Here is a 72089-nt window from a genome sequence, read left to right as displayed (position 1 = left end):
TAATGTTTCTTTGGCGTTTCTGACGCATCTACAGCCATTTCGGAGCATCCTGACAACTGGAGAGGTCACCGCTCGGCCATCCCGTCCACCGTAGGCGTCCGGGACCACCGGGGCGCCTACAATTGTTAAATCAACTTATTGTTATGTGTATGGAAGAAAAACTATGTTATGATGCATTGAAAACAGTTAAAGATAGCCCTACTAATTATCGAATTTTTGCAAAGCTGTATGAGGAAGTGGCAGGTATTTAAAAGTTGGTATCGACACAAATGGAAGTTAGATTACTATAACAAAGCAGAACTACTTTCACATTGTATGTAGTTTACCTTCTTCTCACCACTTACACCTTTCGTAAGACAGATGCTGGCTTATTTTGCAGACATTTTGTGAAAAAACAATTTTTCAGATTTATTTCTTCAGGGACCAAATAGAAACTTGTGTAATGTGAAAACCGCATTGGACCACTTTTAAAAACCTTACAGTTGACGAACTTTCGAAGACTATTTCCCTACTGTCTTAGAATTTCGATATTTTCAAAAATATCGGCAATCATATATATATCGATATTTAAAAAAGTATTATCGGTCCTCGATATATCGAAAAATTATTAGATATCCTGTACATCAACAAGCTAGCAGCCTCCTTATCCCCCTTACAGCAAGAATTGAAAGATAAATGATGTGTGATCATACTTGGTGATAAACATTTTGTTAACAATGGTAACTGAATGTGAGTGGCACAGTAAAAGGTGTCCTATGGGTCCAGCGTTCCGTTTCGTCAGATACCGGATTTGTCTGCAATACTTCATGTCGACTTCTCTGTTTTTTTTTTCATTTCTGCTAACGTCAGCGAACAAGCAGTCATAGTGTCACAATTGTGTGGCGAAGTTAAACGTTCAAGTTTCTGCTAGTAGCACCGAGTGCCGATTACGTCGGCACTTAAACTCACTCGTATCCGTCCACGGCAAACACCAACTTTGTCATTTTGATGTTTGCCCATCAGTTTCAGCAACTGTTGTCGAAGAATGCCGATGTAAAGAAATAGCAAACTGGTGTGTGATTTCTTCACATCGGATATCTTGTTATTCCATTCACACTGCTATCCTCCAGTGCAACTTTACTACGACTTTGTGCCATCTATACTTGTTTCACACAGTTAAAGAGAAAGACTGGACGTGATAAAATCTCAAAAATAGTAAGATTCCTTCACACAGTGAAAGTAAAATTATGTTCCACTACAGTTTCAAATATTTACCAAAAACTGCAAAAAAATTAAGTAAATAAAAGAAAAATATCGACACTAGATATTTTCTATTCTATACACATATATAGGTGAATCAATATCGTTGATACATACAGACATATTTTAGATAAAATATCGATAGCCCTACTCTAGTCGCTTGGAAGAGACAATAATTCTGGAATTAAATTAAAATGTGCAACTACTAGAAACTCCCAGTAGACGTAGACAAATTTTCTTTAACTTAATCACTTGAAACTTCCAGTGACTAAGTTACAAAAAAATAAATATTTGCCATGTATAAGTTTTTGGCTAAGCTTATAGGCAGTGTTTCCATTAATACCAAATAAAGTGGTAATAGCTTTATTACTTTTATCGTCCACATATTTGAGCGACTCCTCAGCAAAATTGACTCGACTGTGTTTAACGTCTGTGGTTATTGATTAAAGTGAGTGGCATGTAAAGCAGGCAGATGCCTTCTCGTCGAATTCAAGAGAAGGGTTTACTCAGCTAATTCTATAATGAAAACTTCTAGATGAACAGAAAAGTGAAAAATACTTTAATATTGCATATTAGACCTACCCATCGTGCGAAAGCCTTCTTCAGCTCTTTTGACGTGGTACAACTTAACTGTAAGGCATTGTAAAATCATTACTGCTACTAGCCCTTTGTGTCACAGTGGTTTCACTGCGAAACCACTTTCTGCTGCGTTATGTCCCCTTGTGGCATAGGTGAATTACTGTGAAGTGGGAAACCAGTTTCTCACCCTTGTTTTTGGTGCACTCTAGCGGATTTTCGATGAACTAACTCAACAAATCTTGAGAGAGCAACGCTGCGACCGGGTGAGTGCAAGTGCGACATATTGTGATTCAGACAAATTGTTTCCAGGGCTCTCGGGTGTTCAGGCAGATGTGATCGTTGAAGTCCCACGATATTACGGCGAATAACCTTTCTGCCTTCAGCAGGTGGTTCTGATGGAATAGTTTGTCTGCTCTCTCTCACCTTTTACTTTCCCCTCTTAGGAGAAGTATATGGAGGAGTTTGTAGCCTTTTGGCTTTTACTTCACAATGTATGTTGCGTGTGTGTGGTTGTCTTGGATAGTTTTGGCTGTCTGTGTCCTGTGGTAGTGTTCTGATGGTGTCTTGTACTTGCCAGGGATTGGCGAGATGTCAGGTATTTTAAGGATTACGGATTGATATTAGGACTTCGAGATTCTGGAATTTTTCTCTTCGATTTAGTCGTCGAAGATCGTCATAGGACGTTTGTGCTTATCATGGGACATGTCATACCGTGATAGGAAGTGGATGAGGTTATTTCCAGATCTGGAAGAGCTCTTGTAGAAAGCCCATGCCAGACCATGGAATCTTTCTTTGAGGATGGGGATTTCAGGAGCGGCGTGCAGATCGGCGGAGGGGAATCCCATGGGTAGATGCAGTGCCCTCCTGAGGGCGCAGTTCTGCAGCCTCTGGAGTTTGTCCAGGTGCTGCTTCGCCGTGTATCCCCAGAAAGGGCAAGCATACTCCATTACTGGCTGTATAAGGGCCTGACAGACATTTAGTCCCATAGATCAGGGAAGGGAGCTGGCTGTGTTGAGGACTGGGTGGGTATAGGGTGAACTTTCTGGCACAGACCTTCCTGTGGTCCTCATCTATGTGGTGTTTCCACATTAGTCTCGAGTCTTACACTGAAATACTTGGCGGATCTGCACCAGCGGAATTGGGATCCATGCAGGTGAAGGGAGGGGGGGGAGGGGAGGTCGTTGAGGGGCTCCACGTCTCCCAAGCCTCTTGGTGATCAGCATAGCCTGTGTCTTTTCAGGGTTGATGGTGATGTGCCAGCAATAGCCCCAGGTTTCTATGTCATCTAGAACCCTTTGTAGCCTATGACCAGGCCCTTATTCGCATTATGAGTGTAAAAGGCTGTGTAAGCAGAATACTGTGCAGTGTGCACCAGAAGGGCTGTGGGAGTGTCCACAGTATGCAGATTGTACAATACGGGTCCCAGAACTGATCCCCGTGGCACAAATATGCCTTTTGGTGGAGGTGGCTGTTTCTACCTTGACAGAGAAAGCTCTGTTCGTGAGATAGCTGTGGATTAACCTGACTATGCTCCCAGGGAACCCCTGTGTGTATAACTTGTATAGTAGCTCTTTATGCCATACTGAGTCGAAGGCTTTGGCTACATCAAGTAGCACTATCCCACAGTAGCCTCTGTGGTAGAAGCCCTCTATGGCTGCTTTCACCAGTCACCAGTCTCATGATCTGTTGTGGGGCAGAGTGGTTCTGTCGAAATCCGAATTGAAAATCCAGCAGAAGTTGCTTGTTGGTGATGTGATCTCATCTGGGTATTAGCATGAGGCGCTCATAGATCTTGCTGAGAGTTCGTAAGAGGCTAATAGGCCTGTAGTGCTGTGGGAATAAAGAGTCTTTCCCTGGTTTGTGTATTGCGACCGCTTTTGTATGTTTCCAGGATGCTGAAAACCTCGCAGGTATGAGTAATCTCGAAGACGTTTGCGAGGTGTTTGATAGACGAGGGTGGGAAGTTTTTGACTAACTGGTTGGTGACACTGTTCTGTCCTGGCGCCTTTTTCGTAGGGGGGGGGGGGGCTAATTACTTTTGCCGCACCCTCGGGGGCAAAAAGTTGGGGTTCATCCTCTGAGTCCTCCTTAGCACTGAAGAAGACAGCCAGTTGATGATGGACTACCTCTTCATGTTCATCATCCTGGCTTCTGCCACTTGGAACCGCTACTCAAAGGAGTCGGTGAGTGCACTCGTCTTTTCAGCATGGCTGTAGGCCAGACCTTGCTTGCCATGCAGTGGCGGCAACCTAGCACGTCTTTTGGTGAATTGCTTGTTTGCTTGACATAGTGTGTGATTGTCTATTTTGGGAGCTGAGGCGATTGTGCCATTGCTGGTTTCTGTGCATACTGAGGGCTACTTTCAGCTCTCTGTGTAGACAATTGAGCTGCCTCCTGGTAACCTGATTTCTGGTGATCTTCCACTCTCTTGCCACTCTGTTCTTGTGTCGGATTTGGGCTAGCAAATGTGCCGGGAGTTGTACTTGCGAGTTGTACTTTGTAAGAGAGTGGCATCTTTCGTTGCCAGCAAGAGGGTACCTGTTAGGTCTTGTAGCACGTGTTCTACTGTTTTGGCAGTAGATGGTGGAGCGTGAGTGATATCAGAGACGACAGTTTCTCGGTGTTGCTCCCAGGCTGCAGGTTTGTAAGACGTCTGGTACTGTGGGAGTGCTAGCCATTTTCCCACATTAACCTCTAGAATCACTGGGTTGTGGTCGCAGGACATTCTGTTGATTGTCCTTGCAGTCACAAACCCTGTGATCCTCCTAGTTAGGGCTATGTCTAACATGCAGGCCCTACCTCCATTTTTTGGAAAATGTGTGGGCTCAACTGGACCCCATGTTTCGAAATGGTGGTCACACACTAGTTTTTGCAGTCTGGCGCCTGCTCTGGAGGTTACTATAGAGATCCAATTGGGGTGTTTGGCGTTGAGTCACCTCCTGTTATGAGTTTGCCTTCAATTTGCCCCAGAGCAGCTATGTGTCCCTTGTCTATCGCATCTTGCAGGGGTTGGTAGATTGCAACAATTGTTAGGGGTCCAATGGCAGTGATTACTTCCACTGCCACTGCTTCGATTTTATTGGTAGCTGGTAGGTATACCTGGTAGTGGGGGATCCCTCTTTCCGCCTTGGGTTGGCCTGTCTTTACGGTAGCTAACATAATTGGGAACTGTTGCTTTTATTCCTGGTTTTAGGTGGGTTTCCCCCATCAAGCATATGTCGATGGAGAAATCCTTGAGTTCCTGAACTCGACCTCTTGATTAACAATGCCGTCTATGTTAAAGACGCACATTGTCGGGCTTTGGATATTTGGTCATCTACACATGATGAGGTTTTGAAACTACTGAGGAAGTTGCAGGGGGGGGGGGGGGGGGGCGAGGAGTGACTGCTGCCTGAAGGGCAACAAGGATCTAAGTGGCCTAACAACTGCTCCAAGGGGATGGATTAAGTGTGGGGTTCCCTAGAACTTCCTCTGTCTTACTGGACCTGGTCGTTGTTATGTTTTCCTGGTGTTGTTCTTGTGTATGTGTCTGGTGTTGTGGTGATAGAGCTTGCGTCGCTTTCTCGACGTTTCTGTGGATTTTTGGTGGAGAAACCACTTCTGCGGATGTTGGCCTTGGTGTGGTCTGTCTGCTCATTGTCGGTGATATTTATGTTCGTCAGTCGGGCTTCGATTCCCTGTACCGACGGTCCGATTGCGGCCGCCGATATTCCGATTGCGAGCGCCGACGCTTCGATTGCGGCCGCCGACAATCCGTTTGCGGGCGCCGACCCAGGTCCGCTCCGTCCCTGTCGTCGTGACCGCTGGTGGAAGGTTCAGAAACCCGCGAAGTGCCCCGGCGGCCGTCGTGGAAGGATGTTGCGTCTGCTTGAGGCGTGACTCCTTGACAGAGCTAAGTAGTGGTTTACATGCCTTGCTGAGTTGAAAACCTGTGTCTCGGTTTATGAGAGATTCAATGGCCTCCTTGAAGATGCTGTACCAGGAGAAGCTGGTAGGGGTCAGAATCTTGGTCTCTTTGCATTTCGTCTTGTTTCCAGTTTCCAAGCAGTGTTCTGCCGGTGCCGACTTGTTGGGCTGGCCTATGCACTTGTGGCGTTGGTGTTCTTTGCAGCAGTCTTTAACTGTTCGGAATGTTTGACTGATCTAGGATTTGTCGCAACCACATGGAATATTGTACACACCCGCTTTCTTGAGGCCAAATCCGTCTTTCACTGACTCCAGTAAGGCACATATCTTGGACACTGGTCGGAGGACAGGGTCAATTTCGTGTTGTTTTAGTAGTCTTCCATTTTTGACATCATGTTGCCCGCATATGGTAGAAAGGCAAGGCCTGGTTCCTCATCTGCGTAACACTGACAATGAGCAGACAGGCTATTCCATCAGAACCACCTGATGGTGGCGGAAAGGTTATTCACTGAAATATCCAGATATTTCAACAATTTCATCTGGATGGATACCAGAGAGCCCTGGGAACAACACATATGCCAGGAAAGCCTCCGATCACATAATGTTTTGTGTTATTCAGATGCTCTACTTTATTCAATGTAAGTAAAATTTTTATACATGCTACGACTTATGTTCTAGATAGAAAATATGTCTAAAGTTTGGATATAGCACATTATTTGAAACAAGGAGAAGCACAAATATTGATGGTTTCACTGTGAAACCACTATGCTAATATGATACCTTCACCATACAAAGCTTCAATTTTTATATACAATAAGTTATTTAACTTTTACATCTATTTAGATGGATAAAAGATACATCTTGGCAGAATTATATGGGGCTACTGTCTACAGCCGACTTTTTGAGGCTATTCCAAGCAATTTGTCAGAAACTGTAGATGGTAATCTGGAGTGTATTGTATACAACTTCTTCCTTCCATTCTAGACTTTGCAGAACTGAAGTGGGCATATGAGTTTGGTGATTATGATCATATAAGTTTTGTGGAGGAAACTGGGCCTTCATCCAATTTCGATAATCTTTCTTCCCCAGTTGGCTTTTTCCTTGAACTTGTTATGAATCAGACACTGGAGGAAATAGTGTACAAATTTATATGATATGCAGAATCCCCACCCTACAAATGTAGATGTGATGACAGTGTTTCTAGGTATTAATTTTCTTATGGGTGTAAGACCATAACCTAGTTTTAGGGATTACTGCTCATCTATCCAAGCATTGTGGGATGAATATATTGCCCAAAGAATGTCATTGTATGGATTTGTGTGGCTCCTTTCTAATTTACATGTAAATGACAGGAAAAAAAAGAAAAGGAACAGAGGGGACCAGCAGATTATCACAAACTATATAAACTATGGCCTCTCTCTCCACAACCTACAAAAACTGTTACAAGACATCTAAGAAACAAAGCACTGACAAGTCAATGATTAAGTTCAAAGGGTGATCATTTATGAAAATGTATATGCCACAGAAACCCAAAAATAGATTACAAAGTGTGGGTAAGGGCGGATGAAATGAGGTATATTTGTGTTTCAAATCTACACAGGGAAAAAAAGAACCCAGGTAGAAAAGGGCCTAGGTGGGAGTATTGTTACTGACTTGACAAGGTCACTGGTAGGTCTGGGTTATGAAATCTATGTAGACAACTATTTTACATCAGTACCATAGTTCAAAAACCTATTAGATCCAATGTATGCCTGTGGCATAGTTAAAAAATGTCAGGACATACTTGTCAAAAGATTTTAAATCTGATAAATGTTATACTTGTGGGGACTGGGAGGGAGTAACCTGCACTAAATGGACGGACAAAAAATCTGTTCTTTTTCTCTCAAACTTCCATAATCCAAACCAAGAAACAACAGTGGACCAAAGGAAAGAAGATGGCTCTCATAAAGCAATAACATATGTGACTACAATACTTCAAGGGGTTATGTTGACAAAGCAGACATGCTCAAATAAACTTATGAATTAGACACGAAAAGCAAGAAGTTTTTTCCATTTCTTGCACGTCACTGTCATGAATGCCTATATCATATATAAATTAAAAACTGGAGGAACACCACTGAAATTAAAAGATTTTAAGATACTACTGGTTGAGGGTCTGTTTGTGCAAGGCGGTATGTCTCCTGGCAGGAAAAGGAAAGCAATTTCTTCACCATCATCATCTAAGAAGACATTTAGAATGGAAGTCCCTGTAGATAAAAGGCAATGCAATGAATCACATATTCCTGTTTATAGCAAATCGGAACACTGTGCGAACTGTAGTTCAAAGAAGGAGCCTCATAGGACCAGATGGTCATGCAAAGTATTTGATGTCAGTTTGTTCCTAACAGATAAAAATAACTGTTCTTTGGAATATCATGAAAAGTGCGAAACAAGTTGTATGTAATGTACTTTGAAATTCTGCATTGAATATTTTTTTTTTGCAACATCAGTTTATTAAAAAAAATGTGTATGAAAGAAAATGTAACATTATTGTAATAAGTGGATTTTTGAAAGACACTGAACAACCCCTTGTGTCACAGTGGTTTCATAGTGAAACCACCTATGTATATATTTTTTTATAAAAATTGAAATTAAAAAAATAATAATTGAAAAATGCTCCAGCAATGCAATAAAGAAGGAGAAGATCAAATTTCAGTGCAAATCATACCCAGAAGTATTTGTGTGACTCAAAGGGTTAAACAATCTGCTTGGAATTCAATTACTTCCATGTTACAGTACGGAAGTAGTTAACACATATAAGACGTTTGTGGAAGGAGGTTTCAGGCCGAAGTTTATGAACCAGTACTCTTTGATACATGCAAAAATAGCTATGACATATTTGTATGATACAGCCACTAAATTACCTTAAGGGACAAATATATTTGTTAAAATTTAAAAAAAAAGGAATGAAGGAACACAAAAGGCAGGCAAGGATATATGAAGTTAACTGAAAATTTTCTTTCTCCAAGTAAGAAATAAATATCCATTATCTCGTAATGCTGTTATGACCTATTGGATGAATTTATTTCTGAAACAAGCAGTTAAGAAGTTAGAGATTTATGACAATGATAATGGAATGTAATGCAAGTGTATCTGAAACTTACAGTGGTACTGCAGTGTACCGTAAGCATGTTATTCAAAGTTTCCATACATATTCCATTATGTTTATTTGTAACGACTAGCCCAGGTTTACTAAATACCCCCTCACTAGAGGCGGCCGTGCCACTTGCGACAGACTGGGGTAAGTTGTTGCTCTTGATTTTCACTCCAGAAGTGACTTTCCCTCATCTAGTTTTCTCCTCCTATGCTCACAATGCAGACACTCTTTGCACATTTTGAAGACATTCATGCTGAGGGTTCCTCATCTGAATGACACTGCAAATTATACAACTTACCTGTATCGTGGACAGATATGTTATATTGCCTAGCTGCTAATAATTTTGGTACATTGTTCACAGGAATTTAAGCCTTCTCACTATTAAAAGGTCAGTCTTCGAGAATGTCCCTACTGATACGATATTCACTTAGCATACCTACACATCATCTTGTTCTGCGTAAACAAACATGCTACACATCACTTTCACCATGAAGTGAAGTATATCTGGAACACGCTGTGATATAATTACTTCAGATGATTCGCCTGTCTTATCAGAAATAATGCAAGCAAATGCACTTGCTTTATTTCCATTTTCACTGAAGGTATTTAGAGAGCTCACAATCAGCACTAGTATTCACTGCAGATGTTTGATGATACTGGGGCACACAATCTTTAATATGATCTCTCATCCAGCTCTGGATGTTTCAAATCTCTCATCCAAACCTAAATTTTAGTTACTTATAAGTGCGCCATTTTATGTACGTGGGAGTGTTTACCACACTGGCCGCTGCTTTCTCACAAGGGAACTTCCCAATCACACCACATGTGTGTTCTCTATGTGTAGTCTTAGCAGTTCTCATACTATACATTAGTTATAGAATGCAAGTCATGTGGTAAGAATACATTACCATCGCAAGTAAATGTCATGAATGAGTGCAGGTGAGATACCACGGATGTCTCATAGAAATGAAGACAACAGATGTGAACTACGTTACAACAAAGGAATTCAAGAGTCAAACCTACCAAAACAGAACACACGACTTCAGAAACATTAAAAACAATATGGTTTGTCAGAGCACAGAGGAACTGTGCAACTGTGCAATGTTGTGCTCATTTGTTAAGGCTTATGTGACAAACTAATATGTTTTCATCATTTCCTTGGGAGTGATAACATTCTCATTCAAACAAAAGAAATACCTAAATCAGGCAAGGAGGTGTATCTCTCTCTCACACACTCACCAGGCATACAAATTTGGTCCTGCCATATGACACACGTACTGTCAATGCCGTGTATGACACACCAGATGTGTTTCCAGTGGAGGATTTGGATGACTTGCCTCTGAATTTCCCTTGTTAGTACACTGTTCCTGTAGTCGGACCACTGTCAGCTACCATAGCACTGAAATGCTTCGAGAAAATGAATTAATTTGTCAGCCACCTGCTAATCCTAGTTCCCAAACAAGTGTATTTTCACCAGTTCACAGAAAACATCAGCAATTTGTTCATGCCGCTTAAACACAGATTTTAGTGTGTGACGAAGTATTCTAGTGAGTCTTAGTATGCTGCTTTACTGCAACTGTATCATTCACATGGTCACTCCATTTTAAGCAAGTTATGGCATTTTTGTCGATTCCAAATACGTATAAGCATTAAGACAATATTCCTGCGACCATTGATGCTCAAGGGCGTGGCTTAGATCAGGAATGGTTGTACGGAAGGCTACAATCTGTCTCAAATGCCTTTTTCATACACTATGTGATCAAAAGTATCTGGACACCTGGTTGAAAATGACTTACAATTTTGTGATGCGCTCAGTCAGTAATGCTGGAATTCAATATCATGTTGGCCCACCCTCAGACTTGACGACAGCCTCCAGTCTTGCGAGAATATGTTCAGTCAGGTGCTGGAAGGTTTCTTGGGGAATGGCAGCCCATTCTTCACGGAGTGCTGCACTGAGAAGAGGTATCGATGTCAGTTGGTGAGGCCTGACACGAATCCGGCAATCCTAAACATCCCAAAGGTGTTCTATAGGAATCAGGTTAGGACTGTGCAGGCCAATCCATTACAGGGATGTCATTGTTGTGTAACCACCCCACCACAGGCCAGGCATTATGGACAAGTGCTTGATTGTGTTGAAAGCTACAATTACCATCCCCGAATTGCTATTAACAGTGGGAAGAAGGTGCTTAAAACATCAATGTACGCCTGTGCTGTGATGGTGCCACGCAACACACCAATGGGTGCAAGCCCCCTCATGAAAAACATAACCACACCATAACATCACCACCTCCGTCATTTGTCACTCCACACAACGTTTTTCCACAGTTCAATTGTCCAATGTTGACATTCCTTACACCAAGCAAGGTGTCATTTAGCATAATGTGTGGCTCATGAGCAGCCGCTCGACCAAGAAATCCAAGTTTTCTCACCTCCCGCCTATCATAGTACATGCAGTGAATCCTGATGCAGTTTGGAATTCCTGTGTGATGGTCTGGATAGATGTCTGTCTATTACACATTACAACCCTCTTGAACTACTGGCAGTCTCTGTCAGTCAATGGACGAGGTCAGCCTGTACATGCCCCTTCACGTTTCCACTTCACATCGTAAACAGTCAGCCTGGGGATGTTTAGGAGCGTGGAAATCTCGCGTACAGACGTACAAGTGACACTCGATCAACTGACCACGCTTGAAGTTTGTGAGTTCTGCAGTGTCCCATTCTGCTCTTTCACGATGGCTAATGGCTCCTGAGGGCACTGATATCGAGTACCTGGCAGTAGGTAGCAGCACAATGCACCTAATACGAAAACAATTTTGGGGTGTCCGGATACCTTTGATTACATAGTGTTTGTGGCCCCCGATCACTAACGAAGGTAACCTGTGACAGATGGCTTTCAATTCTCTCTGACATGCTCGTACTAGTTTCAATTTCCTCCTGTATACTTGTATTTGTAATGCTTCTCCCTGTATCAGATGGGAACTTTGCAATATAAAGGGCCCGATTTTCCCACTGCAACTCTTGCAAGGCTGAATACATATTAAGAGTTAAATAATGCATTTTGGGTACCCATCTGTTCACATGTCGGATGTACATGCATATGCACCATCCTCCATATCCTGCAACGCTTGGGGGACCATAGCCACACAGCATTTGTCTGCTATTTCTTTTTCCATACGAGAAACTGACAACGAGTAAGGAAGCACACCTCTTGCATCTGCAGTGGGGTACTTTGCTCTTATTTTTGACAGTATCTGTGTGCACAATTGATAAAGTCATCTCCTGCAACTGTACTGAATGGTCACAGATCTCTTCCACACATTGTTACACAGTTCTCCAGCACAATGGATTCTGCCGGCACTGGAAGGTTGCTACTTCTATAGATACTACTATTAGGAGTAACTTCACAGATATTAAGAGTATTGGTAATATCACATAACAACAGCCACTACACTCTGCAAAACCTACAGACGTCTTCTGATTATTTACAACCTGTGTACAATTTTGCCATACTATGCTATCTTCCGATTTCTTCAGAGAAGTACAGTTTCCCTCTTCCAGTTCCTGTTAAATTTCTTTTTTTTTCCTTGTACACATTTTCTAATCCTTGGATGTTGGAAGAACCTTTGCTGTTCGCAGTGGCATCTCTTGAACAAATCTGATGGGCGCACAGTTCTCTGTATCATCAAACTGAAGAGCGAAAGTGGTGGGGCAGCAAGAGGGGGAGGAGGACACCACTGCGGGAAATGCAACACTGAGGAACCAAGCACTTCCAGCAGGACAACCATATGGTATAGTAAAAGATATCACAAGTAAGTATAATCAAGCTTTGTTCAACAATCACTTCCCATAATGAGTGCAACAAACTGTAAAAATCTGACTCTCTCAACGGCTGATATTTCGGACAGTGTCTGTACTTCTTTTCAGTTTTGAAGAACCATTTCAACATGACAAGGATACCTGTATGATAGTTTGTAGGCAGTGGACAGGCAGTTTATGAAGTATTTTTGATGTTCTAAAATACAAATGGCAACGTAATAAGTCAGAAGAAAGTTAGTTCTGACCATGGTAAAAACCTGCTTTCACTGACATTCAAATAATTTTCTTGAATGAAAAACAGCTGATTACACGATTTATTTTCTTTTGGCACAGCAGGGGGGGGGGGGGGGGATCGGACACAGTCCACCCTTGGTCACAGGTATGGATGCCATTGAAACATTTGTTCCTTAATCCCTTTTCTCACCTAGATCGGTTTCTCTGTCGACTAGCAACTACAGCAACAAACACTACTGTGACACATTGCTAAGGTAGATCAGACAATGCCGTGTTCAGATGTACTTGTCATGATGCGCTTCCCACCTCAGTTGTTCTTTTAGCCACAGCTGTAGCCTCCATGACAAGTTCTTCGCAACTTTCTACTTCTCACTTAAATTGTACCTGTTAATCCATTGCCTTGCCATAACTCTATATGAACAATTCTGGTTTGTAATCGTCAATACGTTTTCTATTACGTACATTAGCAAATAATGTTGGCATAATGGTTTTTAAAAAAAAAATCTAGAGTGAACCTTCAACATTTTTCTGTTATTTATTGCTGAAATTGTGTAATTAAAGCTTTATAGCAAAGTTCCTTTTAAATAATGTTTTTGAATTGCAATACCACTTTCAGTTCATTCAGTCATTAAGAGTTCCAAAATGGTAAATTCTTTTAGCAAATACCACAACTTGAAAAAATATAAAACATGCACATTGAGAATTGGCACCTACTTTTAAAGTGTCATTTATACACAGACAGTAGCAGGTTCTTGCAATAACATTTCCAAAATCAGTTTTTAAGTGGTTGACAACACTTCCACTGTTCTTAAAAACGAAGTACAAGCACACTTATGATTTATGTTAGAAGAGATTGTTTCTTAGAAGTAATTATGAGCTTTTAACACTGTTATATTAGCTTCCGGAGTTTGAGGTGTTAAATTTTTGTATGTTTGAGAGCTACAGAATGTTTCTTTAAGGTACACACAAAATAGTGAAAAAGCTAGGCCTTTCTAATAATGGCACCATTTGGGGAGCCATACTTTGAGCCTTTCAAAATTGTTGGCCTTAGTGGGAATAGAACATGGTTTCCAGAGTAGTGGTCCGCTACGGTAATCTTAACACTGTAGGGATCATCACAAGCAACAGCTGAAATTAATAATTCCACTACTCAGGAAGTCAGGCATATGCAAATCTTACAAAAGTTGTGAATCTTAACATCTGCTTTCAAAATACTGCATACAGAGATGACTCATTCTCACAAGGGGAAAGCCTGACACGGCCAACCGATTCGGGTCAAATTTGGCAGGTTGCTTGTGTACGACCTAAAACTAAGGAATCTAAGATATTTTGGGTCAACACCCTCATGTTTTTGAAAAATCATCCTTAAAAGTTATGACAAGCAATCGACTCAAAATTTGCGGGATTAATATATAATCGTAAATAGCGCATTTTTCATCATTAGGTATGGGGTCCGAAAACATACTTTTCCAGAAATCAAGGTAAGAAACTTTTACAACTGCCACTTCTGTACCCGCACGGTAAGCGCGTTATGCCTCTGCACCGATACCGCAACAGCTAAGGTAACTGGCTGGGAATCGGAGAACCCGGGTTCGAATCTCGAAGAAACCTAGCGGATTATAATCTTTTCTTTTGAATTTTTCCATATCTCAATTGATAGGGATAGGAGGGTTAATAAGGTAAGTAAATCAATAAAGAACGATAGTAATAAGGTGGGCAAATATATTTCTCAAACATCTTGGGATAGTAAACAACTAAAATGTTATTCCAGGTCACTTTACAATGGCTCTTCCAGTCACTGTTGTGTGTCCTCACTTTTCTTTGAACAAATAAAGGGATGGTACTTGTGATATAAACATTCGAAACAAATGTACTTACGGCACCGAGAACATCTAATGAATGTGATCTACTACACTGCTCCTTCCGAAGAGCAGGCAGAAAACAAACTTGGTTTATATTTAAAAATATGTCTTTTTCAGGAATTTTGATGCGTACCACGCATACGATATCACTGCCTGAAAAAATCGGTGCTGAAAGTTGGTTATGGCTCAAATGGCTCTGGGTACTGCTGTGGTCATCAGTCCCCTAGAACTTAGAACTACTTAAACCTAACTAACCTAAGGACATCACACACATCCTTGCCCAAAGCATGGTTGGAACCTGTGAACGTAGCGGTCGCGCAGTTCCAGACTAGTGCCTGCAACCACTGGGCCACTCAGACCAGCCCAAGTTGGTTATGAATTATGCTGTGAATGGTTATTGCACCCGTGCAATTCTCACTAGGTTTCCAGAAGCACACTGCAATTCTGAAGCCTGGTGACAGAAATAAACATCACACGGCTGGCACACAAGTATGCAGTTTGGTGGTATTATTTTTACCGTGCACGTAGTTTGACCCTTGCCATCTATAAACATTGTTATATACTCTAGTATTGATTTGTCCACTCCAAGAATCCAATATTAGACAAAACTTGTTATGCAAAACGTATGGTTTTGAAACATTCTCAAGAAATGTTCTGCAAATCGCATTCGTCAGTTTCCCAGATTTGGAGCAGGTACTGTAAACGTTTCTTAACGAGTCTGTTTAACGATTGACCTCTTCTATAACCAGAGGACCAAATGTAACATTCGTTTCTCGTAAATGCAGGAAAATCTTAGGCAACACTTTCCCAGAGGTTGTGATATCATATTGCACTGTGTACTAATGTGTTAGTTCGTTTTTACTACCAGCTACGATAACAGTTCGTTTTTCTCCCTTACGCGATAAGGTGCGTCAAATGTTCACTCGATACTCGCATCTTGTTTGATCAGTGTTGATAACGTAATCACGATTAAAACCGGTCATAAGTGATGTCATTTACGAGCTGAAAAGAGCCGCCACTTTCTATATATCTTCTATATTTTGTACATCCTTATGAGACAAGTATTTAGTGACGTGCCATTGACAAATATTATGCTCAGATTTGAAATTTCTTGCCCAAGATAATGATGCATCAAAAGTAAAATCATTGTTGGTTGTATACTGAAGTGCTACACCTGCAGCCCACTCCTGAAGTATTCTCATTACATCAAGGAGATTAGACAAATCGCCTAGTATTTGTCGTATCTTGTCCCTCCTTTAACGACATGACTTTCCCACAATTTCAAGCCCTTCCTTTTCAGGGCTGTTGCTCCATTCTTTTGCAGTGTTTGTGAGTTCCAATTTGGATGATTCTTGGCTAGCACTACCACCTTTACTTTTACTTCAAGGGGTATAAGCGCCATAGTTTAGTCATTCAGTAACCGAGAAGAGACGTGGATATTTCCATAGTGTTATGACCCTTTTGCAATTCACTAGTCGGGATATCTTCCACTGAATTACCTTCTCCTTCGTATTCATGGTACAGTACTTCAGTAACAACAAAAGTAATTTCATTCATCAGCTCCAAAAATCGCTCTATGATAGCCGCTCCTATCAATCTAGAACACCAAGAAACAGAACTGCTTGCTTCCGGTAGTGCAGTGATAATGCATCTGTCTTGCAACATTTTTACAAACCAATACAGTGTCATAACTTCCTGCTTGCCATCACCTGTGACAGGCTCCCAACTACATATTACAGCGAGATTTGTACCCGGTTTTTCAGATTCCCACTCAGTTACCTTGAAAAGTTTGCGTGCCCCATACCCGATGATAAAAAATGCTCTATTTACAATTATCTATCAAACCTTCCAATTTTGAGTTGATTCCTCGCCACAACATTTAGGGGTTATTTTCTCAAAAATGTGGGGATGTTGACCCAAAATATCTTAGATTCCTTTGTTTTAGGTTTTTACACAAATGACCTGCCAAATCTGAGCCGAATCAGTTGGCCATGAGCAAGGCCTTCCCCTTGTCAGTCTCATTTTGCTAACACTAAGACTACGGAACTAATTTTTGAGGGAAAATTATAAATCAGCAGATTTCCTTACAAAAAAAAAGGTCACTTCTACATCAGTTCAATTCTTTCCTGGGACAAGCACAAGAACATCACTGTCAAAACAGCTTGCTCCACGGAGTGACAAGGGTCTGCTTCTCTATTGAAAGTAGACTAAGTCACTCAGTCTCATTGTAACTGTGTGCTTCCTAGGTATGTGTGGACCCTTCAGAGCTGAGAGAGAGTTTCACTGAAGATTTTATACATGGTTTTCTCAATATCAAAATTGATTATTTACACTTGTTCATCAGTGAAACTACCTCACACGGTCTTTGAAGAGAATTCAGATACAATGTGTTCATTTTTCAAAGCAACTTAATCTAGAGTGGCCCATAAATTGATAAAAGTTTATGTAAGAGATGTCAGAAAATTTCAGTTCATTCATTTTCGTAGTTCTGAGAGTAAATCGGTGAAAAAATTCCAGCTTAAAAAAAGAACCTCAACTCTCACAGTATATGATCTATTTCAAAATACAGTTGACAATAGGTGTCAATTTCTGTTACAACTGGATGCAGTCTCTTTTCTATCTGTTTAGAATCTGTACGCAAATTTTGATCCCTAGATTTCCCTGTCAAATTGCAAAGGTTCTGAAATCTCCCTTACCTTTTTGCTGCAATACACACCACAGTTTGTTATAAGCAGTATGTTATACAAGACACTTGTCTAAGTGACCAGCTTAGAAAAAACTTCCAAGAAAATTTACTGAAAGCTGTTCAGAAACACCAAAAGAGCTTTTGAGATTTCACCACTGCAACGTTGACCAAATTATGACTGTTGTCCAGAACTCTGACAAATAATTGTAAAAGTTTTTCTGCATGTTCTTTAACTGTGTGGACTAATCTGGATGAGAAATTCCACACAGTTGGGGGGGGGGGGGGGGGGGGGGCGCAAGATGTGGCAACTCCCTTTGAACAAATTCCTGTAACACCATGTCTTGCCAATCAACTTCTCTTCAATGGAAAATTCAACTATGCACTCAACATGAGCAAACAGACCATAGCAGTTGTCTACAGACATCAGTAAAATCAATGAATCTGTTTCACCTAACTCATGAACAGTTGACAGCTGCGATTTACACCATGGCACGTTTCGTCAAGCATGATGGTTAAAAAATCTGCTGAATATTTCCAGGTTTACTGATATCTTGACTACCTCAGAAATAGCTTTAATAAGGTCATTTTGTATACTTGCAGATGTTGCTCGAAATACTGCAGAAGTACTGAAGTGTGCTTCTAGCAAGTGGTCGTAGTTTTTTCGAAACATTCAGTAATTCCACGTGCAGCATATATGGTTGCTTTATAAATTATTTAAAGATATTACAGCTTAGTCCATGCACAGAAACAACTGTCTGAAAGCTAGTAATAGCTTACCACAGGAATCTTTCCTCACTCTTTAATTTTTATATTATTATACAAGTGTTACTCTTTCAACAAAGTCCAGAGTTTGGCCCTGAGCAATAGCTATGCAACAAAAACCTTTTAAACAATTGAAGAAATCCCAACTTCTGATCTAGATATCCTAATCCAATGTTTCTGTAAGTGAAGTTTACAACTGAACCTCTCTATAAAATAAAGGTGCTTGTTTTTGTCTGTCTAATGTACCAGCACGCAGAGCCTTCAATGTCTATTGTGAGGGAGAAACTTAACACTACACATCTGATGTATCTCATCATCGTGTTAGCAGATGACTCGACACTGACATCTGCTAAGCTCTGAAGGAGAAAAAACCTCTCCATATACTCTGCAGACTAGTTGAGGACTGTTAGACACTGAGTATTGACACTAGTATTTTCAACAGAAGAGTATTGTGTCATTGACTCAATGTACAACTTAATGAAGCCATGTGCATTGTTACTGGGTGAATACAACCTACTCCTGTATACCGGTTACCTACATTAAGTCGTCTTCTAATATCAGATAGAAGTGTGTGCTCTATGAGAAGGTTATCGTTAATTCTGACCTTCCATTGTTGAACAACTTAATTCCCTGTGGAGGAAACAAAAAGCTCAATATACCCCACTCTTATAACAGCCAGAACTGAAAAATGAATTCAAAGCCAACAATGAATGAAATTGTTAGCAACAATACTGTCCTCCACAATGCCTGAAAATTGTATGTTTGGCCTATGACAGTAACACAGAAACACTTCTAGTGCCTTTTCAATAAAATTAAAAACAATTAAGATGTTTAGCACGTGGCTCCTCTTCAAATTGTGAGCTACATCATTGATATTTATTTAACATCAGTGGTGGTTATAAGCCAATGAAAAGAGATCTCTCAACCCACATTTAATTACTCTGTCATTACAACCAGTGTCAACTATACACGAATTACAGCAGAAATAGCAACTAAGACAATAAGTGTGTGTTTTAGAGCATGAATGAACAAATCTAAATAGGGATTCAAACAGGTTGTCACCTATACAACAGTACCATCCAAAACCAAAACTAATTTCCCTGGAATAAAGCATCACAAATGACCAGTTCCTCAAAACATACATTAAGAACATCCCATCAAATCTACATGCAAAAACATAATTCCACCATCAAAGGCTGAATAATTTTCAGTTCACAATTTAATTGTACCATGACAACTGAAGAGAAAAATGAGATCTACTGTAGAAGTGTACATCATTGATTAATTAGTAACTAAAACCATTCCCCAGGTTCAGTACATACACACACCTTTGACAGACAAATATCGCAGGATTTAATACTTCACACTGCTTTTAGAACCAAAGCACTCTCAGTTCTACAATGCAATTATCACAATTACATTTAAGCAAAATGATAGTACAGTATCCAATGGTAAAAGTTATGATAACCAAGTTTAATAATTTGGTGTGAGTATTCAAATTCTTTTATTTACAGATAAAGCAATATGAAGAAGCTGCATTACATGCGACAACAAAAACACTGGGTGTATTAGAGTGGATACAGGATGGGCAGTTAAATGATTTTGGTATACAATTCGCAGCTAATGAAATCTGTCACACACACACACACACACAATTCCTACTGTGTTCTGAACCACACATCAGAATTTTAGACAGGGTTTCAATTCACAATCTTTATTCAGGGAAACAGGAAAGCAATAAAAATTTAAATCCAAAATGCACTCCCTCTGAAGGAATACACGTAGTACACACAAAACTTTAATAAAACCAGCTTGTTGCTATCACACATGCCAGTGGTGTTAAATGCTGCAAATGACCTTATAAAATGTTGGCTATTTTTCACAATGGAGGCACACAATCTCACCAATCTCAAATTCCCTCAACAATAAATAAAGATAACCAGATAAATTGCTTATGAACACTTCCAACATTTTATTACAAAAGTCATGTCTTTGCTACTGCTCACAGTACAAAGAAATTTCGGCAGTAAGCAAAACTCTCATCTCACTTTGTGTAAGTACAATAAATCTTGCATTTATTTGAAGATTTTCCCCTGGTTGAACTTGCGGCCCTGCTTGTCTGTGCCCGTCCACGAGAGGTACTGCTTCACCAGTGCCTTTGTTTCCTCCTTGCTGGGATCCAGCTTGGTCCACTGGTAGGACTCGTAGTCAACCTGCCAGTCTGGACTCAGCTGGAACAATTTTGAATGTTATCAGACTCACTCTAATTACCAGGAATGCATTAAGTCAATAAAATTTGAGAAGAAAGGGCTGATATACAATGGCAGCACTTGTGACAAACACTTTTACCTATCATTCACCCATCTATCACACCACAAGCAAAGCATTCTTATTAATAATAGTTTTCCTGGGATCTGGACAATATTTAGAAACTGGTCATCCTGCAAGTTTAAGGAATGACTGTGCTCTGGCCTCAGCTCAAGAGCAACCTGTATAATCTCTCTCATGTTTGAACAATGTGAGGTAAGAAACCTGGTTTAAAAACATGTTACCCCTTCATTTAATCCAGTAGAACCAGTTCAGCAATCCTAATTTTATTTCGGGTAATATCTCTGGTCTTTTTTGGAAATGAATGACATGTCATTTAGCAGTTACAGTATAGTCAGATACTATATTCAATCTTTTGTTTACCCTATCACAACTGAATTGTAATTTATCGAGATCACATGTAGCATGGGTGGTGGTATGAGATCACATACTATCCCAAACACTTTAACTATAATTCTGCATTTTCATACACAAAAAATTTAAACCATTACTGAATTAGGCATTTTTCAGTTGTACATTTTCCCTGCTCAAAATGTGTTCTATTACAGTCCACATTCCTAAGAGAAATGTTTCCAACTATCTGTCTTTTAGATGTAATTCTTAAAAACACACACACACACACACACACACACACACACACACACACACACACACACACACACACCATTCTCAGATTTTCTCAGGAATACTTTTGCCAGTCAAAAGTAGTGGTCCAGTAATACAATTCTCTCCACAATATATTTAAATTTTCTGTGAACAGTTTCATGTAACAGCACTTTCCCTTGAGCACATTTAATCAGAACAAGGAACTTACTGAACAGCCATCTTTGTAATTTTAATTACTCCCTTGCTAGACACCAGCCCATTTTCTTTACTGTCTCATCACTCATCCAAAATTCTTTTTAATGTGTTTTCTTTACCTCTGCCTTTGCATTTTCTCATGTGGACCAGTGAAGAATCTTTGCATTCATATTCACACACCATGAAAACTAACGAAAAATATCATCTTGTATTGAATGCGACCCAAATATCTAAATATACAAAATAATTTTAAGTGTTTTGTGTAAAATTGAATTGAAAAATTATAACAAAAAGCCAACAGTTTTCTGAACTGCATATAAGAAGCAGCAGCACGCAAATCAAATGGTATGTCAGACAAGCTTAGCAACTCCAAGAGCACATGTGTGGAGAATTTAAAGTACAAGGAAAAAATAAGTTAGCAGAACTGTGCAACTGTTTTAAGTTGCACTGTTTAGGAATGATCATCAAAATAAAATACGAGAAATCAGAGCCCGAACAGAAAGGTTTAGGTGTTCGTTTTTCCCGCGCGCTGTTAGGGAGTGGAATGGTAGAGAGAGATAGTATGATTGTGGTTCGATGAACCCTCTGCCAAGCACTTAAATGTGAATTGCAGAGTAGTCATGTAGACGTAGATGTAGAAACAGTTTCCACGTCTTCAAAAGACAGCAGTCTTCTTTAACTGCCAGTCTAGCAAAAATAATATACTGCTTTATAATATACACAAAGGAGATAGCAAAAATAATCCACAAGAACCAATTCCACACCATGTAAGATGGCTTCCAACAGCCCCAGGCCTCACCAAAATGACCAAGGGGGTCTTAATTATGGACATCCGTCCTTCACTACTGATTTACAGACCAATGTTATTACCTTACTTGGTACAAATTTGGCTTGTGTTACACACAGAAATTTATAAATATAGAAATGAAATAATGTAGGTAGTATATGTTTTATACCAACTTTTTTTGCACATAATGTATTCATTAAAAATACAACAGATCATCAATCAGAATTGACTCTTCAGATACCCAAAACAAGTAATCAAAATATTTCATAAGAGGTGTCAGAATCAATTAATTGGGAATCATCATGAGAGTCCACAACAGTTCATTTCTTTCAATTTGAACAAAGTACTTACATCAAATGCCAAGTCCTGTCCTCTCCACACCCAGATTCCTGAAATAGAGCTGTCGTTATCAGCACCAAACAGGCACATTGAGGCAAATGCATTCTTGCGCATTTTATCCAGACGCTGATACATGCCTGCAACAAGACATTAACAGCTTAGAAAAAGCAGCAGAAACCATCTAATGTCTTCAAATTAATCACCAAATTTCAGAGGTCCTTTGCAGTGACAACAAGCACCAAAATATGATACTGGGTTATAAAATAAGCTTGTTCCAAATCATATAGTGCAAAGACAGCTGACGCATGGTGTTATACAAATCCCCTAACCAAGTTTGATGGGCTGTCTTTCACTGTAACAAACTGAGCTAGTGGGAATCACTTCTGTTTTGGGGAAACAGGCTTTGTCCCGCATCAAGAGGTGGCAAATGCAAAAGGGTAGGGTCTACTAATCATAGCCAATTCAAATGTATGGCAGATAATGGTACACCTTTGGGCAATGGCAGCAATGGACAGGAAGGAACACCTGGGCTGCCAGTGGGTGTTTGCCTGGAGGTGTCATTCAACATTTTTAAGAGGCTATTCTGGCAGCCATTGCGGGAACAGGGTGCAACAAACTGTAGATTGTGGTGCACTTTGCAACACAGGATGCCTGTCTATTGGGCTCCTAGATCATACTTTGATCATTCCAGCAAATGACAGAAGTAGTCTCTGAAGAGTGTTTTTCAATGAAGCTCACAATTTGCAGCACTGTCCCCAGGACAGATCATGGCTCCATGCTTCTGATGTGAGAGGAAGGACTGAAAAAGAGAGCAGTGAATTCTGTGACAAGCTAGACTGCAACTTCCTGCACTCATGCCAAGGTCCCCCTAAATGGGTCAGGTGTGCACACAATGTTTATTTATTGTTTTTTCCCTTTGTTTAGCCCAGGTATCTCTCCACCCAGTCTAGATTACCAACAGCTGTAGGAAAGCCAGACGTCCAGACGTTAAGTGTCAAGCTTGTAGGGCTTGCAGAAAGCAGCAAAGCTGATAATACTAGCTACAAAAAGCTGGTTGAAACCCAAAACTGATAGCGATAATTTTATCAAAAAAATTAAGATTTTATCAAAAAAGACTAGGCTAATGGAGGTGGTGTATTTGGCACAGTAGACCCCCCCCCCCCCCCCCCACACACACACACACACACACACACACACACACACACACACACACACACACACACACACACACACACACACAGAGAGAGAGAGAGAGAGAGAGAGAGAGAGAGAGAGAGAGAGAGAGAGAGAGAGAGATGCATTGTTTGAACAATGTTCAGTAGCAGGTGTGGGCAGACATGGTGAGTGGATCCTCCTATCACAAACAAGACTCACCTCCTTATGTAACTGAAACTGTAAGCACATATGGAGACCATTATGCAATCAATTAAGAAACTAGAGTTTTGTTAGGTGGCAGCAACAAGACATCCTGGGAAACATTACGAAACAGTTTCTCTGAAAATTATGTTGAACAGGTAGTTCAGAACCACACTTATGACAAATTTAACTGGGAAAAGTAGGCCTGACCTCTTTGAAGATGTCCATATTGAATATCAGGGGGTCTACATAGACTAAAAATTTCCTGGATTTCCCAGTTAAAAAAGCACTTTTTTCCCACATGAAAACACACTTCTTCCAAGGTGAAAAATACATTTTTCCATGATAAGCTGACAGCATACTTCCTCTCAGATCTGTAAGAATATCAAGCCTTTGAATGGTAAACATTTCATATACCAGCGTATAACTTCCCAGCACTTTAAATAACAAAAAACTGGGCAAAAAAGTTTTGGAAAGATCTTTAAAGTGCAGCAACATTGACACTGCATATTTTCGTATTATGAAAGTGTAGGATTCTAATTCCACCAAACACAGCACATTAGTTTCCAAAGCATGAAATCAAGATTGAAATGTGCTTTTGCAAGCCAATCATAGCCCACCGCATGATCTTGCGAGCCAATGACAGCAGATATTCAAAGTGCAGGACACATGATGTAGTCAACCAACAGCAACATCAGTGTTAAGTATAGTGAACACACAAATAGGGAAAGTTAATGGTTTAAATTAATGTACATACTGTAGCTACAAGAAAAGCTAAGCTTCACATATAATACTTGTCTTTCTGAATGTGGTACACTTGAAGATAAATCACACAAATGTGCCAATAAATTTTAAATAATGACTATGTCTGGTCATCTGGGCTCAAAATGCTTCTAAGTGGCTGGTCCTTAATGTGTGTATTTTTAAGCGAGCATCAAACACACTGTGATTTAAGAAATTCATTGTACATTCTCACACAACATAATTCATCGTGTGTAAAAGGAAATCTACATTGAAAGCAATGCTTTTCAAAGCACCACTCACAATATTGTCCCACGACCTGTTTGAAATAGGTTCATTTCAGCAGGTGTCAGAGGGTGCCAGTAAACAGCTACAATAGCACAGGAAGCTGATATGTTCATATATTCACAATGAAGTAGGCCCAACCTGATAAACTTTTCAGTACACTATTATCCCAAGTTTAGCTCTTTATTGTAGCATAATGCCATGTGACAGAAGATGAAAATGTGCACTTTAAATTCTGTGAACAATTTAAACTAGCCAATAGAGTGGAATAAACACTGTTTCTAATAAATTGACTGTCTCTGCAGAGAAGGTTAATAGAAAGCCACATTTATTTAGCAAACTGACAGAAATAACTTCATTGTTCTAGAAGGCAATTAATGGTTGACTGCCAAGTGCGTGGAAATGTAATGTTTTCATTTAACGTGAACTGAATAAAAAGAAAACTGTAAAAATCACTAAACATAAACAACTCACATGGATACTACCCCCCTCTCCATTACACCCCAGACTGCTGCTCTGCACATACACGAATCGGGTAGCTTGGGCATGCCAGAAATTTTTTCCAGGTAGCAACTGGCTGCTTGTTAATACTGCTGATACAACAAACAGCCACACTTCAATTGGGGTAGTGACAGTGGTGTTGAGAAACAGCTGAAGTAGTTAAAACTGAACAAAGCTCTGGGGATTGATGTACCTGTGTTACAACTCTATACTGAACCTGCAGCAAAGTTAACCCGTCTTAACTATAATCAACTGCAGATCCCTTGAACAAAAAGCTGCATCCAACAGTTTTAAGAAAGCACAGGTCACACCCATTTACAAGAATGATAGTAGCAGTGATCCACAGAACTACTGTCCAGTATCCTTGACATCAATTTTTTCTACATTGCTACATTTTCTGAGCTTAAACCTAAATGATGTATTTTGAACAGAATGAGTTGCTCCATGCCAATCCACACAGGTTCTGAAAACAACCTTGCGACTCACTGAAACCTTTATATCACTACAGTCAAGTAGACGCAGTATTCCTTGAGCCAGTACTACATCTATGCTTATACTCAAGGTACTATCTTAGGGAGTATCAAGCGAAATTTGTGACCAGATTAAGGATTTTTGCTGGGGAGGACACACCTAATCATCTCTGATGGAGAATCATCAGGTGTAGCAGTAACTTTGGGTGTCCCCCAGGGAAGAGCGCTGGGACCCTTGCTGTTCATGTCACATGTGAATGAACCTGCAGAAAACTAACAGTAACCTCTGTAAAATGGGAAACTTAGTATTCTATGACTATAATATCAATAAGTCACACAGCTGGAATCTGCCAACTCGTACAAATCCCTAGATGTAAAATTTTGTAGTTATAAGACACGGAATAATCACATACGCTCAGTTATGGGCAGAGCGGGTGGTAAACTGGTTCCTTTGTAGAATACTGATCTACAAAGGAGACTGCTTGCAAATCATTCACGTGACCTACTCACTCCTTTAAGGGATTTTTTTAGAGCAGTCTACAATATTTATCTATTACGTTTAGACCAAGTGGTCCACTGTCTGGAGTCAATACACTCTTCCTTATTTTGTATGTATTTTATTCTCAAGGAATTATCTTTGTAAGAAAGGAAATTGAGAATTTACTGACTATTAAACTGTTAGGACAAGTATTATTAATAAATAATGCTACAGCCTAAAATTAGTCTAAAACGTGAACTGGCTCTTCAGAATCCAAATATGTAAACACTGATTTTCATAAGAGGTGTCAGAAATCAATGTTTTGGAAATCATCATGAGTATGCACAGAACAACGATTTAGATTCACAGCCTAATAACAATATCATAACTTGTTGCCAAGGACTTTTGTGGTACTTTTATCCTCTAACCTCACTGAAGTAACCAGTGTCAACTTGCAGGAAAGAAACTCTTCGGCAGATTCTCTGAATACATCCAATGATATCATCATAAGGACAAATTAACAGGCCATGAGAAGATGAAACCAGTCATTTTATTTGTGAGACCCTGAAGATGGGAAGAAAGTTTCTGAATTGGTCTGAGGAAGGCTGACAAAGAGCTTAAAATCTTCAGCAATTTAATGTATTCAACACCAACTAGCACACTGTTGTGTGTCTGTGTGTGAATTATGGAACACCTGGTGAAGCAACAGGAGTAAGAAGTTACCAATCCATGCCAATTCCAAGAAATGGAAATTTTATGCTCGAGCATATCTTCACAAAGAAAGTATTTTAAGTCATTATGTCACTGCCTTTCCTTAAAGTGAAAGAGGATTTGAAAATATGTGAAGCAACACTGCATTGCTATTGCACATAAGGTGTGCAATGTGAACAATAAGGTGTGAATTGCTTTACCTTGCTCTCCCTTCCGTTGGTTACAAGTCAAGTGACAGATACACTTGCTTGCCTTTAAAAAAGGGATTACAAATGATTCACTTCACACAAATGCTTGTACATTTGGGATACACACATTAGTTTCAACAAAATGGTTGATGCCTTACCTGATATAAGGTTGCAGCTCATGAAAACCTTCTGCAGCTCATCATTATATTTATATTCACCAAGCCAAATTGAGTAATGCTCTGGATCAAACTTCTCCCAAAAATAAGGAATGGATTTACTCTCATCTTCATTGGAATAGAAACGCTTGAAATCATCCATGTTGAATGTCCTGTAAAATTGAAACTACTTTCAACAAAATAATTTCACTCCAAACTAGTTTGCAAAAATCTGGAGGAGAGTATTACAGTGCTGAAGTTTTAATTTCTCTGATATAGTCAGCAAATATACAGTAGAACAAAAGTCGAGCACTCAGTTTCAAACCATTGAACTGTGTGTGACAAGACTACATGACCAATTTGAAGCCTGACTAAACATCCAACACCACCAAATTTAAAGGGGTCCAAGCATAATTCACCTCACATTGAGCTTCCACAAAATTCACTGTCCATTTACAGGATGTGCCCAAAGAGTGATGCATCACAACTTTTTGTGATGCAACTCTCCATTACAGAGTCGTTTGACTTGTTGGGGAGGGTTGAGGCCCTCCCTCAACTTTACAGCATAAGGTCACTTAACTGCATCTGTGCTCTCTGAGGGTTACAATGGCTTCTTCCGTCAATCTCTATGTAGTGGTCGCGTTGAAGCTATGATGGAGAAATCTTTCACACAATGCTATGCAATACTTTAGTTCGCTGACAAGACATGCACAGGACACCAGTCAACATCGCGAATGGCTGATCGTGTGCACCAGTTACTGAATTCAGCCTGTCAAATGAGTGCTCGCTTGACGCCAGAAATACTGAAGGCTGAGGTAATGAGAGTGACTTGGCCACGTGGAAAACTTGTACCCGGACTTTTAGCAAAAGCAACAAGTGGAAGTGTTTGAAGAACTTAAGAATTACTAAAGAAGATTCCAATTTCCTGGACAATGTGATCACTGCAAATGAGTCATGAATCTTTCAGTATGACTGCTAATCAAAGAGGCAGAGTGTGGAATGGCACATGAACAACAAGTGGCAAGACTGCCAAAGCTGAATTTTACAAAGCACTGCACCGGGTCACCTGTTACCAAAGGGAGTTCCGTGAAGCACGGAAACGGTACCATGCCAATGCACAAGCACTCGCAGCCTTTGTTGTCACAGTCTTGACAACAGTGCAACAGTTGCTCAATGTTCCTAACCTGGCCTCAGCAGACTTGTTTCCTCAGCCGAAAACAGACCTCGAAGGAAAGCATCTTTAGTCTGTGGACAATGTGCAAGCTACTTCAACAGCTTCCCTGAATAGCATCCCAATTAAGAAATTCCATGATTACTTTGCGGAAATCACACTGTCAAAATGCTTTGGACATATGATCCTTCTGCATCAGTATATTTGTAAGTTGTTGAACCTATCAGAGTAGTTTTTTTTGAAAAAAATGCAATGCATTAATTTTTGGACAAATCCTGTAGACCCTATAATATGGACCAGGTTTTGTACCTCATCCCTCACAGATATTATATTGAGTACTTACTTACTGGTCATACACAGTCTAATATTTGGTTCTTGTTGATCATCATCACAGTAAGCAGCAGTGTAACTAACAAATAGCAGTCTCTTGCCATTGTTTCACTAATGAGACAATTCCTGTTTTTTTTTAATTGTAAGGGGCAGTAGCGTGCACAAAGGCAAACTGTAAACACTCATTATCAGAGTATGACAAAGCACGACAGTACAGTAATGCAATTTCAGCTTAGAGTGACGTAAGCACCTCTAACAAAGAATGGCACTTATCAGATCAAAGAAAAATAAGCAATCTAGTCAAACCAGACGAAGCACGTGAAAAAGGAAGGGTACCCTTATAAATATAGACGGAGCACCTAACGCATAGCAATGGCTACCTGGTAAGCTTAGCTGCTAAGCTTACGACTAACCAAACTACTGTAGCTGTACCATCATTCATTCGAACTAAATTGTGTCTCATATTACAATGGACCAACTTTGTTTCCATTTGGAGGTGCTGCCTAAATCTTTTCTCTCCCCTTGAATTTCGAGTCTCAAATTTCAGGTGCAGCTTAGATTCAAGTAAATACGGTATGTTGTCACTATTTCCTGCTAAACTAATATCTCAATGGAAACATAATTACATAAAATAAATACGTATTAGAACAAATTGCAAGATTTACAACTTATTGTAACAAATTTGCCCTTGGTGCTCTGTGTAACCTAAAATACCTTTGTGTTTCTAGGGTCAATACAGCACTGGGGTCTGTCAGTATTCCCCCAGCATCCCCTCTAAGTGCACCTGTCCTAGCATTGAAGGCCTTCCTATACCCATTTATGTCTAGGTAAAGTTCCCTAATGTTTTTTGTTTCCATATTTTTAATTTGATTGTTCAAATAATCTCTCTTCTTTGCCCGTAGCCTACGACCAACTTCCCATGTTCAAGGCCCTGTTTTCTGTCTCCCATTCTATCCCAATCTAATCGCGCTTTTCTCCTTTCCTCTAACAATTTCTTGCCTTCATCATCAAACCATGGTTTCCTTCTGTTCTTCTTAATTGTACGTATTGTGACCGTCGCCGCCTCTTTGATATTATTCCTCACAGTGATCCACTGTTTATTTACATCCTCATCTTTATCTTCGCGTGTCCTGAGAGCATCAAACCTATTGGAAATTTCTATCATGTACCTTCTTCTAAAGTTTTCATCATTTAGCTTGTCAGTGTCTAACAGAACAAGTTGTGCATTGCGACACCTTGATGTTGCTGTAGATAGCTGTTGGTGAACTTTGGCATCTACAAGAAAGTCTTAACATTTTCTATACTAGTGTGCTATCTCCAATGCACAAGAACATGATCAATTTGGTTTCGGATGTGTCCATCCAGAGAGACCCAGTTGCTTTATTAATGTCCTTCCTTTTGGAATGTGCACTCTCAACAATCATGTCTTTTGAAACAGCAAAATTACCCACCTTTGTGCCATCATCATTCGAAATGTTATGCAAACTTACTTTTCGAATTGCAGGCCGGAATGCTTCCTCCTTCCCTATCTTCGTATTAAACTCACCTATGATTAATTTTGTTATTGTACGAGAAGAACTCATCCCACAGTTGATCTAGTTCTTCACAAAAGCCTTCTTTAACAACCTCTTCAGTGTCCTCAGTTGGTGCATGTACATTAATTACTACTAGTCTATTCCACCTGCCAGACAACACTGATAGTTGGTCACTAATGAACCTTTTATCTCTGATTGGGTGAAGCACTTTTCTCTGTACTGTGAAACCGGCTCCAAAACTGTGAGGAGCTGCACCTCCATAGAAAAATGTATAGTTACCCCTCTTCATGCTACACCCCCCCTCCCCCACACAGTTTCTTGAATAGCTGTAATGTCTACAACATATCTATCGAATTCGTCTAATAATGTCTGGAACATTCCTGGCCTGTTCAAACTTCCAACATTCCATGTTCCCAACCTGAAAGTTCCTTTCAGCCTGAATCTCCTCGAAGTAGGTTCTGCCAGGAGATCTACATCTACATCCGTACTCCGCAAGCCACCTGACGGTGTGTGGCGGAGGGTACCCTGAGTACCTCTATCGGTTCTCCCTTCTATTCCAGTCTCGTATTGTACGTGGAAAGAAGGATTGTCGGTATGCTTCTGTGTGGGCTCTAATCTCTCTGATTTTATCCTCATGGTCTCTTCGCGAGATATACGTAGGAGGGAGCAATATACTGCTTGACTCTTCGGTGAAGGTATGTTCTCGAAACTTCAACAAAAGCCCGTACCGAGCTACTGAGCGTCTCTCCTGCAGAGTCTTCCACTGGAGTTTATCTATCATCTCCGTAACGCTTTCGCAATTACTAAATGATCCTGTAACGAAGCGCGCTGCTCTCCGTTGGATCTTCTCTATCTCTTCTATCAACCCTACCTGGTGCGGATCCCACACTGCTGAGCAGTATTCAAGCATTGGGCGAACAAGCGTACTGTAACCTACTTCCTTTGTTGTCGGATTGCATTTCCTTAGGATTCTTCCAATGAATCTCAGTCTGGCATCTGCTTTACCGACGATCAACTTTATATGATCATTCCATTTTAAATCACTCCTAACGCGTACTCCCAGATAATTTATGGAATTAACTGCTTCCAGTTGCTGACCTGCTATTTTGTAGCTAAATGATAAGGGACCTATCTTTCTATGTATTCGCATCACATTACACTTCGCTACATTGAGATTCAATTGCCATTCCGTGCACCATGCGTCAATTCGCTGCAGATCCTCCTGCATTTCAGTACAATTTTCCATTGTTGCAACCTCTTGATACACCACAGCATCATCTGCAAAAAGCCTCAGTGAACTTCCGATGTCATCCACCAGGTCATTTATGTATATTGTGAATAGCAACGGTCCTATGACACTCCCCTGCGGCACACCTGAAATCACTCTTACTTCGGAAGACTTCTCTCCATTGAGAATGACGTGCTGCGTTCTGTTATCTAGGAACTCCTCAATCCAATCACACAATTGATCTGATAGTCCGTATGCTCTTACTTTGTTCATTAAACGACTATGGGGAACTGTGTCAAACGCCTTGCGGAAGTCAAGAAACACGGCATCTACCTGTGAACCCGTGTCTAAGGCCCTCTGAGTCTCGTGGACGAATAGCACGAGCTGGGTTTCACACGATCGTCTTTTTCGAAACCCATGCTGATTCCTACAGAGTAGATTTCTAGTCTCCAGAAAAGACATTATACTCTAACATAATACGTGTTCCAAAATTCTACAACTGATTGACGTTAGAGATATAGGTCTATAGTTCTGCACATCTGTTCGACGTCCCTTCTTGAGAACGGGAATGACCTGTGCCCTTTTCCAATCCTTTGGAACGCTTCGCTCTTCTAGAGACCTACGGTACACCGCTGCAAGAAGGGGGGCAAGTTCCTTCGCGTACTCTGTGTAAAATCGAACTGGTATCCCATCAGGACCAGCGGCCTTTCCTCTTTTGAGCGATTTTAATTGTTTCTCTATCCCTCTGTCGTCTACTTCGATATCTACCATTTTGTCAACTGTGCGACAATCTAGAGAAGGAAGCACAGTGCAGTCTTCCTCTGTGAAACAGCTTTGGAAGAAGACATTTAGTAATTCGGCCTTTAGTCTGTCATCCTCTGTTTCAGTACCATTTTGGTCACAGAGTGTCTGGACATTTTGTTTTGATCCACCTACCGCTTTGACATAGGACCAAAATTTCTTAGGATTTTCTGCCAAGTCAGTACATAGAACGTTACTTTCGAATTCATTGAAAGCCTCTCGCATAGCCCTCCTCACACTACATTTCGCTTCGCGTAATTTTTGTTTGTCTGCAAGGCTTTGGCTATGTTTATGTTTGCTGTGAAGTTCCCTTTGCTTCCGCAGCAGTTTTCTAACTCTGTTGTTGTACCACGGTGGCTCTTTTCCATCTCTTACGATCTTGCTTGGCACATACTCATCTAACGCATATTGTACCATGGTTTTGAACTTTGTCCACTGATCCTCAACACTATATGTACTTGAGACAAAACTTGTGTGTTGAGCCGTCAGGTACTCTGTAATCTGCTTTTTGTCACTTTTGCTAAACAGAAAAATCTTCCTACCTTTTTTAATATTTCTATTTACGGCTGAAATCATCGACGCAGTAACCGCTTTATGATCGCTGATTCCCTGTTCTGCATTAACTGATTCAAATAGTTCGGGTCTGTTTGTCACCAGAAGGTCTAATATATTATCGCCACGAGTCGGTTTTCTGTTTAACTGCTCAAGGTAGTTTTCAGATAAAGCACTTAAAAATATTTCACTGGATTCTTTGTCCCTGCCACCCGTTATGAACGTTTGAGTCTCCCAGTCTATATCCGGCAAATTAAAATCTCCACCCAGAACTATAACATGGTGGGGAAATCTACTCGAAATATTTTCCAAATTATTCTTCAGGTGCTGAGCCACAACAGCTGCTGAGCCCGGGGGCCTATAGAGACATCCAATTACCATGTCTGAGCCTGCTTTAACCGTGACCTTCACCCAAATCATTTCACAATTCGAATCTCCGTCAATTTCCTTCGATACTATTGCACTTCTTATCGCTATAAACACGCCTCCCCCTTCACTGTCCAGCCTATCTCTGCGGTATACATTCCAATCAGAGTTTAGGATTTCATTACTGTTTACGTCTGGTTTCAGTCAACTTTCTGTTCCTAGTACTATATGGGCGTTGTGACCGTTTATTAATGAGAGCAGTTCTGGGACCTTTCTATAGTCGCTTCTGCAGTTTACTATTAGCACATTAATATTGTTATTCCTTGTTGCATTTTGCCTACTCCTGCCTTGCCGCATCTCAGGAGGCGTCTTGTCGGGCCTAGGGAGGGAATTCTCTAACCTAAAAAAACCCCATGTGCACTCCACACGTACTCCGCTACCCTCGTAGCCGCTTCCGGCGTGTAGTGCACGCCTGACCTATTCAGGGGGACCCTACATTTCTCCACCCGATAGCGGAGGTCGAGAAATTTGCACCCCAGCTCTCCGCAGAATCGTCTGAGCCTCTGGTTTAAGCCTTCCACTCGGCTCCAAACCAGAGGACCGCGATCGGTTCTCGGAACGATACTACAAATAGTTAGCTCTGATTCCACCCCGCGAGCGAGGCTTTCCACCTTCACCAACTCCGCCAACCGCCTGTACGAACTGAGGATGACCTCTGAACCCAGACGGCAAGAGTCATTGGTGCCGACATGAGCAACAATTTGCAGTCGGGTGCACCCAGTGCTCTCTATCGCCGCCGGTAGGGCCTCCTCCACATCTCGGATGAGACCCCCCGGCAAGCAGACAGAGTGAACACTGGCCTTCTTCCCCGACCTTTCCGCTATTTCCAAATGGGAACCTTGTTTACCTCTGGAATATTTTACTTCAAAGGGACCCATGCCCATTGATGATGTTGATTCTCTATGAACAGATTTGATGGTAAGAGAACAAGAAACAGGGATGGTTCATCACGTCATTGCCTGCCCCCACTGACTGTCCGTTACTGCTTATTTTTTGTATTCACAGATACCCTTCATATCTGAAGGCCATATCCCCTATCCGCAACCTGGGGACACGCTGTGCCGTGGTGGTAGGGGCCCACGAAACAACATATTAAGTAATTTACAAAACCTACTTACAGGTGAAACACTTAACTGTTTGAAGTCACAGTATCTTCCAGATACCCTCTAAATTTTGTTCTTTAGAAAATCATAAAACAGACTTTACCAACTACTGAATTTTGTATGCTTTATTATTTATAAAGAATGCTACAATCTACAGTAAATTCTCAATAACGGGTACTGGCTCTTCAGAATCCAAATACATAATCAAAGATTTTCAGATAAGAGGTGTCAGAAATCAATGAAATGGAAATCATCATGAGAGCCCCGCTAAGGAGAACCTACCCCAAAGGATCCCGAATTCACATTTTCAAAATTGAAAATGCCTCTGGGGAAGTAACTTTATTTAAAGCGACACTCCAACTACAAAACTTGGATCCACCCCACTTTCTAATCCTAAGTTTGACCTCAATAATTGTATGCAAAATGAGTTCTTTCCCACATTCCACACTACTATCGTCGAATGAGGTAGTGATAAAAGACTGAATATATATTTTTAAGACCTTCTATAAATTTGTACAAATAAAAATAATTTTGGAATAATTTATTCACGTGAAGGCAATAGAAATGAGTAGAAAGTATCTGAATTCATATTTAAAAGCTGTCCCATGTGAACACAGGAAGTTCCCCTAGGTTAATATTCATTTCTCCTAGAGCCAAAACGTCAATACAGTTAAATGAATGTTGTTCTGTGAACACTAATAATAAATCAATTATCCTAGTCGATAGCTGCTGAAATTGCTATTTAGCCCCCCCCCCCCCCCCGATGTTTCTATCACCCACATCTTCACAAACAGAAATCTGTAACCTATTTTAACAGAATATTAAGGTTTCATTTTCTGAAAAGTATTTATGCAAAGACAACGTATGAGCTGGGTAAGTTGCATCCAAATAATCAGATGCTTGCCATGTAATGAAGTGAGTAGCAAAGTTACTGTGTTTAAAGCAGTTTTACCCTTTGGGAAGGGCTTCCAGGGGGTCCTTGGCCTTCGGCTCTGAAGCAACAGCTAAGTCTGCCGCATCCATCTCCTCTGCAGGGTCAGGTTCCTCTTTCTTCTTGCTTTCCTTTTCCTTCGGTTGCTGCTGCTGACCCTCCCCCTGGCCTTTCTGCTTTTTCTCTTTTTTCGCACTGCCCGGCTGCTGCTGTTTGGTGGCAGCTGGAGGGAGGAAGCAAATTTGCATCTTATTTACTTTACATGTATAATTCTGCAGGACCAAATTAAATTAAAATCACAGAAGTTAATAGCTAGAATAAAATTAACATGACTCCTATGCTGAAAAGCTACTGAGTAGCTATTAGTGTAATGAACAATTTAACGTAGGACTTTGCTTGAATTTTTTGTGGGAACTCTACGACAGAACAGAAGTTAGCCATGAGAAAATTCTATGCCTGGACTTTAGGTTTTTGACACCACATTTGCATCTAACACTTATACGGACGGACGCCATGCATCTTCAAGGTGGAACAGCTATCACAGTTATTGTCATGAGTTGAAGCACGTGTGTGTGTGTGTGTGTGTGTGTGTGTGTGTGTGTGTGTGTGTGTGAGAGAGAGAGAGAGAGAGAGAGAGAGAGAGAGAGAGAGAGAGAGAGAGAGAGAGAGAGAGAGAGTGTAAGCTTCGTGAACTAGCATCCCGATTTGAAGTGGTGTGGTGTGCAGTTTAATAAGTGCACTGTGATAATGCAGTAGGATGTCATGACATAACAGAAGCCATCTACAGGACCTGTCAAAAATAATTTTGTTCAATGTACGATATGTAACTGTACACGCAAGTAATGTTCCATTTTGCTACATGTTGTAATACAGTAAATTATTTAGACTGGGATGCAATATAAGCATCTGTTAGAAGAATTAAATGCTATTCCTCCATAGGGAGTTGAAACTTTGTTCATCAAATTTTAGCGCATGTTAAGTGCGCACACCCAATCATGTGCAACTGGTATGATAACGAAGTCCATCAAGCTGGTCTCGCACAGTTGCAGAAAACAATTCTGGTGCTGCAGTTCAGAATGCCAAGAAAACAATTTGTGGTTGGTTGATAATGGTATTGAATCGTCGTTTACATTCTGATACAGCTTCCTTGAGAAAAAAACAAAAGTTTCTGGTACTAATTAATTCAATCTCCAGTTATGTCTTGTTTACCTCAATTTACAGTAACGTCACAGGTGACATTGAAAAATTTTAAAACGCTTTTGAATGTCAAGTGTATGCCATTATTAGTTCTGAATTCTGTATGACAATACAGATCAGGGTGGAACACGGCATACTTTCACTCTATCTCCCTTAATTACAAATTGTGTCACAAGAAACACAACCTGCACTCAAAGAGAGAACAACGTATCAGTGACAGTCTTTTGAAATAGACAAGACTACGAAGGGAAACAACTATTAAGTCAACAATTAAAAAAGCAACAGCATTCTTAAACATGGGCTTTTCATCATAGCTCATCATCTATCTGAACACCAAGGAATTTGGACTGTTCTGATTCCCTAACTGTACACCCGTTATGCGTAATCAAAATGTCAGTTTCATTGTATAAATGTTTATGACTAATCCTGTTTGCAGAAAAACTTTACTGAAATGACCACCATTCCCGAATTCTAATATATGATCTCTCTCACAAACTTCTAGTGACATTAACCTCTTCAGATGTTTTAAGTTCTGACATTTAACAAGATATTAATTTGCTGGCTAAACACTGTCACAGTAGGTACACCCCCCCCCCCTCACCAATATAGTCACAAATCTCACTTCTACACAAAGGCATAATGTATAGGTATCATCTAACATCTGATGGCAAATCCTGCAGGTTATCTGATAAGGTGATTTTTGAATCCAACCAACTTAGTGCAGCAGGAAGACAATTGTTCATTATTTACTAATACCATTATTTCAGGCAAGTTTGATATCTGATAATGAAACTAATTATAGATAAATCTTTCCTTGAATTACAAACTTTTTCTCCCTATGGCAAGAGGTAGTAAGACTTCTTGTAGGGGGAGGAGAAAGGCTGGTAGAATAGCAGAAAAGTATTTTTCTCTTGGCCATTTTTTTAAAAGGGAGGGGGTATTGGTTAACCCCCACTTCACATCAATCCTAACCGGTTTTGAAAGATAACTTGACACATTATAAATATTTTACAAAACGTATAATATATCGACAATACTTAAATCAGTGAGTGTTATCATAAACGAACAATGTCAGTGAAAACATCAGGCAAGACCTTGTTAGAAAGTGCAATCTCAGCATTTGCTGCCAGCAGTTTACAGAAATCCCAAAACAGGGTGATCAGACTTCTAATTGCAAGTTTTGAGCCTTAACTAAAATACTATTTTATATGCAACAATGTTATTCATACAGAAAATTCGAAAAGCTTATTTAATCTGACAACAGTTGTACCTCTAATAGGCTAATGCATTATCTGTTTAACAGTGATGTTTTAACAGTAACCATGCCTGGCCAAAAACCATTATAAGGATCTCAACATTTTTTAAATGATAAGACTAAAAATTACATAACTAATTTTAAGAAAATCAATAATAGCTGTGAAATTATAATAATGAAATTTGTCTAACAAATTACCTTGGAATTCAGCAAATTTCTTTGGATCAAATTCTGCCATCTTCTCACACAGTTTGAATTCACCAATAACAGCTTTAACTTGTGGTTGGTTGATAATGGTATTGAACCATCTGTTTACATTCTGATACGGCTTCCTTGAGAAAAAAAGTTACCGGTCCTAATTAATTCAATCTCCAGTTGTCACTATGTCATGTTCACATAAATTTACAGTATTGTCACAGATAACATTGAGAAATTTTAAAAGACTGTTGAATGTCAAGTGTGTGCCATTATTAGTTCTGAATTCTGTATGACAATGCAGATCAGGGTGGAACATGGCATCTTTTCACTATATCTCCCTTAATTACAAATTGTGTCACAGGAAACACAACCTGCACTCAAAGAGAGAACGAAATATCAGGAACAACCTTATTAAATATACAAGACTACAAAGGGAAACTTGATGATCAAGTGAACAATTAAAGGAGCAGCACCGTTCCAAGATTCCATACTCATACAAAGCACCTGAATTGAAAATATAAAGACACTTAGTTTCATGCATTCTTTTCAGACTAAGCACAAACAACATGATGGACTTGAATTTGTAGGATTATAATTTAGATAATATTAACATTACAAAAATTCAATTTGCTGACTTTCAACAATCATTACACATTGACACACTCTGGTTTACAATATTTGGAAATATTTTATACATTTGCAAGTCATGACAATTATGCAGTCTACAATTAATTTCACCAACTCTTGCAACTGAGAATAGGTAATGGGACAATATTAATGACAGTAAAAATAAGTAACAAAAATAAGTGATTTTTGTTCTCTGTAAATGCTGACACTTTACACACAATTGTAATAAAATATCTTAAACTATTTGCATGTGACGGGGTAATTCTGGAGGGGAGAGAGTGAACTTGCTCATTCACAGCTCTCAAACAGATTGAGCACAATCAGAGAAGAAACTTAATAGCACATAGGCATGGGGTTCCTCAAGGCTCAATCTTCGGACTGCCTTTGTTCTTCATGTGTGAACATCTTTCATCTAACAAACTACAAGCAGAATTAGTTCTTTTAGCAGGTGACACTAGCATAGTAACCAATCCAAGAATATGCACAGCAGCAGCAGAAGAAGGAATGGTAAACTATATTCTTAAAAGTATCTGCAAGTAGTCTGACCCTCAATTTTAAAGAAAATTCATTTTTGCAATCTACAGGTACCACATCAATGATAAGATAAACACATAACTGAGGAAATAACAGCATGGAAACTTCACAATCCTTACTTGTCCATATTTATGAAAATTTAAACTGGAAAAAGGCACATTCTGGAACTCTTAAATCAATGTAGTTCAGATACATTTGCACTTAGAATCATCGCAGATTGTTGGGGGAGAGAAATCAATTGACACATTTTAATTTAATAATGTCATAGGGAATAATGTTCTGGTGATAAGACATATTTACGACCAAGTCTTCATTGTTCAAAAATATAATCTAAGAATAATATGTGATGCTCACCCACAGTCGTCTCTTAGACATCAGTTTAAGGACTTGGGCATACTGGCCACTGCTTCACAGTATATTTGTCCCCTCCTGAAGTCTGTTTTTGATAACTTACCCAGTGATATAAAAGGCCCGACAAACATAAAATTTGGGGGAAAAAACTGAAAAAGATTTTCCTTGACAACTCCTATTCCGTACCAGAATTTCTATTGCAATGTGCAAAGTACGGTAGGCAGGAATTACTCATTTGTATGCTAAAAAGTATAAATGTTCAGCATATAGCCATATTTACAAATTAATTTGTGATGTGAATACAGAATTACTCATTACGAATTATCCTTCCTGAAGGCAATGTGTGGGATCTAAATTTTGAAGCGCCACTAGGTTATACCGGTTTGACTTCATAGTGCGCTTGAGATTCTAGAAAATGGGGATTGGAAATGTGTGAATGTGTATTAATATAAATGTATGTCTTGTGTGTGTGTGTGTGTGTGTGTGTGTGTGTTTACTTCCTAAAGTGGCAGGCACAAAAATGTAGATTTTGGGCTCGTGCAAATCTTCAGGTGGTTCTTAACCTAAATGTTGTATGAGGAGGCGAGGCAAAAATCTGTCTTTAAAATTCTACTGATCTAGTATTAATGAATGCACAAATAATGGGATAGTTTTTCGACAAGTCTCTAACACGTGGGTTTTGGACATCTCTGTAAGCACCTGAGTTGTTGATTTTGTTCTTGAGATGTTGGAGCCTTAGGAGGGTGGTGTCTGGCACCACATACCACACTTCCAAGCCATACAGGATGAGCAGTGCCAGAGGACTTTGCATTCCATGGTCATCATTCAGCCTTTGATACAAGAAGCAAAAGAGAGTGCAACCTTTTTTGTAATTTTTGTTATGTGCTTGCACCATGTGAGGCACCTGCCTATTTTGAGGCCCAGGTACATGATTGAGTCATGCCTGGGCAGGTCCCATCCACCAATCATATATCTACATCGTGACTTCGCAGGCCACTGTACTATGGGTGGCAGATGGTACTCTGTATCACTACTTGTCATTTCATTTCCTTCTCCACTCGCAAAAAGAGCAAAGGTAGAAACTTTCTACGTGCCTTCATATTAGCTCCAATTTCTTATATCTTACTTTTGTGATCCTTATGCACAAAATGTTTGTGGCAGTAGAATCGTTCAGTCAGTTTCAAATGCCAGTTCTATAAATTTTCTCAATAGTGTTTCTTGAAAAGTGTCACCTTCCTGCAGGGATTTCCATTTGAGTTCCTGAAGCACCTTGCATGTTGGACAAACCTACTGATAAAGCTAGCAGTCTTCCACCAATCCAACCTGGTACAGGTCCCCACACCTGAGCAATACTCAAGAATAAGTCGCACCAGTGTCCTATTTACTGTCTCCTTTATAGGAGAATACTCTTTCCTAAAATTCTCCCAATAAACTGAAATCTACCATCCAGCTCCCATACCAGTTCTCACACGCTCATTCCATTTCATATGGCTTTGCAACAAGCTGTTGCTTGCCATTTGGTGGGTTTAATTTTCACTTTCCAGACATTGCACCACTGATTTTTGTCTAGGTGTTCTCTTTAATTTACAGTGATTAATTTAAAGTTTGCTGTTGCTGTTGTATATGGCTGTGTCGTTAGTGTAGAGGGCTATTTCACATCCAACTTGCTTGGGTGTGTCATTGGTGTACATGGTGTATAGGACAGGGATGCTGCAAATGATCCATGGGACATGAAACTAACTAGCTATGCTGTCTTTGGTATGAAGAAAGTTGCAACTATTTCTTTTCTAACACCTTGATCTATCACTTTCCTACCACTATGCTCATTGCTAGCCAGTATAAGAAACCTGGCACTCCAACCCTCCATGCTATTTTGTATTTAATTCAAGGTTAAGGACACCTTTCACAGGCCCTTAATATTTCTGAACAGTGACCTGCAGGACAGTCAATTGGAGCAGCAATACCTGTAACTATTTTTCCAGCTTTATATCCCCAAGTGCCACAGAATTTGCATTTGATGAAAGTGTGCAAAACTAACAGTGATTACACTTTTTAAGCACAATTCCAAAATGTCTTCCGAGGAAGCATATTTCAGGACATGGGTAAAATCTCCAAAATCTGAGAGAAAGTCTGGACCACACAAGTACTGGCCTTACGTGTTTACAAAGGGTTTACAAACTGACCTTAATGGAAATAAACCTGCTCACAGCATTCCACCAGTGCTCCAATTAAAAGTGCAAAGCTTTTCAGGCACCAAACTTTTCTTGATGTGCCACATTTCTGAAAGATGCAAGAAACTAGCTAAACATTTAACATGAAGAACTCTTTTAGCTGCAGTGCCTTTATGGAAGAATTTATTTAGGAGGTTATGAACAGTCACATAGAATTACTGTCTTTACATGGAGTGGCTCTACATATAAAGCTATCACATTGTTTGAAAGTGGAAGGAAGTCCTTTGCTGTCCTGAAAGGATCACCGAAGACTGATGGTAACTAAGAATATGATAATTTGGGGTATTTCAATGAAAGTCTGCTACAGTTGCAAAAAATTATTACTAAAAAGGAAAACACTACCCTACTTCAGGTGCACCTGTAGTATTTTTAATGAATAATAATACCAATCCACATGCTAAAGATAAAGCTAAATAGAATCAATAGAAATTCTTAGAGAAATCCCTATACACACATTAAAATATGACTCCAGACAGGATGCATAACTAAGCTTATAAAGTTCATCCCTGGCACGTCACATTCTAGGTGACATCATCCTTAAACCTAGGTCTACCAGAAAGCCTCTTGCAGAGCAGGGCCTACATGTAAAAGGTAAAGGTTGATTAGTCAGTGATGAAATCTGATAGTTCTAAAAGTTATTTACTTCTAAAAAGGCAAGTACTGTGTACTCTCAGCTCATACGTCCCTTTGTCATGTGCATCTGCAAAATATTAAAGGAGTAACATTAAGACAATCAAAGCAAAACTGACGGAAAGCACCATTAAAAGGAATAAAATATATAAAAAACTAATGACCCGGCTCCCTGAACCACCCATTACAAACTTATAGCGGTCCAGGTTTACAGGCACACTACACGTGGTTCTGTATGAAGTCAGAAGAAAGGCAGATGATAAACAGGTATTCATTGGACAAATTTATTATAATAGAACTGACATGTTACATTTTCACACAATTTGGGTGCATAGATCCTGAGAAATCAGTACCCAGAACAACCCCCTCTGGCCATAACAACAGCCTTGATACACTTGGGCATTGAGTCAGAGTGAAACAGAGCTTGGATGGCGTGAACAGGTACAGCTGCCCAGGCAGCTTCAACATGATACCACAGTCCATCCAGAGTACTGACTGGCGTATTGCGACGAGCCAGTTGCTCGGACACCATTGACAGGCCGTTTTCAATTTACGAGAGATCTGGAGAATGTGCTGGCCAAGGCAGCAGTCTAACAATTCCTGTATCCAGAAAGGCCCGTACAGGACATGCAACAAGTGGTTGCGCACTATCCAGCTGAAATGTAGGGTTTCGGAGGGATCAAGTGAAGGGTAGAGCCACCAGTCTTAACATCTGAAATGTAATTTCCACTGTTCAAAGTGCCGTCAATACGAACAAGAGGTGACCAAGACGTGTAACCAATGGCACCCCATACCACCATGCCAGGCAATACACCAGTATGGCGATGACGTATACACGCTTCCAATGGGTGTGCACCCAGGCTTGTCGTTGAGTACACCATCGCAGGCGCTCCTGTCTGTGACAGCGTCAAGGGTAACCGCAGCCATGGTCTCCGAGCTAATAGTCCATGCTGCTGTGAACGTCGTCGAACTGTTCGTGCATATGGTTGTTGTCTTGCAAACATCCCCATCTGTTGACTCAGGTATCAAGATGTGGCTGCACGATCCTTCACAGCCATGCAGATAAGATGCCTGTCATCTCTACTGCTAGAGGTAGGAGGCCGTGGGGATCCAGCACGGCATTCCGTATTACCCTCTTGAACCCACTGATTCCACATTCTGCTAACAGTCATTGGATATCTACCAACGTGAGCAGCAATGTTGCGATACGATAAACCAATCTTGATAGGCTACAATCCGACCTTTATCAAAGTCGGAAACGTGATGGTACGCAATTCTCCTCCTTACACGAGGCATCACGTTTCACTAGGCAATGCCGGTCAACTGATGTTTGTGTGAGAGAAATCAGCTGGAAACTCTCCTCATGTCAGCACATTGTAGGTGTTGCCACCGGTGCCAATCTTGTGTGAATGCCCTGAAAAGCTAATCATTTGAATATCAGAGCATCTTCTCGACGGTTAAATTTCACATCTGTAGCAAGTCATCTTCGTGGTGTAGCAATTTTAATGGCCAGTAGTGTATATCCTACAAAAAAATAGCACATGTGAGGCAGCAATAATGTTGTACATCAACACTGTATTTGATGCAGGGATGGCAATTAATGACAGTCTACCAGCAAGAATGGTCACTTCTAAATTGTGGCTGAGCACAAATTTCACTGTAATCTCCCCTCCCCAACCACCAATGAGTCCAGTGCCTCTTTGCACACTTCATCAGGTGACATTTCAAGCTGGCTGGCGATAACTTTTCACATTGCAATCTTTGTATGCATTACTTTTCATATCCCATAGGTTTGGCTGTAGATTAATCACATTTACAGAATTGATTATTTTGTTGTTTGTCTATTTCCATATAGCAGTACACAACATACAAAACCACTATATGTAGGTGTGCAAACTTCTCAGACAAATTACTGCACCAGTCTCGAGAGAAGGAAACAAAGGTTAGAGTGAGAGGGGAGCCTTCAGATGCAAAGACAGACTTACATATTGTCCTGCAACACTAAACATTCCCTTCCCTTGGTGGACAATGCTGACAACCCTTGGCAATTACCTCCAACATTGGGAATATTGCTTGGCAAAATTGCAGCCACACTGCACCATTATTATGGTCCAATATTGCTGTAAAATACAGCATGTGTAAATACTTCTTAGGAAACCCAGAAACCTAATGGCCATATATTCTTGAATTTCTGCAAATATCTTCTGTATAATACCCTGAGCATCACCTATTTGTATAAAGCTATATTTCAAATCCAAGTTTTGTTTATGCCTAAGTCAATTTTTTCCCCCTCCACATAGTTTTTACACCAGTGAATGCAAGATTATCAACAGTTGAATTTCACCTGAGCCAGTTATCAAACACAAAAGCCATACATTAAAAACAGAAAATGGTCTCACCTAAAGGCAGGGTCCAGAACATACTGATACAGGTGCAGCAGCGTACAGGCAACACAAATGTCTGCGAGGGATATGCGCTCTCCAACTAGGAAGGTACGTGTCAGAAGGTGATTGTTCAGAGTTTTAAGTGCTTCCTTCACATCCTCCTTTGAACGTTCTGTTGCCTGCAGCAGTCAAACAATTATCACTATTTACTGAACTACAAAAATTTTATACAACATTACATGATACAAACCATAATTACAAGTAAATCATTTGATAAGCAAGGATGACAGGATTGAGTATATTGTGATAAGATGATATTCAAATACTTGTGACTGTGCAAGGAAACTAATAATAGAATGGAACTACATCAATTATGTCGAGAATGCCTTTAAAAATAAGAATCACATGAAATTAAAAATATGGGATGTGAACCACTTATGTTCCCAGAATTAATATTTTTCCTACAGTTTATGCCATTTGTACTGCTCCAGTCATATTTCTGACATCCTCTATGTTAATTTGCACCCTATTATTTGTTAACATGCTTATAATTCTCTCACAATTTACACTTTATAAAGAAGTGTTTGTGGAGGAAAAGCTGATGTAATTTATGTAAAATAATGCTGACATAGCACTGGCTGTCAGGGAGTGTTTACAAATGTTCCATGGCTAAGTTTCTTGACACCAGGGTTCTCAACTCCGCAGAACTGGTAAATGGTAAAAGCCTGAACCATTATTGCCATATCTCTTGCCACTGCCAGGCTCTACTTGGTGTGATGGCTGATAGGAGTAACTGTTTGTTGTATCATGACCAATTACAAATATTTTCAAACTGTCTAATATGCATGCATAGCTTTGTGATTGTTGTAGTCTACACCTACATTCAATGTGTTATGTTTTTGATTTAAACATAGTTACAATTATGTATCTTCTTCATGCATAGCAAGATGTGTTTCAAGAATTTGTTTCTGTTAAGTGTGTACACACACACACACACACACACACACACACACCACTTCAGTGAATACTTGCACTCTACAATTACGCAAATTCTCGAAACGTGTCATTTGAGAAGTAGTAGTAGTAACTGTTTCAGTGTGATTATTTACATGAGGGGCAGCTTCGAAAAACCAATTATTATGTATGAAATTAGTCAAATCTTTATTTCCCGGTCAGTTACACTAGCATATTTTATTAGATAATATACCTTTACTAGGTAATAATGTCCCTTACAAGCCTCTTTATGTCTGCTATGTACATATACATGAAGTCTGAAAATGCAAGGGGGACCTTACACATTACTTTCACCACTTAAGAGGCAGTTTCCTAAATTTTACATGTTCAAAAGTAGGATTCCACAGCAATATACCTATGTATTATTTGCTGCAAAGGGCCCACACTGAGTTGATGACAAGAGACAGTTTTGGCCACAGCCTTAGTCGGAAAAGAAAGGCACACAAATTCATGCATAAAAGCAAGCACACCTAATGCACACATGATCATCATCTCTGGCAGCTCAGACCAGAATGCATTCCAATATTTTGGTTCCAACTGCTGGAGATGGTCATGCATGCATGCTGTGTGTGTGTTTTTTCTAGTGAAGGCTAAGGACAAAAGCTAATGTCTAAGTGTCTTAACTGTGCTTGGCTGCAACAAAGTCATCTTTACAGTAAGTAGCAATCTATATTTTGCTACTTCGTTAACTTAAAATCAAAGTGCCTGTACAAATTTATGTTCTTACCCCTTCCCCCAATCAAACCTGTGACATTATTGCTACAGCACTTCAGATCTGCATACCTCCTAAAATGATGTAAGCTACATTATGTTATGGCACACACAATCCCCTTAAATTCACTTTACCCATCAGTGAGCAGTGAGAATATTTCAATTTTAAATAATTTAAATATTTGTAAAAGTTCTGAAATGGCGAATGCTACCAATTTTTATTGCTTACATATAGAACTAAGATTTTTATCAATCCTTTACCAACAATGGATAAATAAACACAATCCAAGAAAGCATGAAACGCAAATTGCACTTACAAGTGAATACGAAAGTTTAGTGGAAACAAACATGTAACTCAAATGTCTTTCCACAAACCTGCTGATTAGTAGTAATGTAAATGAATCTAAAAATACTTCCTGCAAATGTGATGCCTCCTATAACACAAAATCATCTTTAGGAAGAAATAGCCAGTAGATAAGAATTTTTGTGAAAAAACTTTTTACTAACATTAAAAGTGCACTGAAACTCTGAAATCGAGTAAAGGTCAAACTGAAAATGTTACAAATCTTGAGGGAAATTATTAAAAAAATGGTTTAGAAAAAGTTGCTTTAGAGGGAAGGATATATAAAAGGGGAAGGGCATGAGGCAAGCAAATAAAAACGTTTTCATCAAAAATGCCAATCTAAATAATTAAATACAGTAGTTAAGATGGGATGCAAGCGTATGTCTAAGCATTTACCTATAATTTAGATAAATTAGAAATACTAGAAAGGCTTATGATTATGAAAATATTACACCACAAAAAACTAAGGAAGGTTGTAAATTATGTAGTAATAATGAAATTTATTGAAACATGGAAAATATAGCAGAAGAAATGAGAAAGTAAGACTATCTTAACCAAACAGATACTAAAATTTTGTGGGACAAGATTGGCTTGTGAAGCAAAAAAGGATTTACAAAAACTAAACAAAAAAGGACAAAACAGAAATAAGTGTTTTCCATTGGCCAATCCAACAGCAGAGGGAAAGGGTGTGTGTGTGTGTGTGTGTGTGTGTGTGTGTGTGTGTGTGTGTGTGTGTGTGTAACCTGTAACTAGTGCAATCTATTAAGAATATTTGCTACAGGATGTACTCCTGCAAATAGGATCCAAGGGAGTCATGTGATCACATTCCCATACGTGGCTCTAGATAAAGAGGGAACATGTTCTGTGACATGCATGTACCCCAAAACCAATCTTCCTTTGGAATCCTCCTGCAGCCACTAGTTAATTCTGAAGAAATTCCAAATACAAAGATCCTTCATCAATGTGTCACAAAAGCCTGCAAAACCATTCATCACCACCTGGAAAGTTTGAAGGGTGTGTCTGTGATCCCAGCAAAGGTGTTATTGAACATTTGTTAAAACTTTTGATCTATGAAAATATTCCTTCATAAAGTTTCAAATGTGCCTATATAGAGTATTTTGTTTTGATATGAGGAATCCTGCAAGTTTTGTAACAATACTTCTGACTGGACATTTCACTTTAGCTTCTTGAACCTTATATTTTTTTTTAACAGAAAATGGGATGCTGGTGCACTGACTTATGTTAAAGCCTGTCTGGCTTGATGGCTTGCCAATAGCTACACTACCACGAACATCTCAAGTTATAAGACACTTAGAGAAGTGGAACAAGGAGAAATAAAACACTGATTAAGATTCATATAAAATCATTAAAGTGACTTGAGCATTTGTTTAAAAAGCTAGATTGGTGGAAAAGAAGTTAACTGATGGAAAACACCCGGTAGCACACATTTTTGGGAAGACCATTGCACACTAGGATGCCCTGAATACGAGGCTTGGCACAAGGAGACAGCAAAATAAAGCTATTAACTGCTGATTTAATTTATCTTGTATAAACTCAAAATCTGCCCCAAACCCAAATTTTTTCAGAAACAATGTCAACAAAGTTATCACAAAATTCCCGTCACCAACTTTCACCTCCCAATGCAAAAATATTTTTTGACACCAACCTACATGGGAACGATCACCACAATAAAATAAGGGAAATCAGAGCTTGCCCGGAAAGATATAGGTGTTCATTCTTTCCGTGCGCTATACGAGATTGGAATAATAAATAATTGTGAAGATGGTTCAATGAATCCTCTGCCAGGCACTTCAATGTTATTTTCAGAGTATCTATGTAGATGTAGACTATCATCAGAAACAACGACTTCACCAGCATATGCTCCATCAAATGGTTAATACATTCCTCTGATGGTTCATGTATGTGACCTGTCACAGGCATTTGAAAAATAGTTATTTTATATTTCAGGAGTGACATTTTCGTTTCACTGTATTGACTGTGCGGGAAGGGGACTTCACTGTCACAAAATAATGTGACCTTTATATTTTCTAATAGAAGTGAATATGCTTGCCTTTTAGCTACCCCTCACCACCGTTCCTCCACAACCACCTAACTTAAATGCAATTCTTAAATATAAAGTTATTTACCCAGACAGAAGAACGCGCATCTTGTAACCTACCTGCTTGTTGTACTGCATGATACCAATGCATGGGAACACCCATGTACAGGAGGCAGGGAGGATTTCACTGTCTGCAAAACCCAGCCACTGCAACACCTGAGCACGCTCCAGGTCAGACTGACCCCTAAGCTGCGCATTTGCCACTGCAATAAATGCGAGAGTTGTAGATATACCTGATAAAGCAGGCATCTGTAACGAATCTAGTAATGCGATAACTATTCTATTCATATGACTGATAAAGCCTAACTTGCAACTTTTTTGATTCTCTAATTATATCACACAATCTTAGCAAAAGGAGGCTGGTAATTATTTGCCTGGCTATACTGAAACAGCTTGAATTCAGATTTGACATTGCAAACAAGGAAACAGTCTAGTAATAATCCCTACATATTCAAATTTCAAGCACTCAATGCATCATTATAGTACTTCCAAGGTCTTATACAGATTTTAAAAAATGCATAATGGAAATTGGTTGTAGCAAAATTACAGCATACTGCAAGACCTAGTAAACACACACACACACACACACACACACACACACACACACACACAACCCATGGGTCATCCAACAGCATCTGTTATGTTAGCTGCTTTTTGAACTTTTGTTCTAAACAGCACACTTACATAACTAAGTTAATACTAAAAGCCTTTAAGAGGACATGCTCATGAAAATAACCAAAAATTTGAAAAAATTCTTGGTCTACAGAAAAGAGCACTTCATACTGATTTCAAAAATGTAAACCAATTCCAAATAAAACCGAATAATGAACGAGTTGCTTCGAAAGTCGCCCGCAGAAACTGTGCCTTCAGGCAGTGCTTCTAGACGTAAACTCACTTTCCGAATGTAATAAGAACAATCCTAGTAGTATTGTCAGCAGCAATAACAAGACTTTTGAAGAGTGCTGTGAAATTTAAGTACTGCAATTGTGAAGACAGTATTGAAGTTTCAGCAAGGAAAGGTCTTTCAATTCTGTTAGTGATCGGTTGTAACTCATGTAAGATGCACAGTGACACTATGACATCAACAACTGATAGTCGACATTACAGTTTAAATATTCAGCTTGCGTATGCAATGCAATGTATTGGAATGGGTAGAAGAGCTGCCCAGACTTTTTGTACAGTGATGGATTTAGGTTATGAATGTCTAACAAAGCACTGCCATGGTTGTTACAGTAAATTTATTGACACCCATGTTTGTGTAAAGAACCTTGATGGACCGAGTGGAAACATGGAAATGAAAGGAGTTCTAAACATTTTTCGAAGATTAGAGGTCAGTCGTGGTGTGAGGTATGTAGGCTACCTCCGGGATGGGGGACTGTATAGGACGCACTACTGTTCTTAATAACAGACCATAAGGGGACACACTAATAGGAAAGCTTGAGTGAGTTGGGCACATACAAAAAATGAGAGCTTGGCTGAGAAAATTATGTAAAGACTTCAGTGGAAAAAAAAAAACTGACAGGAAACACATAGGCGGTCCAGGTTATTTTACAAAAAGTGAATGATTCTTTGACTCAATATTATGGACTAAAGAGAAATTTAAGAGATCTAGAGAACACAAGATGAGCTGTTTGATCAACATGGCTTCACGGTGTCAACAGATGAAACCACATCATGGTGTGTGTCTAAAAGGGAAAGATTAGTGGTGCAAGTACTAGTTGAGCACTGCTACAGGTATATAGCATACCCATAAGCATTCCTTTCCACTTGCTGAAATTGAAGCAATTACACATATACATAGAGATATGGCAAATAAAAATCTAAGGAAATGTATGCAAGGTCTTTCTCAGAATGCAAATGGAAGCTTCAACACCTGTCTACCCAAAACTGTATTTGTTGGGCTGACTGCTGAGGATTGGTGTAATGGATGCAATAACAACATTCAATGATGGTGCAATTTCAAGGATCACTTATGAAGAATTTTAACATCCAGACAGAAAGGAATATGGCTTCAGCTCTAAGTGCTATTGATAAGTGGCAGGTTACCGAAGCAGAGAGCTACAGAAGCTGCTACCAAGAGTCAAGGATAAAGAAAAGAATGAAAAGATAGATTATGGAGGACAACAAAACAGGAGGTCAACTGGAGTCTGTAGCTGGAATGTTCTAAACATGCATAGTGTGTGTAAATCATCTTTTGCAACTTACCGAAAACTTGAATTTTCATGATTCAGGTACACTTTTCTCCTAAATGACTGAAGTTAAACGCACAAAAATTAGTACAGATATTTAGACTGACCTCTTCTACCTCTCTTGCCTACTATTTCCTGAAGTTAAATATTCTTTTTGTAGTAAAGTAGATTACTTGTCTTTACAGATCAGCACCACAGAAGGAAACTGGAGGCAAGGAACACTTGTATGAATGTTGTCTGTACTCTTTTTCAAAGCTGTACAGTCAGTGGTCCCAAAGTAAATGGTACCATACTGAGATAGTGTTCTGCTTTTTATACTATTATGTTGTTGTCAGTACCAAAATATAATAATTATCTCAATGATTTCTTGGGAAATGCTTTGACTACTGACTAATTGTGTGTAAGAATTTTGGGCTATCTCATTTATAGATCAGTTGCACAACGAGGGTGAAGATAATGCTAAAAATTTAGTCCATTCAGGGGCATGTCCCCTTAATCACTGGTGTCATTTCCAGTCTAATAAACTATTCTGAAAATGTGTAAACCAACCAATTTGTTTTCAATAATTCTTCTGCCACATTCTACAAATTACCTAATGTGTTGCATTCAAACATAATCCAAAAACCTTAGTAATAGTAGTAGATATGACTTTACAATGGATGTCAGTGTCAATATTCTCAGGTTCTGGACCCTACATACACCAAAGTGAATATTTAAAAAGCATGTTAAAATGAAATTTGTATTTTAATATTTTTGTGGTCAAAATATGCCCTGTTGATAGCACTGACTGAATATGTGGTGGTCTTGCTACAGTTAATGAGACAGTTACAGAGAGGTGTTTAATACTGTTGCTGTTAAATACACAAGAAACACTCTACATTTGTTTGGTATGCAAAATGACATTTTTAATTTCTTGCACCATTTCCCTGCTAACCAGTTCTATTTGACCAAGACGAGCCATACTGTCAGATAACCTTAGTTCTGCTTAGCACAAGGCCTGCAGGGTGGATGTTGTCCCTTTCTCTTCCTTTTCTGTTTAAAAAAAAATGAAACTGAACATTCATTCTCTTATACAAGAAAAGGTTGGATTAACATTTTAATTCTTGTCACAAAAATGACTTGGTTCTTCTAGAAAATAACTTCACAGAAGCAACTGCAATACATGTAGAATATACAACACACACAATCATTATCAGTGTATTTCACTTTCAATATATGGTTTCTTGTACCTCCCGAGAAAATACAATGAACAGCTTGGTTGCTGTTCAGCATTTAGAGTAAAGTAATGGGTGTTAATAGTTTGAAGACTGTCCCTCAACCCCATGGCATTTTGTAACCCCCTAAGTAATAAGATGTGATTTTTTTTATGCTCTTTCCCTTGCTAAGCCAAATGCAAGAGAATCTTAGCTCTGCTCTTTTGTTCATTTCCTGGTTATGAAATGAATTTGAATGTACAGTTCATTTAAAGTGAAAAGTTGAATTGACAATATACAGGTTAGGCAACCATGACTGACACCATTTATTTGCTGATGTGTAATGGGTAAGTGAGGATATAAAAAGCAGCTCAGCTGCTCTTCAATCCTGGCAGTTAAGAGGACACACTGCTTTTAAGAAAAGGTGTGTGTGTGTGTGTGTATGTGTGTGTGTGTGTGTGTGTTAGGTTGAAAAATTTACTCTAGACTGCCATAGCTCTGTTAATCCCAAAAATTGAGTGTGGAATTACCAACCCATTCAGCACACCCAACTAATAAAAGTTAGTCCCTCTACCCATGCAATCCTATTCGGCCAAACTTACAAAAATATCGCATAACATCATTTTGGCCCAGCAAAGCTAGTGCACAGGTGTTCTACTAGTTTCCAACAGTTACATTAAGCGATATTCCAAAAAACATATGAGACTTATTTAGCTGTGTGTTCCAAGAATTGAACACTGTTGGTAATTTTCAAAAGGGTAATAAACATGGGCAACTACACATTTTATTAATATTTACATCCACAATTTGCAAACCACTGAAGTGTACTGTAGAGGGTACATCCCATTATAGAATTTATTGGAGCTTCTTCCCATTCTATTTGTATACAGAGCACAGACAGAATCACTGCTCTGCCTCTATGCATGCTATGATTGGTCTCAGCTTGTGCTTTCCACCCAACAGATGCAATATGTACTAATTTGTGCAAATCATTTAAAGCTGGTTATTGACACTTACGATGCTTTTTCAGGATAGCTTGCATCTATCTAAAAGCTCCTGCCAGTTCTGTCAACTCAGCATCTACATGTCACTCAACCACAGGACAAACAAACTTGTGAACATTCATGCTGCCCTTCTTCGTATACATCAATAGTATCTGATTCCTATCTGGCATGGACTCAACACACTTGAGAAAGAGTCGATTAGTTGCACAAGTGCTTTATACATAATCTCCTTTACATAATCACTGCACTTCCATAGTATTTTAACAATGAACAAAATTTTGACACTCATTTTTATGTACACTAAGCCTATGGATTGTTCCATTCTACACCCTTAAAAGTTCTTACAACCAGATATTTGTGAGCAAATAACTTATCCAAATTGCAAGCTGGGGTTGTATTCATAAGCTATACGTATTTTAAGTTTGTTGAATGCAAGATTTTACATTTATAAACATCTAAAGGAAACTGACAATCTTTGCACTACTTTGAAATCTAATAAATACTCTATTGAATATTTCTGCATCTGTTTTAGATGGTGCCTTCATTCCAGACAACTGTATCATCTGCAAACAGGTGTGAAGTTACCATTAATGCATCAGCAATGTCAGTTATAAACAAATGAACAGCAAATATCCCAAAACTCTTCCCTGGGAATAATCTCAATTTATTTCTACATTTTGACTCCAAGATAACATGCAGTGCCCTACCAAGAAATCCTCAGTCCAGTCACAAATTTTGTTAGATGCCCCATATAACTGCTTTTAATTATAAGCATGTGGTACAGAGTTCAAGGCTTTTTGGAATTAAAAGAAATACAGCATCTACCTGTCTTGATCCACTGTTTCCAAGAAGATGTGTGAGAAAAATGTGAATTACATTATACATGATCAATGTTATTGGAAACCATGCTTGTCAACATGGAGGGGTTATTCTTTTCAAGATACCTCATTATGTTCAAGTTCAGAATATATTCTAAGATTTTACAATGAAGGGATGTTAGCATAGTGAATGGTAGACTCCGCCATGCACCTTATGACTTGTGACATACTGATGTGAATCACTTGCTACCCTACTCTCACACATATGTACCATGTGCTTTCTTCCAACTATTGGGCATTGTTTGTTGTTTGAGGGGTTTAGGATAGATCATCATTACACACAGGGCCAAATATTCCATAAAATGACAATAGAAAGTATCTCAATGTGACACCCTCATTCTATGCCATTTACAGTGAAACATTATACAGCTATCTAAAAGACAATGGGTAACTTACACAAATGTAGTACACTTGAAAATTGTTGATCTATTAATCAAATAAACAATGCAAAATGTGTAACTTTTTTCTACCTTTCTGAGTTACAGCTTACACAACAATGTGCAGCTGCCTTTGAGAAAGGAGACATGGAACTAAAACATTCCGTGAAGAAGTCTGCAGTTGGCTCCAACATTTCATATATAACAATTCACAACAAAGTTATTCTATGCAGTCAGTTATTAGAAAAATTGCACATTTCACATTGACAGACATCAAGTGTATCTTCTGGTACAGAGCACCCAATTCCTACAATGGTTGCCTTGTTTGGTTTACAATTTCTCACACATATGCTGTATTCCCAAAAACACACAAAGAAAAGTCCAGGAACAAATAAAAATATGACAAGGCTAGGTGGTTGTTCATCAGACAAGGCATGAAGAAACAGACAAGGACAATGAAAAAGACTGCTAAAAACTGAGTCCCAGGTAAGCTCTGCTAAAATATTAGCTTTCAGACATTCTGAAGTACAAAAAACATTTATACAAGCACAATCCTCACACACATTTTTTTTACTAAGCAAGATTTTCTCCAAAAGCTAAAATATTTTAGAAGGGTGCCTGTGACTCAGTACCAACACAAGTTTCGATTTATTTCCATTATCTTACCCAACCAGCATTTGTAAGACTGTTTGACAGCCTAGTTCTGTTTAGCACATGGCACGCAGGCTGCATGCCATCCCTTCTCTGCATAAATTAATATGAACAGTTCATTTCATTTTACAAGAAAGGGTGGTATCCACTGATCTCTGAACATTTATCCCATCTAAAACAATTACAACCCTACATTCCACCCCCCCCCCCCCCACACACACACACACACCACAGCGTATGTACAAACAAATGAGGTTTTTGATAATTTACATGAGCAAAGAAACTGCATGAAAACTGAAACAATCAAGCTCATACATTACACACTTTTCCGCATGCCTGTCTGCAACTCAATGTTTCATCTTTATGGTGAGCAGCAATCTTTCCTTTTTCATAATATTGTCAATATTCTAACCTGGACTTGACATTGTTTAAGTAGTGTAATGGTCATATAAAACTGAACAAATCTTTTAGTGGACCTAAGGAATGTAAATTAATGGTCATATAATTTAAGTTAATGGGCAGTCAGAAGTCAAATGCTATTTATGACCTCTGATTTTCAACAAATGTTTTTGTATACAACTGGCAATGGCTTCTGATTAAGCCCTATTGTCTGCAAACAATGGTTTGATTAAATTCCCTGGCATGTCATTGCTTTCACATTTTCAAGTTTGTGAGACAGCCTTAGTTCTGCTTAGCACAAGGCATGCAGGGTGGATGTTGTCTATTTCTCTTCCTTTTCTACTTACGAAATGAGCCAGTAACAGTTCACTTCGCCTTACTCGAAAAGGTTGAGTCAAATATTCTAACTATAGTTTTTCTCGAACTAGCAACAGTATGTTTGTTACATCCAGAAACAGAATTTTAAATATACGTGTCTGCTCCATAAACATGTAGATGCACGTGGCAGGGCCCAGAGAAGGTGAAACATCCTAACCTCCAAAAACTAAAAGGGTATATCTGAGTAGTGTGTATTTAACAACATAGGTGGTGCTGGTGGTGGTGACGAAACATTCAGTAGCAAGATGTATACACTCCATAACATTCTCAAAATTGTGTGTGCTGCAAGTGCTTCAGTGTACATGCTAAACTCATTTTGCCCAAGTCTGGTGATGACCACTTTGTAAATCTAGTGTCTACATATGAGAACATATGCAATACAACTAGTAGTGACAGCATCTCGAATATTGTGCACTGAGAGTCAGATATAGAACCAGTGTACACACAACATTCACCCAAGCCTTGCAGTAGGGAAACTACTGTATGTGCTATACAGAGAAACCAAATGAAAGCCACTGCAAAGTATTTTCTGTAAGTGCAGAAGACACCAGCCTTACAATGTACACACCACTTCAGTAACCTCAATTTCACACTCATTAAAGATAGACTAAGTCAAACACTCAAAAGATTTAAGATATTCGTCTTTCACTCTCACACATAACAATTCATTTTGTGTAAAAAGTATTTGTTTTGAAACCAGTGCTTCTCAAACCACTCATTGCAATATTTTCCCACCTGTTAGAAATAGGTTTGTTACAGCACTTGCTAGAGAGAACCAGGCATTACTACGCATTTGCAGGTATGACAACATACAAAGCCCGTGCTTGCTTTTGTTTTGTGGCACAAAAACTAGGGTATTATGACAGAGAGGAGTTAAAAACAACTACATGAATTGCAATCAAAATAAGAAGACAGCTAAAAACTGGGATGTGGAAAGGTTTATAAAACACGCCATAGAAAAACAGAGGTCCAGAACTAAAAACTAAATGTCTTACCATATTGCTACCACAGATGCAAAGTAAAACATGGTCAACAGCCAGAACATCATTCACTAATACTGATGACAAACATAAATGGGATCATAAGCAATTAAAGAAAAACGGCATTCTGTCAGGAAAAGGAGAACAGTTAAAAGTTGGGCACAATGTATATAAAGTGGTGGGGGAGCACCACTGAGCAAATTGCAACAGCTAAAGAATGCCCAATACACAACCTAGTTAAAATTATCTTGTGGCGAGAGGGCGAAGAAGAGGTCATTTGTCATTCAAGCCTCTGGGAGATAGTTACTAGCCTGGAATTTACTCCCATGACAAGAGTACCAGACCACTGGTGATGCCAAAGTGAACCCACCTGCTAATACATAGCAACACAGATCTGAGGGAATATAAGAATCAGCAGGCTGAAGTATGAGGACTGCAGGCTTGGCAGCAGCATCAGTAGCTACGTTTCCTTTCAGTGACATGACCAGGAACCCACATAAACATCAGAGTGGCTCAGTAAAGAGTGAGCAAGTGACAGCTTTCCTGGACTCTGTGCACTAATGGGTGGACAGTGTGCAACACACAGAAGATTTTCAGGGCACAGAGATAGTGCACACATAATGCAATTGAAAATCCTGCGGTGCCGGATGTACCGAGTGGCCTGATACAGGGTGAAGAACTCTAGTAAATACTGAGTGGTGTTCTGGAAGCTGATACCCAAAAATGTCAGCACCAATAGCGAAGGTACACCCGACACCACAGCCGGGGTGTCATCAGTGTACACAAAGGTACTATTGTGAAAGTCTGTGCGAAGGTCGTGAAACTGAAGGCCACACAGCCCGGCTGGAGTAGTGTCCTTAGGAAGTGAATGAAGGCCAAGGTGAGCATGGGCCACCACATGAAGCCAAGGTGGTGAAGGGTTCACACCCACAGGGAAAGTTGCAGGTAGAGTTTAGTTAAGCTGCCGGAACAAGAGCTGAAAGTGAACCCCAGGAGGTAAAAAACTAGGCATGCACCCCATATTGGTATAAAAGGAGTCACCAAAGAAGGCATAGGATGGGTGGCAACGCATAAACAGCATGCCTATCTGCTCAGCAGAAAGACATCAGTATTTCAATAACTACTGCATACAGACTTAACCGGGATAATCGAAAAGGCATCAGTGGCCAAATGGATTTCACAATGGTGGATAGCATTAAGATGGTGAGAGAGAGACGGACATGCAGATGCATGAACGAAACACCCAGTCTAGTTTTGAATGGGCAAGGGGCAAGTGCAAAAGGATGGGGGTTTGATCTGCTCCCAAGGAAGTACCACTTAGGACACATAGGGCATTGAAGAACCACATACAGCTGGTTGCTGGGTAAGACACTTGGGAGGACCCTGAAAGTCTGCTATCGAGCGTGAGCTCCAGGAATTTCATAGTTTCAACAAACAGAAGAGCAACACACCCAAGATGTGAAAACAGCGGAAGAAAGCAATTGCGCCATCAAAAATTCAAACACTGTTTTGTCATTGCAAAAATGAAAGCCATTGTCAATGCCCCACGAGTGTAGGCGATCGAGATATCCCTGATTATGCCGCCCAATGACAAGACCATGGAGAACTGCAACAGATGGCAAAATTGTCAATGGAAAGGGAGCCGGAGACGGGCCACGATAGGGTTAATGGAGACAGCAAAGAGGACACTCAGGATGGAATGTTGAGGCACACTTCTTACTAGAAGAAAGGTATCCGACAAGGTGAAACCCATGCGTACCTTGAAAACTCTACCCTTTAAAAATTTAGCAAGGTAACTGGGTAGGCAGCCACAGAATCCCCACGTGCAGGGAGTACGAAAGATACCAGTCCTCTTAATCGGTGCTGTAGCCTTTCGCCAAGTTTAAGAACGCAGCCAGCCTGGGATTTTCGCAGAAAACCATGACACTGGTGGACAAAGTGACAAGATGGTCAACTGCAGAACGCTGTGCCTGAAAGCCAAACTGTGCAGTGGTTAGTTAATTGAGAGACTCGAGCCACCATATCAGCCGGGCAGGAATCATACATTCCAAGACCTTGCAAATCCACCCTATGAGGCGGAAGTTTAGCGGCATGTTACACAGCTGAAGGAGATGAGGATGCCATCATCACACAGGGCAATTTCACAACCTTGGGAGCTGAATTCGAGGTTGCATGTCTGTGTGGCCATGTCCTCCATGGAGCAAGAGGTGACATGAACAGTAATGTGGGTACCAGATGGTGTAACAGTTTCCGACTAGTGAGCAACTTGTGAGGGACCAGGTAAGGCACACTTTTTCCTTCACCCAAATCTCCTGATCAGCCCGCTCACCAAGATATGAGAGAGAATCGTAGGAAAAGCGACTTGGTCACCATTGCATTTGGTGCAGCAGGGAGGTGGAAGTGGATTACTTTACAACATGCATTGATCTTTAATGGAAGAACAACTATCAAAAGTGATTACGATAGTGTGTGTGCACTAACGAGGCATCTCCTCCTATCATCACCCAAGAGACGGCAATGACACCCTGATCAAAGATGTACATAACACCATGGGGAGAACTCTAGGGCCTCGACACAAACAGGATAGCCATGAAAGAGTGAAGTTGCATGCAGTTGTAGTGCTTGAGAATAAGCAGTAATCTTCCAAAGCAAAGCACCATTGCATAAACGAGACCAGGATTTCACAGGGCCAGTAACTGCAACAACACCTTTCGGAATAATAAACAGATTTACCGTTTCACCAGACACACTTCAGCACAGGAAATCTCAAGGAACCTTGGTGCAGCTGGGAGAGAGTGAATTGTCAGCCTCATTCCATTTTGTAGCCATTGACTGAACATGATTGGCACACTGTGTGAAAATCCCCATGATCGCCAGCATCTCCGATGGCATGCTTCTTCCAACAGTGGGCCCCCTTCAGAAGTAAGCACACCTTAGGTGATTTTTCACACCTAATGTCACATCTCCCAAACACCTGACAGAGGGACCAATAAGCAATCTGGGAAGGCAGCAGCTCAGGCAATGTTCCACTCTCAGCTTGGCCTGTGTCAGGGGGTATGTGCGAACTCTACCTGCAGACCCAGGGCTGGGAATTATGCATTACTCACATGTTACACGTCATGTGGGCTGGCCTTCAGCAGTGCACATGGAGGAGAACCTCAAATACCGAAGCAGGGGAAACAGGAGGAGGTGAAAAAGGGGTCCTAAAAACTGTGTAAGGCACTGAAAATGCAGAACACAATCCAAAAACACCCACACATTCCCAAGGGAGGGAAAAGAACAGCACGAGAATAGACATGCAGCATGGAAGGAAAAAGATGCTGCAAAGGCTGAGGCCCTGTGGTAGCAAAGTACAACCCAGCCAAAAAGCAGTGAGCCTCCCTTGGTGTTTGCTCTGGTCATTGCATTTCTGTTTAGAATTTCTTGTGTAGCAGGGCACCATGTGGAGCAGTGTGGGGTGTTGTTCATAGGGAACATAAGTAATTGTTCTACTTATGGCAATTTTTCATCGTATCCTACTCAGATACAGAATGCAAAATTAGAAAGCAGTCCTTGGCACAATATTCGTGGCACTACTAGACTAAAACTCAAAAGTACTGTAGTATTTTGCTATGTAGTAACTAACATTTTTTAAATCCAAACTCTGCAATACTGTTATGTAGCATTTCCAATTTTACATCCACACAGCACAAGAAGCTAGGAAGAAGGAATACATATTTCTTGAAAAAATTATGCAACAGAACGAACTCCCCACCTTGTTTGGAGTTAAAATGATAAAAACACAGTACGCTGCCAGTCTCATAATTTACTGAAGAATGGTGTTCTGTAAATCTGAGATGTGAATAACAATGTCAAGCCTAAAGGAGGTACTAGATTAAGTGTTCAAACATATCTTGTAATTGAAAAGCAATGGATTTCCTGGAAGGCAGATATGTAAAATTCTACTAAAGCTTTTCAGTGGGGTTTTCAGGAACCCAATTTTCTTTTGAGTACCATTATTGTATAGTCTCATTTTTAGTTCTTTATTATGGCATAACACCATATGTGCCAGAAGACAAAAACGTGCACTTAAAATCCAGTGAACAGATGAAATAGCTAACAGTGTGGAAGAAGCATTTCATTTCAAATTAACCAACTGCCTCTGCAGAACATTTCTTTAGCAAACACAAAAATAACCTCACTGCTCTGCAAAGCAATTAGTGCACATTTGCCAATAACAAGATAAAATAAAATCAGAAACCTGAAACTAATAACATACATTAGTCTTCCATAAATGAGAATGTATTTTAATCAATAAACAAAGATAACAGCAAAATCACAAAACATAAATGGAGGTCATATGGAGAATACCCCGGGCATGTGCGAATCTGGCAGCTACTGCTTATACATCTAACTGCCACACGTCTGTAGTGTGGAACTGGAGAAGGCACTGCTCATATGCAATTCTAGCATTGCACATACCTAAGCCCATTACCAACAGCTCAAACGAACATAATTTAAAAAGTTACGACACCACACTCATTGAATGCAGCTTCTTGTTACGAAGTGTTTTACAGGCGTCTTCCCAAAGAATATGACATTTTGCTGTCGGCAGACAAGTGTGCACTGTGTTTTGTTATTGTAAATGGCACACTTTGTTTGAAACTTCATTTTATAGCTGCAGAATTATTTTACAATAGCAGGCTAAAATAAAATTCATTGTAAGGTATAAGTTCTTACCAGTGAAAATTAAAAAATTTTTACTAGCCTCAACCCATCTAAGGGTGTGCCCTTAGTAATAGGGGCTTACATTAATAACTACAATTATTTATGCTTCCACTCATTTCACAAATATTTAATTTAATTACATAATGACTGTATAAAATAACTTACCATAGTAAGCAATAGCATTGCTTTCAGTCAAGTAGTGGCCATCAGAGGTTTCAAAAGCTGGAACCTGCAAGGTAAATCAAATGTAATTTTTAAAGCTGTTGAATATTTAACATAAAACAAATAAACCAACAAAACGAAGTTCACAATTTTGTAGATATAACATGAAATGAATTTTCATACACATTCTTAAAGCATTCAGATTATCTGAAGTTTGCAGCCAAACTTACTTGTAAATGTAACCATTGGCTACATTATAGGGAACTTATCACAACTCGTTTCCCAAGAAACAGAAAATACTTGCACCATTCTGTACTCTTCCTGACAGTGGATGTGCAACTTCACATATCACATAACAGGGTAAAGCCCACATCCTGTATCTGCCAGTTCAATTTAGCAGTATATTATCAACTTCAAGTTTAAAGGAATGTCAAACCAATACTTGCTAACAAACTAAATTCCTCTTAAGATCTGTAATATAATAGCAAGTAGGCCTAGTTTTCTTCCATCAGAAAAACTTGTTAGTTTCTGATATACTACCCCAAGTTAATTTTTTGCTGAGTTACCCAACAGTCAAAATTGTTGAACTGCATGCCCTTTGAAAAATGAAGAAAGATGAAGATTTCTTAAATGTCATTTTCAAGTATGGCAGTATCATCAAATCATCATTAAATCAACAAGCCATAATGGGCTGGTCAGCATAACATGAAGAGACTCAGCACCACTTGCAGGAGATATAGGCATTTCATATAAAAAGAATACATGAAATGTGCCAATGAAATTCAAATGCAGTATATAAACACAGTTAACATAAACACAAAAATCTATTAACTAGAGTCGAACTTACTGCATGCACTTAACACTTTCAATAACAAGTCAGATTTTGCATGTGTGGTTGAAAGCAAATGACTTGTCAGAGTGCACAGCTTCCAAATCATTCACCGGACTGTCATGCACACATTAAGCACTTGTGAAGGAACATGTATTAAAATCAACATTGCATTTTATCTGCTTACTTCAATTCAAAACCCCAATTCATGAAATAATCTTATTGATGGAGATAGGCAATTTAATACCTGAAAAACTAATAATTTTGAAATGTAATATCAAACATGCTTTAAGAACTGACATGGGAATAAGACACTGACAATTATTTGGCTGCGCGAAGACAGTTATCTGAAATATCTGAACTCACAATGTCTTCCTGCTGCAAAATTTGACTACAATTTTATATCAAAGAGCACATGCATTCATCACATGTGACAAGCCCATTTTGACAATTAGTTCCTGTTTGTGTAATCAAATCAAATGGTGCTCAAGGAAGGCCAAACATCAGAAAGTTGTTTAGACAAAATTTGTGTGTTTTTTTTTTTTTTTTTTTTTTTTTTTTTGAGTGTACTGAATCAAAGTTCTTATAGCACCACCAAAAATTTGGCCTGGAAATAGAAAATTTGCAAAAAGGACTTTGGGTTTTTCACGTATCTGAAATGAAACAATTTTCGGCAATGTCGACTTTGTGAAACCAAGAAGAATAAAATTTCCCACAAACAGGCCAAAGTGACTCATCAGATTAACCATATGGCATGTGTCGAAGTGTGATTTCAAAGCTGAGGAGGTGTGCCATCTCAGAACCTACAATCCAACATTCTTAGCCTAGTCCTAACAAACAACTGCTGAGTTTCACCCCCCTCCCCAAGTAGTGTGACTGTGATATCGGAGTGGTTAGTGGTTGATGCTTCCTGTGGTCAAAGAGTAAGACATTTACAATATGGTATTGACCTCCCCCTCCTGATGGGGGATACCTGTGGCACCGAGTTGTTTGGCACAGTGGACTGTAATTCTCAGATATTTGTGCCAACTACATTTTCTTCTCTCAATCAAAGGAAAACTTCCTCAAAACTGAAGATCAAGGACCACATAACATTAATGGATAATAGATTTTCACTCTGCAGTGAGTGTGCACTGTTATGAAACTTTTCTGGCAGATTAAAAATGTGTGCCAGGCCAAAACTCTAACTCAGGACCTTTGTAATTCTGGAACATACCCCAGGCTGTGACTAAGCCATGTCTACATCTACATCCATACTCCGCAAGTCACCTGACTGTGTGTGGCGGAGGGTACCCCGAGTACCTCTATCGGTTCTCCCTTCTATTCCAGTCTCGTATTGTTCGTGGAAAGGATTGTCTGTATGCTTCTGTGTGGGATCTAATCTCTCTGATTTTATCCTCATGGTCTCTTCGCGAGATATATGTAGGAGGGACTGCTTGACTCTTCGGTGAAGGTATGTTCTCGAAACTTCAACAAAAGCCCGCACCGAGCTACTGAGCGTCTCTCCTGCAGAGTCTTCCACTGGAGTTTATCTATCATCTCCGTAACGCTTTCGCAATTACTAAATGATCCTGTAACGAAGCGCGCTGCTCTCCGTTGGATCTTCTCTATCTCTTCTATCAACCCTACCTGGTGCGGATCCCACACTGCTGAGCAGTATTCAAGCATTGGGCGAACAAGCGTACTGTAACCTACTTCCTTTGTTGTCGGATTGCATTTCCTTAGGATTCTTCCAATGAATCTCAGTCTGGCATCTGCTTTACCGACAATCAACTTTATATGATCATTCCATTTTAAATCACTCCTAACGCGTACTCCCAGATAATTTATGGAATTAACTGCTTCCAGTTGGTGGCCCGCTATTTTGTAGCTAAATGATAAGAGATCCATCTTTCTATGTATTCGCAGCACATTACACTTGTCTACATTGAGATGCAATTGCCATTCCCTGCACCATGTGTCAATTCGCTGCAGATCCTCCTGCATTTCAGTACAATTTTTCATTGTTGCTACCTCTTGATACACCACAGCATCATCTGCAAAAAGCCTCAGTGAACTTCCGATGTCATTCACCAGGTCATTTATGTATATTGTGAATAGCAACGGTCCTATGACACTCCCCTGCAGCACACGTGAAATCACTCATACTTCAGAAGACTTCTCTCCATTGAGAATGACATGCTGCGTTCTGTTATCTAGTAACTCCTCAATCCAATCACACAATTGGTCCGATAGTCCGTATGCTCTTACTCTGTTCATTAAACGACTGTGGGGAACTGTGTCAAACGCCTTGCGGAAGTCAAGAAACACGGCATCTAAATGTGAACCCGTGTCTATGGCCCTCAGTCTCGTGGACGAATAGCGCGAGCTGGGTTTCACACGACCGTCTTTCGAAACCCATGCTGATCCCTACAGAATGGATTTCTAGTCTCCAGAAAAGTCATTATACTCAAACACAATACGTGTTCCAAAATTCTACAACTGATCGACGTTATATATATATAGGTCTATAGTACTGCACATTTGTTCGACGTCCCTTCTTGAAAACAGGGATGACCTGTGCCCTTTTCCAACCCTTCGGAATTCTTCGCTCTTCTAGAGACCTACGGTACACTGCTGCAAGAAGGGCGGCAAGTTCCTTCGCATACTCTGTAAAATCGAACTGGTATCCCATCAGGTCCAGCGGCCTTTCCTCTTTTGAGCGATTTTAATTGTTTCTCTATCCCTCTGTCGTCTATTTCAATATCTACCATTTTGTCATCTGTGCGACAATCTAGAGAAGGAACTACAGTGCAGTCTTCCTCTGTGAAACAGCTTTGGAAGACGACATTTAGTAATTCGGCCTTTGTCATCCTCTGTTTCAGTACCATTTTGGTCACAGAGTGTCTGGACATTTTGTTCTGATCCACCTACCGCTTTGTCATAGGACCAAAATTTCTTAGGATTTTCTGCCACACAGCACACGGTTTAATCTACCAGGAAAGTTTCGTTAATGGAAAAAATTTGCCAAAGCAGGCATAGTCTCCTTGCAAGCCGTGGAAGATGCTCACTTTGGCCCCCACACATTCAAATATCATGGTTGTTGGGAAAGGCGTGCCTTTGTCATTCTAACATGTCTCCATTAATGAAGTAATATGCTACTGATGAAACTTCAGAGAGAAAATCCAACGGTAGTTTTACTCTCCTCAAGTAATTGGCTACCTGGCTTGAAAGCATACACTGCTTTGTATACAGTCAGTGGCTGTGATAATATTGCTTTTTACAATCAGAGCAAAGTGAAATGCACCACTACACTAAAGAAAAACAGCAATTGCAACAGACCATACAAATATTTAAAGATCTTAACATAGACAAGGAGACCAAAGTGAAGAGTAGTAAACTATTCCTCAATTTATGTGGTGGTGTGCAAAGGGGTGTGAACCAGTTCAGATACAGGAGCTACATAAAATCAGGATTCAAAACTGTCAATTTCCCTTCCCTGCTATCAACCGAGGATACTGCTCACCAGCATATTCTCTAAGCTTAACACCTGGTACAATAGCTGTGGGGCAAAAATAGAAATCCATAGATCCATGGATCACCTGGTTCCCACCACTATGCTTTAGTCAACTATATCACAAGGAAATTCAAAACCGGGTGTCACAATTACTCTCATAGCTGCCCAAAAATAGGCCACCACTTAAAGCTTCACATCAAATGCAATACAGTTGTGAGAATGTCAGCCACTTCAATTCGCAACACCTAGAAGAAGCCATGTTAAGGTCAAGGACTTCTTGTGTTGGCAGAAGAGCAAACACCATGTTACTAGTGGAGGCCGAAATGCACACGTTTTAGCTCACGCAGGCTGGCGTGAGGAGGGAAAACTATACTGACGTGAGGCCTGGAACATGACAAGGAATTAGAATTCAGAAAGTGGACGTAACTAGTTTGATACTCAACTTTATCCATTAATGATGAATGTCGCTCTTGCCAGTATATGATTCACAATATTACCTGTTCAGAATACATTAATAGTAACTGAATAAGACACCTTGCTAGGTCGTAGCAAATGACGTAGCTGAAGGCTATCCTAAACTGTCGCCTCTGCAAATTGAGTAAGTAGACAGTGAACCATTGCCAGCAGTCAGCTGTACAACTGACACGAGTGCTAGGAAGTCTAGACTACACCTGCTGTGTGGCGGCACTCGGTCTGCAATCACCGATAGTGGCGACAAGCGGGTCCGACGTATACTAACAGACCGGCTACCACCTAGCAAGTGTGGTGTCTGGCGGTGACACCACATTTCTTATTTCACACTGTGAAAACTCATCTCATTGTAAGAAACACTGTACACTGCTTTCAACTTTAAATGTTTGTCCATTATCTGGTATGGAATTAGCCATCTTATGCAGTCATGACATACCCACATATATTTTCAGACTGCAAACATATGTAGGCAAGGGCATGAAAATGATAAGGCCTTAGAAACTTATTTTAAATAATATTAATTATTACAGTTCATTTTACCATTTACAGAAACTTAGCATATTGAGGGAAAATAAGTTGGGTTTGGTGGGAGCGCCTGAAATTATGCTAACTTAAACATATGCTCATGTCGTATGTTTGGTCTGGTGGAGGGTGAAGTCACTTGGACCTAATCTGAGGTAAATTTTATCCTCTAATTTCATAGAGTCAACTTTGTTGTACATTATTTCCACGTCAGAAGCAAAACTGCCAGGAGTCCCACTTGGACCCATTTCTGTGGAGAAATTGTGAACTTTGAAACTTAGGATCCAGTGGCCTTAAAAAAACTTACAGGAAGCTTGTAACTAAACTTTTACAAGACTGTCCTCTAAAAACAACTTATCTGAAAACAAATGCCTTCACATGATAAATACGACACTAACCCTAAACAACTATATGCACACCACTAAAGTCATACAACAAAAAAATCTAGTAATCTGACGGTGGTGGAGAGAGATCCCACATGCATATTCTCCGAAAAATGTGATACATATTGATGAAAACTCTGCATTGTAATAAAAAACGTGCAGTTATCACAAATCATGATTTCTGGTTACATTAAGAAAAATTACACAATGTCACTTCCATATGAACGCACACACAGACCAGCACAATTTATATTTAAACAACAAGCAGATGACGCCTTAAAAACGACTTAATATCTCAGGAGTGGGCTAAAATTGACTAGGCTCTATAAAATCCTATACCTCAACCATATGAAAATTCAACTTTTACTGATGGATAAAATAGTCACAGGCCCTCCAAATCATTAACAAGCCATACATAACAGTCACAGACTTCAAAATAAATGGATCTATATCCTTCACTTCTAAAGGTATGTCATACCACCAATTCCCAGCTTGTACACAACCTTAGGAAGACAATATTCGATACAGATCACCCAAAATGAAAATAAGTTGTGGAAGCAAAACTTTTGAAGACTCTATACACAGAGGTTACTTCCAAGCAAAATATTTTAACATCGAATTCACGGCACTATAAGATGCTGCTACTAAACTACCTACAGATTCCAGAATACGGAAATCAACGAAACGAATTAAAAAAAAAAAAAAAAAAAGTCACTGAACTTACAATGGGTGACGTACCACACAACTGCACGTAAATGACTTATCACAGATGGATAAAAAAGAATGCCTCACTATAACTAGTAGTTAGTAGTACAACTTTAAAATCTCTGATACCGTTGATTCACTGCTCACTTGTTACGTGTCAAGAAATACCATTCGTGTTAAGTCACACTCACAGCACTGTTCACAATACGAACTATTAATATTTCAGTATTCTTTGTTGCAACCAGTTCATCTAAAATTAATACACGAAGCGGAGATTCACACAAAAAACAGACTTCTTGATATTTCAACACATGCCGGCAATGGCAATTGTGATCACGTGTACTTCACTTGCAGTCAGAGGGTTTTAATAGAAAATATATAATTCAAATTACCTTTCCTAGTGGAAACTTCTTTAAAAATGATTCAGTCTTGTTAGTTTCTCCAAAAACAAAGCCAGGAGCAACTTTCACATTGCTGCCAGCATATTGTGCCGCTATCAACACTTTATACGCTCGAAAATTCTCCGGGTAAGTATACAATGTCTGAAAAAATAAGTATACTAAATTAACTAGTTAATTACAAAGTACATTATTTGAAGTAATACAGAAAAATTACACGTACGATGCACTCATTTCAACTAAATAAAGCGAGCCCCAACCAAACTCACCCCAGACGCCATGGCTGGTTTTTACGGAAGAGGAAGCTCTGTTGTCATCAACTACCTTGGAGCAAGTCAAGGATATTGTGGCAGCAGATGATACAGTGAAACTACTCTGTGAAGACTATCGATAGAATTAGGAAATTGGTATTCTATTTCTCTGTTTCTTATTTTATCCGTATTGCTTACAGAACACAGCAGCCGTTTCCGTACTGTAAACAGCTATAAGTTTTTATTAAAGATGATTTTATATTACCGTTACTAGTTTCGGGCCTGAGGCCATCGTCAGATGGAAGTGTTGACTTCTTTCCACGTTTTACATTTGCTTTTCCATGAATCCCTCCGTTTACATATTTTAAGACAGAGGTTTGCTTTTCTTTTACAATCTATCGTGATTAATAAACTGAAAAAATCTGTATCTACTGCAACATGACTGTAAAGTTATACGGATAAGTCTATGAAAAGTGAAATTTGATGGAAACTTCTGGTGTGCAGTAAATACATTTAAAACTTAGCATTTACAATTTCTGAAACTGAAAAATAGTTCACACCATATGCTGTTTAGATTATATTTTTCCTGAAAAAGAAATGCTAATGGTTTACTCAGCTATACTGGAAAAAAATTCATGACTTTTAGTAGACTATATTTTGATACTTAGCTTTTTTCAATAAAACATTTCTTTCTAATAATGTCAAAAACTTTACTGACTTTAGAGACCTTATTCACTGTTACATCCATAACAATAAACTGAAATGTTTTCCCTACACCCATGATTTTATATTTAACGAAACAAATAAGATTTGTGTATATTAATTAGTGATGAAAGGTGAAATTAAAGAGAAGAAATATTTTATAACATATCACAGTTGGCAGAAATGCTATTACAAGTGTAGCTCTCTAACGAGGTCTAAATCTAATGAAACAAAGAATTCCAAAATGTTTTTCAAAACAGTGTTGCCGCATTTGAGAAATGAGGAAATTCAAATAAGTACATATGAAGAATTCCTTAACTCATTGCCTCCTTGCTCAGATGAATTCAAAGCTGGTAACAATAGAATAATAACGAGTCAAGAAGAGTAGTTAAAGTGGTGCAGAAAAGTTTTATACATGATGTTTTCAAAAGTTTGGAGAACAGACTACTAAACTATTATATAAAATAAGTGAAGATTCTTCTTTCAAATAACAAATGTTTAAAGTCTTTCAGACAGCATTTGTTTTCTCCAAATTGATTTCGATGAGAACTTCAGGATGAGATGCAGAGTGCACACTGGAGTAATAACAAATTACTTTTCACACAGTAGTAGCTTACATAGTTACTGATCCAGTTTCATACGCTATTTGGACATGATTATATGCAGTATGGTAGACTGGCTACCTACACTTTGATTCAAAAAAATAATGTGGAACCTAGAAAATAAATTTCATAATCTTAAACTAATAAAATATTTATTGATGGAGATAATTAACATTTCAAGCAGCGATACACATTAGCCTATAAAACTCCTGAACAAAGATCTTGATCTTGTATTAAATACGAATTTCTGTTGTACACACCATCGAGCAGCAGCTGTTGATGTCTGCTTGGAGGGATGCTGAAGCGCCATTTATGAGAATGTGTGAAAGTGAGACAAGCTGTCATTACTGATCACACATGTTTCGTACCATTTTTAAAATACATATTTGGTAAAATTAATATAATAGCAGTTCTAGCAAAGGAAGTAAAAAACCATGCTGACAAGTTATAGCATATTCCTGGCTTAGCATGATGCAAGACCAGTGATAGATTAGGCATGTAGCAAGAATTAGCAAATGGTGTGGGTCCTGCGCATTAGGGGCCCTGCACCTGGGTGTAAAAAGTCTATCAAGTTGTTGATGAATGGTATTCTACTGACTGTCCAATGGAAAGATGATAGTGTCCAAATCTTCAATGAGTAGTAACAGTTTTAACTCATTTCTAAAAGTGAGCGCCGGCTATACGAAACATTATGTATTGTAAGTTGACAACACCCCAAGACTTACAGGGAATTCCCTGTTGTCTGAGCAAGTTGAAATAACCCAATGAATTAGAATTGGATTCTATAGATAGCCAATAAGAAAGTTTTGTAATTGATGGATGTCACATTTTTGTAAGTCTACTATTACAGTCGTTCATTCCTTCTACATTGTGTATATTTTTCTTACAGTACTTTTTCTGGTATCGATACCATCCTACCAGGATTTCACAGTTGATAACAGAATTGCAAGTTTCCATCTGACATTGATAGCAGTCATGAAGAATATGACAGAACCAATGGATTGTGCCTACTGTATCACACCTTCAGCAGCTCTGTACTACAAGTGCCCCCTGCTGCCGTGATATAGGTCACTATGGACTAATGGCACTAATGTTTAGCAACAGTGGAAGACTTTAAAAGACTGAAATAAATTTTTATATAGTAGTTGCGAAATTTGCTGACAGGAAAACGAGAATCACTGAAGAATGATGTAAGCTTATTTGTTTTGGTTATGTAAATTACCAAATTATAAAAGGCAAGTAGATCTTGTGTGCAATATATATAACCATGTAGGTACCAATTATTAGTGTTGGGTCTGATAGTAAAATATTAGCGTTATAATTCATTTTCTTCCAAAACAAATAAAGAATTATTTGGCATTGTGTAACATATCGTTCCTTTCTGGCAGGTAAAAATGAGAGAATTATTTCATTTAACAAAAAAATCGCTGTCCATGAGTATGAGCCAGGACAAAGACAAAAATGCAGTTAGTAATCTTACACTCATGCATATACACTGATCAGCCAGAACATTATGACCCACGACCTGCTGTCGATGCAAATGCATCCAGGCAATAACAGTGCCATCTGGCGAAGAATGACTGTTAATCAGACCCACAATCTGCGCATATACACTCCTGGAAAATGAAATAAGAACACCATGAATTTATTGTCCCAGGAAGGGGAAACTTTATTGACACATTCCTGGGGTCAGATACATCACATGATCACACTGACAGAACCACAGGCACATAGACACAGGCAACAGAGCATGCACAATGTCGGCACTAGTACAGTGTATA

General features: G+C 39.4%; 1 protein-coding gene across 1 annotated transcript; it reads right to left on the bottom strand.

The window, feature by feature from the left end:
* Window positions 1-19918: 19918 nt before the first annotated feature.
* On the bottom strand, window positions 19919-69106 carry LOC126292149 (elongation factor 1-gamma). Its single transcript, XM_049985988.1, has 10 exons — window positions 69023-69106; window positions 68748-68897; window positions 61953-62016; window positions 49092-49234; window positions 44860-45023; window positions 38088-38221; window positions 35459-35660; window positions 27364-27533; window positions 22488-22612; window positions 19919-20451 (listed from the first exon to the last, which is right to left on the bottom strand). The coding sequence occupies exons 1-10, from the start codon at window positions 69032-69034 to the stop codon at window positions 20296-20298; spliced, it is 1320 nt and encodes a 439-aa protein (XP_049841945.1). The 5' UTR covers window positions 69035-69106; the 3' UTR covers window positions 19919-20295.
* Window positions 69107-72089: the final 2983 nt, after the last annotated feature.

This window comes from Schistocerca gregaria, chromosome 9 (genome assembly GCF_023897955.1).
Source record: "Schistocerca gregaria isolate iqSchGreg1 chromosome 9, iqSchGreg1.2, whole genome shotgun sequence".
In the NCBI taxonomy this organism is placed as follows: Eukaryota; Metazoa; Arthropoda; class Insecta; order Orthoptera; family Acrididae; genus Schistocerca; species Schistocerca gregaria.
This window is presented reverse-complemented; position numbering and strand designations above follow the sequence as displayed.

Bases quoted from the DNA above. Each gene is read 5' to 3' on its own strand.
- LOC126292149 (XM_049985988.1), bottom strand. The intron at 27,534-35,458 runs GTAAAACTGCTT...TCAATTTTACAG, and splicing joins CTGGAAGCCCTTCCCAAAGG to GACATTCAACATGGATGATT. The intron at 22,613-27,363 runs GTAAGGCATCAA...GTCTTGTTGCAG, and splicing joins GAGCTGCAACCTTATATCAG to GCATGTATCAGCGTCTGGAT.